The following is a 72089-nucleotide window of genomic DNA, read 5'->3' as shown; positions in this document are numbered from 1 at the left end:
TTTGGTTGTAGGAGTTGATGAAACAATCTGACTAGATGGCAACATCTAAAGAGTCTATTCATAAAAGCACAGAGCTCAGGTGTTAGAAATAACATGATAGTTTCACCATATCTCATTGAGTCCTTTTCACTTCTGTTTTTATTTTGTTTTGTTTTTAAACTATGTTTCTCTAAGTGATTAGGTGGGGCTCACGATTCAAGTTGTTACCAATACTAGGGTGAATTAGAGTGATTAAGATACAAAAAAGAAAAGAAAAAAAAAGAAGAGAAATTGAGACCAGACCATCAGACCAACTGGAATAAATTCAATAAACTCAACCACTGGAACCCTTGTATATGCCAGTTGTGTTGACCTAGAGTTAGGATTATCAATCACTGGTTTCCTTGTATATGCCAGTGTGTTGATATTAGTCAGACTAGTATCTCAGTCCATTAGGATAGGTTCATTTTGGCGGAGGCCTTCAGACATATATGAGAAACACCGTTCACCTAGTAAACATCAAAACCATCTATGTTTTTCTATATCCATCTTCTTGATCTATCCATGTGATTAGTTTTGACTCCGGATATTGATGTCCATAGTGCGACTATCTGAGTAGAACTCTGTCACTTATATATGAATTTTAGTATGCTTGAGTGCAAACTCGTGTACAACAATTGGAATTTCGCATCAGGGTACTTCCTCCTGTAGTCAATAAGTATGCCAACCAAGGAGATTCTTTAGTGCCTTCCAAGGTTCCGTGTAGATAGCTAGGGTCTGGATTATAAAGGTTTTGTGGGTATACCTCTGGTAAGCCCTCCGGAGACAACACTCCTCCACTGGAAACACCTAGGGGTTTAAAGGCTTATTGCATATGCTAAATGCAGTCGACGATGCCTGCGACAGTGAGTTAGGATTTTATTTCTATTTTATTTTTGCTCGAGGACTAGCAAATAATAGGTTTGCGGGTATTTGATAGACACATTTTTTTGTCCGGTTTGTCTCGATTCCATATATTGTTAGGGCTCATTTTTGTATTTATTATGGTGTTTTATTTATTTGTAGGTATTTTTGGCCAATAAACATTTTTGGAAAAAATTGGCTCGAAAAGTTGTCGGAAAGCACCCGGAGGACACTTGCTATTTGGACCCCCGGTTTGGATAAGGGGCACCCTCAGGACACCCCTTAAGGCAGCTGCTAAAGGCACCCCTGCTCTAGATAGGGGGCTCCCTTTCTTCTTCACGATTTCAAATCCTCAAAATTGGCGGGAAAATTTGTGGCAGTGAAGAACAGATTAGGGTTCTTGATTTGGAGGAGTTTGAGGTCGATTAAACCTCTGATTTTCATAGGATAGACTCTTTATGGGTCTAGGAATCTGATATGGGTGTTGAAATCGATTAGACTGGGCTCAATCGACGGATTTTTATCACAACAGAATATATATGGAAAGTCATGTGTGTGACCTGTTTTAGGGAATTTTAGAGAGATTAAAGTGCTATGAACCTTCCCAAAGATTTGTGTCTATCTAAGGAAGACTTTAGAATAAAAAGGAAAGCTCAGAAACGTCTAGAAATTCTAAAACAAGAAATTGCCACAACTTTGCCGTGAAGAGAGGGGAAGAGATTTTGGAAGACTTGGGAGAGACTTAATCGGTATTTTTGATATAAATAGATTGTTTGGGTCATATAGAAGAAAAGACGAAACCTTAGGAGAAGTTTAGAACACCACAGAGCTCCAGAGATCGAGTTGCAGGAAAATACAATATTCTGCTGCTGTTGTTGAAGAGGAAGAACACGAAGAACATTGACGCACAAGTATCTGTCGCAGAACACTATCGTTATTCAACAGCAGAACCCATCTATCGTTAGATACTGTTTCCTCTTTGTAACAGAGATTCTGCAACAGCGAATCGGTTGTGTTATCACTTTTTCACCTCCTTATACACTTTTGAGCTATAAAAACATACTTTGAGAACATGGTTAATATGAAGAGCTAAACCCCATTGCTGAGGAGATAGAGGAAGCTATTTTTCCAATAAAAAGTGGTATATTCTTATTTATTTATTTATCGCAATTATTTTTATGATTGTTTTTCCTTGAGTGAAAATTGTTTGAATGATTCTTGTTAAGCAATTGTTATTTCTTTTGATGGAGCATGCTTGGACCTAGGTTTTTGATGTTCTATGCTTCGGATTTACACTTTTTATTTTGAGAATCTACTTGTTGCAATAGTTTAGAATCAAATTGAACGAAAAAAATTGCATGAATATAAATATTGTATTAAATCACTTTGAATTTGGAAAATAATGGAATCTTAGCCTCAGTGTTCTTTTAATATTGATATCAACTTTGATTGAGTTTGCTATAATTATTAGTGAGTTTTCTATTTTAATATTAGAATTTAAGTCTAATTAATATCCTTCACAAGTCTGAGAATCGAACCACTTTTACCACTATCTACAAATCACATCAGCATATCAGTTTTGTTGATAGCTTCCTAGGTAATCATTTTCTCTAAGTATTTCACACTTACAGTTTGCTGATGATACACTGATTTTTATTGATGCAAGTGTGGAAGAAGTGAGTAGACTTCTAATAATTTTGTCTGTTTTCGAGACGATTACAGGTTTGAAGTTAAATTTGGAAAAATCCACTATGATAAGTGTGGGTGCAGATAACGTAATTGATGTTCTTACTAGGGAACTTGGTTGTAAGTCGAAGAAATTACCGTTTACTTATCTCGGTATGCCTATAGGAGCACACTGGCGCAGTACCTCAGTTTGGGATTTTGTCTTGGATAGGATGAAGTAAAAGTTGGCAACATGGAAGAAGAGGAAATTGAATAAAGCAGGTAGAATCGTTCTCATTAAGAGTTGTCTTGCTAGTCTTCCAATTTATTATTTTTCTTTGTTTCATTTGACGTTTAGTGTGGAAAAATGAATGGTCAGAATCATGCGTAGTTTCATATGAGGGGCGGTGGAAGGACGAAGGAAGTTAGTCTGAGTAGGTTGGAAAAAGATTTGTTTGCTTAAAGCTAATGGTGGTTTAGGAGTGAGGAACTTGAGGAGAATTAATTGGGCATTGTTAGTTAAGTGGATTTGGAGGTACTCTAAAAACAAAATGTCTTATGAAAGAAGATTGTCCAAGAGAAATTCAAGAGGAACAATAGATTGTTAATACCGAACGTAGACTCTAATTCCCAATGCATAAGTTTATGGAAGAATGTGGTTAACATGGTCCCTACGGTACAGAGTCTGGTTATGTTTACAGTAAATGACGGAAATGGAATTAGATTTTGGAAGGGCAAATGGCTTGATGGAGGATGTTTGCAAGACTTACTCTCGGAGGTGTTTAAAGTAGTGAAGGACAAGGACGTTTCTATAGCAGCAATGATTGATAACAATGGGTGGAAAAGTGATTTCAAGAGAACTTTGAATGCTAATGAGAAGATGGAATGAGACCTTCTTAGGCATGATGTTCGTATACCCGTCCTTGTGGAAAATGAAGATGTTATGTCTATTATGGAAAATTTTAGCACGAGTAAATGCTATAAGGCTCTTGTTGGGCAGATTGATTCGTGTGATTTTGCGAAGCAACTATGGAAGAATAATATCCCTCACAAGGTTAGTTTTATTATTTGAGACTCTTTTCATAATTCCCTTCCAACCAGAGATATGTTGATGCATAAAGGAATGAAGATAGAAAGTGATTTGTGTGTTTTCTGGGACACCGAAAGAGAAACAACGGATCATATGTTCTTAAATTTTTCTTATTCTTTTGAGGTATGGAACCATTTCATAAAAGCCTTCAGAATTTCATGGCCAATGCCGAAGACTTTATTGGATTTGTTTGAAGGTTGGTCTACAAACGTTCTACAGGGAAGAGGAAAATTAGTTTGAAGGATTATCCATTATGCTATTTGTTGGAGATTATGGAAAGAGCGGAATTGAAGAGTGTTTGGGGCTAGGAAGAAGGAAACGCCGAAGATTATCGATCTTGTCAAAAAACTTGTAGTTGTATGGTCATATGATTCTGATACGTCTAAATTTGTTACTCCTAGTCTCATTTAGAGCAATTGGGAGACTCTCATGAATGAGTAACATTCTTTGTATTTTGTAAGTTTTTTTTCTCTTTAATATAACCTTTTCTTCGAATTTTTTCTCTCTCTAAGTATTGTTATGAAAGTGTGTTCTTAATTAAAATAAAATAAGACCAACTTTTTTTTTCTTCTTTCCTCAATCAATGATATCAAGATTTGATTCATATGATTTGAATATCGCTGTTTATTATGTGGATATTATACAGAGTAAAAATAAATGAAGATACAAAGTTTCAGATAGTAATCTCTTATCATTTTGATAAATGAATTATGTGTATTTTCTTCCCATTAGTTTATTTTCCTTTTACATTCATCCTCCTTTGCTGTAAACCTGGATTATGCGCGGGATTCTACCAACCTATAAGTAATTTTTTTTTTTGATGTGATGAAAAGCATCCATTAGATTGCAAATTTAGATTTTTGGTCTGTAATATCAGAGATTTTTCTCTTTTTGTGTTATTATACGCCTTAGGGTCTGTGATAATTGCATTGTGTTAACTTTATCTATTTTTTGCGGTATATATTGGGCTAATTTATCACGATTGTGTTTAGGACTGCCAATAAACATCTGAAGTCCGAGATTCGTTTCCGAAAATTCGATATCCTGTAGGATTTAATCTGATTAATCGGATTCGGAACCGGAACTCTTATCGGACTTTACCTCCTTAGCCTAACGGAATCGCATTAAGCGATATCCATGAGGCCAATATCCGACATCCGATAACCCAAGGATGTACTAGTAATTCCAACCCCCAGGGTTAGATGTCGAGGGTAGATTAGGGCTGAGTCGTCTCTTCCTTTTTTTTTCTTCTAACTTATCTTCATTTTCTTCTCACTTCGTCGATTCTCTACAACTACAATCTTCTTACTACACCAAATTTTCGGATTAGTAACAGAACAAAGCCGTTACTAAAAAGGGTTGTAACGGTTCTTGCTGTTACAAAAAGAGGTTTTACAATTTTTTTGTAACGACAATGGGGCCGGTACGAATTTGGGGTTGTAACAGCGTTTGTAACAGAGGTGACCCGTTACTGCGTGGCGAGTCCTAACATGCGCGAGCCGTTACGAATATTTTGTAACACGAGTGTCTAACAGGCAGTGGCCGTTACTACGCGGCAAATTTGTAACCTGCGGGCCGTTACTACGTGTTAGATTGAAACAGCTTATACCTGTTACCAAATTTTTTGTAACTGCAAAAAAGAAACTGCTAGTCAATAAGACCTGGGTCAAAGTTAGTCAATACTGACCAATTTCGACCAGGTCAACATTGAGGTGCAGTTCATTTGTTGCCGGAATTCAATTTTTTTTTACCTGCATAAATCTTTCATTCAATCATATCATACAACATCACCCATTCAGTAATAATAACTTCTTCTATTCTTTCTACATTCTTTCAGGTAGTTTAATACTTGAGAGAGTTCCAATGTTTAACGGAATACAAATTCTGTGTTGAAACTCAAATAAAAAATAATAATATGACTCATGCAAAACCAGGTTCAGTTGGTTTGAGCAATTATGGAGGATAAAAAAAAGATATAGCATATGAAATCTAAGATATAACAAAAACAGACTCACATAACGATCTTTTCCTTCTCTTGCTACTGTTTTTGTATCAAATCTGAACACTTCGCCTCAACTGCTCCAATAATACTCAATGACCTAATCAGAAACAGAAAGGAAGCATTAACTAAATGTGGAGATACATGTGGAGGAGACTAACCAAGAACAGCAATCAACGACTCAAAGATATGCTACATTCAAACCTAAAATGGCACAATATCAAGAGGAGACCATTGCAATAAGGTTACTTAAAAGAGTGCGTGAGGGAGGAGCAATCGTTGGGCATTGCTGATACTCCAAATTCATCCACTCAAATGCAAAATCAAACTGAAAAACCTGCAAGAAAACAAAAATCACTTTAGCATTCGTGAGCTAGCACAAATAAAAAGGAGAAGAATATGACTAAAGTCTAAACGAACACATAATATTCTGCAAAGTAAAATCAAAACATTTCAGTGACACTAACTTCAGCATGACACAATCAAGCCAAGCACTAACAATTTATTTCAGCCCTGACCTGCCTCGATTGGCCGTTTCGACCACCAACGGTGTCCTGACATGCCTTGTTTCAGCACCAACACTATCAATTACTGCGGTCACATGGCACCACGATCCTGTTTATACAGGTCATGTAGAAAAAAAAAATAGTCAAACTAACAAGTACAGGCGCTCATACTTAACTTTGCATATCAAGCTACAGTCCTAAAAATTTCAGCTTACTTGATGAAGTGCAGGTTTTTCAAATTATGTTACACAAGTACAAACCAAAGACATAACAAACACGGAATGGTAAAAAGCTAGTCATATACAAATAACAAGTTATTTCCCACAAGGAGGACAAACTTACTGGAAATAAATGATATCCAACTCAGCAAAGGTATCGATATCCCAAGCTGATGAGTGCTGACTCCACCATTCGGCACCTGAACTTGTAAGGAACCATAAAATTAACGGCATAAAATGAATATTAAAAACGAACTAAGAGAGCAAAATTTGAAGGAATCACTAAGCTGATGAGGGATAACTCCACCACTCAGCAACGTTATGCATTCTCCCCAGCTGTCTTAGCAGCGGTTTCCATTCTCTGAACAATCTGCAAGCACAAAACTGGTCAGGAAGAGGTAGGTCTTCTCTATTCCTGCGCCTCCTCTTATAGCTTTTATGTCCCTCCACTTTCGTAACCTAAACACACTCACTTTCCTTACTCAATATAAACTCTAAGACAATCACAGTCATTCATCTCAATAAGCAGCGGCAAAGACAGCACTTATGAGAAGTTTTCACGGCAATAAACTCCTTTCAAAACTAAGATAAATTTGCGGCCAAGTCTCCATATCCTGTGGCCTTCTAAGTCTGATCCTAGCCAATTCCAGACAACTCCTGAACTGAGCCTTGAGCCAGGGTTAACCACTGCACCAAACCTGGATCCCACTGGTTGTTTCTTCCCTTCTTCCTTGCTTCCTAATTACCCACCATACTCCAATATTTCCACCGCAAAACTACAAGACTAGGTTTGTCTTGGAAGCAACACAGCCTCATTCCAGTCCCATCATTAGGTTCGAACCCATTTGAACCTCCTCCATAGCTCAGCAGCATCAATATTTTGGTTCCTCCAGTTGAGATGACAATCACAGCTCACATACATTCATGACAACAACAACAAATATCACCCTATCTTCTCGCTGGAAACTAAGCTTCAAACTGTGTATCTTGACATCAAAACCCTGTCCATCTTCTTACTATAACCCTTCACCACTTACTGCCAATGACCAAGAGCACCATCTCTTCTTCTTGATGTCTGTAAAAATTCAACTTCACCACCATTCCGTCTCTGCAAAGCCACCATCACTCAGCTACTTCTACTTTTATGTCGAGAACCGCCAAGACCATGGTTAGACAACAACGATCCCATTCAGTTTCATCCTTCTCTTCTCTCATACCTGCACAAAGTCTACAAGCCTCTTGACAAACACAGCTCCATAATCACCTTCCCATACTTCTTCCCTTAACTCTCTTGACAATGGGGATTGTAATCTCGAGCACAAAATCCCTTACAGCGTCAGCACAAGATGATTAGCTGAATCATTGTCCTTACTTTACATACACAGAAAACAACCAAAGTTGCTCTTTCTCAGCTCTTCTTGCTATATGAAATCTCTTCAAATCCTCAGCTTACTGCCTCACAATCGATTAACAGAGAACAAGCTGAATCCTTCTTGTTTTTGTTAGTTCAGGCAACTTTGCAAACACTTGCTGAGGACAATGAAATGCAGTTGTTGTAAGGACAAAGCAGAATTAGAGATGTTTTTTCGGGTTCAAATACAACCCAAAATTCTGTAACTCGCGTAACTCAACTTCCATGTTCATCTCGAGCTTCTATTTCTTCAAGCACGGCCATCAAAAACCCATCTGATCAACAGCTTCAGATCCCCTTTCATTCATCTGATTTACGTCCATGAAATTCCACCAAATTCTCACATTTCGATCACAGACTCTGCAAACTTCTCCCCTGTATGAACTTGTCATAACCCTCCGTGAAAACTCCCTGAGACCATAGCCTACCCGGCATGAACCGTATGCAGCAGCTCTCGATTCAGTGAGAGAATGAACGGGAAGAAATAAAACCTAAAATTCTGAATCCTGTCTTTACAACACCACAACAACATACTCAATCCATAATTCCTTCTCAGAATCGAATATACCTTCAACCCCATCAAGAACAGATGTAAATTCTATATGAGATCACAAATCGAAAGATATCTAAAATCAAATCAATTTTATGGGTAATACAGATTTAATGTTTCTAAAATCAAATCAAATCATAAAACAAATACCCTACAAAAACCCTAAAATCAGTTCATGTTTTGAAACCCTAAAATAGAAATTAACATAAAACCCTAAAATTGTACCTTCTAAGTTGGCAGAAATTCTTCAAAGTTCTTCAGTACTTCAAACCCTAAAACGAAATAAAAAAAAACAAATCAGATTAGATATAATTGAAGAAGAAAGACTAAAATCGATTCATAGATGAAACTAATCGTATTAGATTAACAGATTCACAGATTCACAGATTACAAATCCTATTAAAAAAAAAAGATGAAACCCTACAAACAGACGATTGAAAACAAATTGAACCCTAAAAATCGAAAAGCCTATGAAGATGAATACTCACACAGATTTATGATTGAAGATGATGGAGAAAAGAAGAGAGGTTTCTATTACTCGGTTAATCGATTGAACATAAAAGAGAAGAGAAAAGAGGCAGGAGCGGAAAAGAGAGAAAAAAAATGAAAAATGAAAAATGAAAAATCTCGATTCACCAAGGCAGGAGATAACCCTTACATATGGGAGGAAATATCCTCTAGTGTTTGCTCATTTTGGCTGGAAACACAATAGTACGCGTGTGAATGGCACACGCACAAAATCCAGGTGTTACGAGATTGGTGTGACCAAGCGTGTGGCTGGCACGCGTATAAAAACTTTCGTAACGGATAGTTCCTGTTACTAAATTTCGTAACGGCCATTTGTAAAGGGAATTTCGTAACAGTTAAAAAGCCGTTACGAATTTCTGTTACGAATTCGGGAATTTGGTGTAGTGTCTTTTCAATTATCTAATCTCTAATATTCTTGAACTCAACAGGTAAATGACGGCGAAATTGAGATGAATTTAGGGGTTTTGATGCTCAGTGGGTAGTGAAGATGATGTAAGAGATGATATAGCTGATTATAGAAGAAATTGCAAATCTGAGAAGGGAAATAAAATGAAGAGCATTAAGAACAATTGGGAAATGATATTGGTTCTACTTGTGTTCAATTTCCTTGGTTTTAAAGGTTTGGATGATTCGATCTTGTGGCTGTTTGAATTGGAGCTGAAATTAAAAGGGGACCAGGGTTTGCGTATTCGATTCTCAAAGAGGAACATGAAGAAATTCATGGAATTATGAAGAATGGTTATTGATTATAAATTGAGCTGATACTGGTTTTGGAGAGTTCGATAGAGATATTGATGAGACTCAGATGGGGATTAGGGTTTCTGTTAGAGCGTTGATCGGTCGAACTCGCATGCGTTGCTATCTCAAGCATGTTTGTCAATGTTAGTGATCAAAACTATAAGTCTTGATTTCTAGCCTATTTATAGATGTCTCGGACTAGGACATAGATAGTGTAGTTGATCTTAGATCTCTCGGCGTTCATCATTTGAAGACGAAGAACTACTAGAGCTTGTGGGACTTCATCAACAAAAAGGTATGTGGAGACTTTAACTCACCTATCACTAGGAAAGTCTATTTACTCTTTATCTCCTATATTGAGACATAAGTCGTGTTACAATATAGTTTTCAACTATACACATTTGATATTTCAGGATGAGTAAACCTCGTTTACATATTTCTCGAAATATGTGTTGGCAAGCTTTCACTTTAGCCATGTTCATCTTACATTCGTGAAGAAAGTCCGAATAAGATCATATGAAAATTGCCGAGCTACATCTAACATGGTTTGCGTGATACAATCATTTGATGTTTCCTTGGAATGTTTCATTATAAAAATTTCAATAACTTGAAAATTGTTTTGACGAAAAATAGTTTGTGAACAACAACTATATAACGTCCTCTAAGAAAGTTTCAATGATTGAAATTAAGAGTTGATGATATAACCATCTTTGGATATAAGAATATATAGTGTGTTCGCACATTAGTATATAAATCCATAAACCAGAAACCATGTGTATGCATATGTGTGTATACTAAAAATGGTGAAAGGCGACAAGATAAGTGTGCGTACCCGTACGCATACTGGTAGAGGTTTTCAACCCGAAAATATCTGTTGGGTTTAGGAATTACAAATTCCTAAACTAGTCACCTTACATATGCATACCTGTACGCATACTAGAGGAGAGTTTTCGAACCGAAAATATCTGCTGGGTTTAGGACTTACAAACTCCTAAAATAGTCACCTTAGGGATGCGTACCCGTACGCATACTGGCGGAAGTTTTCGAACCGAAAATTTCTGCTGAGCCTGGAAACTTAAAAAACTATAAATCTGATTGCTTAAGTACGCATACCCGTACACATACTTAAGCTGGTTATTTTATCAAATCGGTCTGTTCATGAAATTAAACATTTAAATCTTAAGGAATGCAATCTTTGCAAACTGTGGCTATAAGGTTCATGATTGATTCATGTGAATCAAACCAATTTTGTTTTGATTGTTTCTATACAATTGAACTGTTAGAGCATTGCTCGGTCAAACTCGCATGTGTTGCTATCTCAAGAATGTTTGTCAAATTTAGTTGTCAAAACTATATGTCTTGATTTCTAGTCTACTTATAACTTAGGTCTCGGACTAGGATAGTTAAGTGTAGTTGAGCTCCAGACTCCATGGCGATCATCTTACGAAGACGAAGAACTACTCAAGGAACCGGTGGAACTTCATCCGACTAAATGGTATATGGAGACTTGAACTCATCTATCACTCAAAAGTCTACCTCTCCATCTCCTACTCTTGAGACAAAAGTCGTATAAGTATGATAGTTTTCATACATACACATTTTCTCTTTCGAGCCGAGTTTACTCGCCTATCTTTTTCTCGAAATATGTGTTGGTAAGCTTTTTCTTTAACCATTTTCATCTTTATCCCGTGACAAAAGTCATGATGACGTTTCGATCTTGAAAATATCTTTGATGACGATAGTTGTGAGTCACGACTATGATAACATTATAGAAGAATGTTTCAATGATCGAAATAAAGAGTTGAGAATTAAGTAACCAACTATGGATATAAGCATATATAGTTTTTTCACACATTAGTGTATAAATCCATGTACCGGAAACCAAATGTGTGCATACGGAATTGGTAAAGGAGGCAGGTTGGGTACGCGTACTGGCGGAGCTTTTCCTCCCGGAAAATTCTGCTGAGTTTGGAGTTTACGAACTTACAAACCAGTCACCTTAGGTACGCGTACCCGTACGCATACTGGCGTAAAGTTTTCACCCGAAAATTTCTGCTGAGTTTGTAAACCAAAGCAAACTCAAAACCGGTAAGATAAGGTATGCGTACCCAAGCTGGTTATTTCTCAAATTGGTAGTTCATGAACTTAAAAACAATAAATCAGTAAAGAATGCATTCTTTGCAAACCGTGGCTATATTGTTCATGAATTGATTCAAGTGAATAAAACTGATTTTGTTTCAATTGTGTCTATGAATAAAGACCTAAGCAATTGAACAACTCTTTAACTAGTTCTTTTGAATCATTGGAACTAGTTATGAGAAAGATGAATAAAGTTGATATGAAAGCACTCATATGGCTAACCATTGGTTAACTATTTGTGAACCAACTAAGAGTAAACGTTTAGGTACGGTTACTCAAACTTAAATGAAATACATTTCATTTGTGTATGACAAGCTAAGTTTCGATCTAACGGTTGAAAGATATTAGCTTGTATCTAATTAGGTTTTCATCTAACGATGATTAATGAATGCTTTGTTACCAAGGCACCTAAGATTGCAAACCCTGATTTGAAAACTATATAAAGGAGAACTATAGTAACTGGAAAAACTAATCCCCACACCTCTTGTGTGATACTAGTTGGTTTAGCTAGAGTCGATTCTCCTTTAACCTTAGGTTTCTTCTCGAGACCCTTTAGGATAACGAATTAAAGACTTCATTGGGATTGTGAAGCCAGACGAAACTATTTCTCTTGTAGTTGAGCGATCTGATCTTTCCACTTTCTATTGTACGAGTACAATTGTAAGATTGGCTTGAGATTATATCTCCGATAGGGCAAGATAAAAATAGATCACAAACATCTTCGTCTCATCGTTTGTGATCCCACAATATCTTGTTTCGCTACCATACGATTAAGATTATTGTAAGGTGAATGATAATTCTAGGCTATTCATCGGGAATATAAGTCCGGGTTATCGATTGGTTCCTGTTCACCTTGATTTCTATCAAAAGATGGAACAAAACTCATAGGTTATCTGTGGGAGACAAATTTATCTATCACCGTAGACTTTTCTGTGTGATACAGATTTGATAAAAGTCTTCGACTTTGGGTCGTAGCAACTCTTGGTTGTGGGGGAGATCAGCTAAGGGAATCAAGTGCGTAGTATCCTGCTGGGATCAGAGACGTAAGGAGCGCAATTGTACCTTGAATCAGTGTGATATTGATTGGGGTTCAACTACAGTCTAGATCGAAGTTAATTTGTAGTAGTCTAGAGTCTGTAGCGGTTTAATACACTGTGGTGTTCAATCTGGACTAGGTCCCGGGGTTTTTCTGCATTTGCGGTTTCCTCGTTAACAAAATTTCTGGTGTCTGTGTTATTTCTATTCCGTATTATATTTTGTTATATAATTGAAATATCACAGGTTGTGCGTTAGGTTCAATCAATTAGAATATCCAACCTTTGGTTGTTGATTTAAATTGATTTCCACTTGGATATTGGTCTTTGGTACCATCCAAGTTATCTCTCTTGTATCTGATAAAGACTCGCAGATTCCATTTGCTTGAGTATAGATCAAATTGAGAGATCGAGATATTAACTCTTTGATATACTTTTATCTAGATTGAGTCTGACTGTCTAGTTGATTCTCTATAAAGTATATCGAAGTTAGTCCATACAGATTGCTAATCGAAATATTGGGTGAGGTTGTTAGACCCCCGCTTTTTCAATTGGTATTAGAGCAGGCAAACACGTTTAAGACCTTAAAAGTCTGTGTTTATTGCGATCAGATTCTGTGGACAAAGTAGTATCTCCTATCTGCACATAGTCTATGTATTCCAATACTTTTTATTATGTCAAATGTCTTGGTTTTTCCTCAAAGGATAACTCCTTAGTTGATTCTTCCGAATCCCGAGAAAGAAACGAGACAATTGACAGAATGTCAGAAGTAGAAAGGAATGTCACCAGAACTAAAGAAATCCAACTGAGACGATTGATTTCAGCAATCATGCTCAACTTCTGGATGAATTTGAAAAGTCTCTTGGTCGAGAACGTGAACTCTACAAAATCATTGAGTCCTTCTCTAACAATATTAAAAACTCACTCAGGAGAATATGCTTCAACAAGAGAATATTAGTATCCTTGAGAATACTGTTAAAGAAGGGAGAATTAGAGAAAAACGTTTGATTGAGACACATTCATCAAATCTGAAAAATCTTAGTGTTGAAGCAGAGAACATTGCTGCATATCTTCACCTTGCCCAACAATAGTCGATCTCCTTACCAAAGGAAAACACTGTAGTGAGAAATTATTCCCTATCACGTGCTGGTTCTCAATGTGAGTTACATGTCATGAAGAAAAACTCACCAAAGGAAGTCATTGCAAAAAACAAACGGCAGGCTTCCAAACGGGACATGGGTTTGAAACAGATATCTTTCAACAATTCTCTTCCACGAAACTGTTCCTTCTATGGGAAAAGGAATCATAGTGCTAAACATTGTTTTGACAGGAAGAAACAGATCTCCGATCTTCGATATATTCTTCTATTTACCATCAACCGAGTTAATCATCTGACGACATCAACTATGGATTTCACTCCCACAGAAAACCAGAACTCTCATAGAAAGATCTTTAATGATCACTCATTTCAGAATCTTTACAGGGATCGTGTTTATTCTCAAGGTACACACTACACCCCTCAAACATAGTTTCCCAATGTCTATGAGAATAATACTGGTAGATCTAAGTCTGGAAGATGGAGACCTATCTCAGTAAATCCTCTAGAACCAATCTCTATAGGTCCTACACTTAGTCATCAAAAAGTTCCAGTTAATGGACACTAAAGAAGGACTGTAAGGACCTCATATGGAGTTGAAAACAATCGAAGATAGGAAAGAAATACAAAAGTCAGACTGTTGAATGGTATTCCTAAATTGTCTCTCAACACTCATGGTGAGATTATATCTCATCCTGCTACCTAACATTAGGTATTCTAATTCTTGTGTCTAACTTGAGAGATGAAAGGATGTTTACAAGAGAGATGCTCAAGTCTTCTGTCATTTACCATTCTTTCGGAAAGTTTGATATCTGTTTTACAGATTGAGATTCTTCTTGTTAATTCTCTATGTAATGTAACTCTTTTGCTCTATCTACTTTGATCAGATATTGAGCCCTGTTTAAAAGAGACATTCTGAGAAACAATATGTATTTCCTCTTAGATCCTTCTTGATCTTCTAGTATCTTTTCTGGTCCACGAACGTCCAAGTCTCCACTAGGGTCTTCATCAGGGGTGTCCCTCAATTGGTTAATAACACATATATATTTTTGTATGTGTTTATCTTCTTCCTAGAGATTTGCATGGGAACCTCTGCTGAATCTCAAGTAAAAGTGAACCCTAAGATGGAAAAAGACTTCAAAGGATGTGATTCTGCTCAAGATATGATCTTGAAAAAGATGCTTGAAAGAAAAGAGTATAACTCTTGGATAGGAGAATCTGTCAAGGATTTAATTCGCGTTCAGAATGAGATTAAGAACGAGCTTGCTAACCTTCAACTGCAGATAAACCAACTGATTGATGAACAAGCAAAAATTCTTGATAATCAAAACATCCTGATAAGGAACCAGAAGAAAGTCATCCTTGATTGCGTCAAAGCCAGGCATCTTGCTCGCATTGTTGACCGAAAAACCAATGTTTTAACTCATGAACATGGTATCTCTACGGTCAAGAAAATCAAGGATATCAGTGATACCTTTTATGATGGACCTTTTCAGAGGTATGAAATCGTCAAAGAAAATTTATTTTCTTTGTCTAGTGAATCTTCTTATGAGAATTTTTTATTTTTGTTTTTGTTTTGAAGAATAACTAGGATTTCATATATTACAATTTGTTATAGGGTATGTTTTTTTGCGTCCGTGAACTATTATAGTCCCATACCCTGTCGAAAGTATCTCTTTCATATGTCGATATGAAAGTATTGATAAAAGATCGATGAACTTTCGACAAACAAATATATTGTCAATTCTTTGATGTAAGATAGGTTAAAATCTTCTGTTCACAAAGATTATGTCTATTATATGTCGTTATACAAATAGTGATGGAAAATAGAATGAATCTTTGTATATTCTGCAGTATTGATCTTCCCTGATCCATTCTTATGTAAATACTGCATTGCTCCATAAGTTTTTCTTGTGTTGAGCAAAAACAATTGAGTTGATCATTCTTTATGGTTAACTTAGTTACTGCTCCGTAAGTTCTCTTATGTCGAGCATGTCCAATTAAATTGATCATTTTTGTGGTTAATTTGGTTGAGTATTCCGATTAAATTAATCATGGGTTCTCTTGTGATTAGTTCAATTGAGAATTTTGGATACAAAATCATTTCCTGTGTGATTTTTGGTGTCAAAAGAAATCTTTCTTTTCTCGTGAAAGTAAGGTCGCTCTTGTTGTTCTCTAGGGAATGACATCAAATGGGGGAGATTTCTTTTGAAATCGCGTTTAATTTCCATATCTTTGTGAGGAGTGCGGCTGTGGAATATTTTATGAGTTATCTTGTATCTTTATAAACTCCTTGATGAATGCATTTAGCTTCGGCTTTATGATTGCATCTAAACAAAGTTGATACGTATTTTTCTTTGGTCTTGAAGCATCTCCGTGGAAATTTCATTAGGATCCCGTTTACGTACCTTTGCCAATTTTATTGACAAAAAGGGGGAGAATTAATATGTAGTCCACACTACAAAGACATATGGTCTACGTGTTTTACGGAACATTATGTAAGGGGGAGTGGTTTTCATGTTGAGATGAAAGTATTGACTAAGGTGGAGTGATACATATCACCATAGTATTGTTGTCGAAGTCGTGATATAATAACTTTGATACTGTGTAATAATACTATGACACTGTATAACAATGATCGAGAGCTTTTGTTTTCTCACTGTTATGGCTACGGAACTTCAACAACTATGATGCTGAACTGAACATCTATGGAATGATGGGAGTACTTGGAAAAGACGAAGTTTTCGAGTAATTTTGAAGCACCAAGGAGATCAATCATGTGGAAGAAAAGATACAAAGTTTTATTTATTTTGTAATCCATATGTATTGATAGTTTTGTCACTAAAATTGATAAAGGAGGAGATTGTTAGAGCATTGCTCGGTCGAACTCGCATGCGTTTCTATCTCAAGCATGTTTGTCAAATTTAGTTGTCAAAACTATATGTCTTGATTTCTAGTCTACTTATAACTTAGATCTCGGACTAGGATAGTTAAGTGTAGTTGAGCTCCAGACTCCATGGCGATCGTCTTACGAAGACGAAGAACTACTCAAGTAACCGGTGAAACTTCATCCGACTAAAAGGTATGTGGATACTTAAACTCATCTATCACTCAAAAGTCTACCTCTCTATCTCCTACTCTTGAGACAAAAGTCGTATAAGTATGATAGTTTTCATACATACACATTTTCTATTTCGAGCCGAGTTTACTCGCGTATGTTTTTCTCGAAATATGTGTTGGTAAGCTTTTGCTTTAACCATTTTCATCTTTATCGCGTGATAAAATTCATGATGACGTTTCGATCTTGAAAATAGATTTGATGACGATAGTTGTGAGTCATGACTATTATAACATTATAGAAGAATGTTTCAATGATCGAAATAAAGAGTTGAGAATTAGGTAAACAACTATGGATATCATCACATATAGTGTGTTCGCACATTAGTGTATAAATCCATGTACCGGAAACCAAATGTGTGCATATGTGTGCATACGGAATTGGTAAAGAAGACGGGTTGGGTACGCATACCCGTATGCGTACTGGCGGAACTTTTCCTCCCGGAAAATTCTGCTGAGTTTGGAGTTTACGAACTTACAAACAAGTCACCTTAGGTACGCGTACTGGCGGAAAGTTTTCACCCGAAAATTTCTTCTGAGTTTGTAAACCAAAGCAAACTCAAAACCGGTAAGCTAAGGTACATATACCTGTACGCGTACCCAAGCTGGTTATTTCTCAAAACGGTAGTTCATGAACTTAAAAAAAAATAAATCAATAAGGAACGCATTCTTTGCAAACCGTGGCTATATTTTTCATGAATTGATTCAAGTGAATCAAACCGATTTTGTTTCAATTGTGTCTATGAATAAAGACCTAAGCAATTGAACAACTCTTTAACTAGTTCTTTTGAATCATTGGAACTAGTTATGAGAAAGATGAATAAAGTTGATATGAAAGCACTCATATGGCTAACCATTGGTTAACTATTTGTGAACCAACTAAGTGTAAACGTTTAGGTACGGTTACTCAAACTTAAATGAAATATATTTCATTTGTGTATGACAAGCTAAGTTTCGATCTAACGGTTGAAAGATATTAGCTTGTATCTAATTAGGTTTTCATCTAACGGTGATTAATGAATGCTTTGTTACCAAGGCACCTAAGATTGCAAACCCTGATTTGAAAACTATATAAAGGAGAACTATAGTAACTGGAAAAACTAATCCCCACACCTCTTGTGTGATACTAGTTGGTTTAGCTAGAGTCGATTCTCCTTTAACCTTAGGTTTCTTCTCGAGACCCTTTAGGTTAACGAATTAAAGACTTCATTGGGATTGTGAAGCCAGACGAAACTATTTCTCTTGTAGTTGAGCGATCTGATCTTTCCACTTTCTATCGTACGAGTACAATTGTAAGATTGGCTTGAGATTATATCTCCGATAGGGCAAGATAAAAATAAATCACAAACATCTTCGTCTCATCGTTTGTGATTCCACAATATCTTGTTTCGCTACCATACAATTAAGATTATTGTAAGGTGAATGATAATTCTAGGCTATTCATCGGGAATATAAGTCCGGGTTATCGATTGGTTCCTGTTCACCTTGATTTCTATAAAAAGATGGAACAAAACTCATAGGTTATCTGTGGGAGACAAATTTATCTATCACCGTAGACTTTTCTGTGTGATACAGATTTGATAAAAGTCTTCGACTTTGGGTCGTAGCAACTCTTGGTTGTGGGGGAGATCAGCTAAGGGAATCAAGTGCGTAGTATCCTGCTGGGATCAGAGACGTAAGGAGCGCAACTGTACCTTGAATCAGTGTGATATTGATTGGGGTTCAACTACAGTCTAGATCGAAGTTAATTTGTAGTAGTCTAGAGTCTGTAGCGGTTTAATACACTGTGGTGTTCAATCTGGACTAGGTCCCGGGGTTTTTCTGCATTTGCGGTTTCCTCGTTAACAAAATTTCTGGTGTCTGTGTTATTTATATTCCGTATTATATTTTGTTATATAATTGAAATATCACAGGTTGTGCGTTAGGTTCAATCAATTAGAATATCCAACCTTTGGTTGTTGATTTAAATTGATTGCCACTTGGATATTGGTCTTTGGTACCATCCAAGTTATCTCTCTTGTATCTGATAAAGACTCGCAGATTCCATTTGCTTGAGTATAGATCAAATTGAGAGATCGAGATATTAAATCTTTGATATACTTTTATCTAGATTGAGTCTGACTGTCTAGTTGATTCTCTAAAAAGTATATCGAAGTTAGTCCATACAGATTGCTAATCGAAATATTGGGTGAGGTTGTTAGACCCCCGCTTTTTCATGAACAACTCTTTAACTAGTTCCATTTGAGTCATTTGGACTAGTTATGGTTAAGATGAATAAGGTTAATGTGACAATAAGCATATGGCTAACTTTGGTTATTCATTTGTGAACCAACATGGTGTACACATTTGGGTACGGTTACATAAACCTAAATGAAGGTACATTTTATTTGTGTATGACAAGCTAAGTTCGATCTAACGGTTGAAAGATATTATCTTGGTTGAATCAGGTTTTTCATCTAACGGTGAATATTGAATGCTTTGTTATCAAGGTAACTTAGATTGCAAACCCTGATTTGAAAACTATATAAAGGAGAACTCTAACAACTGGGAAAACTAATCCCCACACCTCCTGTGTGATACTAGTTGTATACTAGAGTCGATTCTCCTTTAACCTTAGGTTTCTTCTAGAGACCATGTAGGTTAACAACGTTAAGACTTCGTTGGGATTGTGAAGCCAGACCGATACTACTTCTCTTGTAGTTGTGTGATCTGATCTTGGTGTCTCTATCGTGTTGAGTAGAATTGAAATAATTGGCTCGAGATTTATATCTCCGATAGGCAAGATAAAAAGTAATCACAAACACCTTCATCTCATCGTTTGTGATTCCACAATATCTAGTTTCGTTTCCAAACGATTTAGACTATTGTGAGGTGATTGATAATACTAGGCTGTTCTTCGGGAACATAAGACCGGTTTATCAATTGGTTCATGTTCACCTTGATTTATTAAAAGACGGAACAAAAACTCTTGGGTATTTCTGTGGGAGACAGATTTATTCAATCCTATAGACTTTTCTGTGTGAGACGGATTTGTTTATTAAGTCTTCGACTTTGGGTCGTAGCAACTCTTGGTTGTAGGTGAGATCAACTAAGGGAATCATGTGTGTAGTATCCTGCTGGGATCAGAGACGTAAGGAGCGCAACTGTACCTTGAATCAGTGTGAGATTGATTAGGGTTCAACTACAGTACAGTCCGAAGTTAATTAGTAGTAGGCTAGTGTCTGTAGCGACTTAATACAATGTGGTGTTGAATCTGTACTAGGTCCCGGGGTTTTTCTGCATTTGCGGTTTCCTCGTTAACAAAATTCTGGTGTCTGTGTTATTTCTTTTCCGCATTATATTTTGTTATATAATTGAAATATCACAGGTTGTGCATTAAGATCAATCAATTAGAATATCCAACCGTTGGTTGTTGATTTACATTGATTGACACTTGAACATTGGTCTTTGGTACCGTTCAAGTTAAACTTCTCTTATATTCAATCTGGCTCGCAGATTTCTATTTGCTGATTGCGGATTGAATTAAGAGTTAGAGATATTAAACTCTTTGATATACTTTTATATGGATTGAGTATGACTGTCTAGTTGATTCTATAGAAAGTGTATTAGAGTAATTCCCCTCAGATTACCAAACGAATTGTTGGGTGTGGTTGTTAGACCCCCGCATTTTCAGTTTCTGCTACAGATAAAAGTTAAAAGTTTGATTCTGGCGGTGCTATAAAGAGATGCAAGTGGTGGATGCTGTTGATGGTGTGTGTAAACTCTGTTGATGGATTTTATTAGAATTCCGATAAGTTAGCCTATCGGAATCAGATTTCATTTTTCACATTCCATCAGATATTATCTGATTTTGGAATTCCGATAATACTAAGAGCCTATATCGGAATTAGATTTGCGAAAATCCGACGGAATTTTATCCGTTGCAAACCTTATTGTGTTATACTTTACGGCTATCGGTGTTTTAAATGAGTTCCCGGTTGATGCGAGAGTAATACGATCATGAAAAAAATTTAGTAATCCGATCATAAACAGTCTTAGATAATTGTTCGTGTTGTTAGGGATTTTCCACCTAAGTCTCTTTGGTCAGTTGTAATTTGTATAACTTCACACAATCTTATCTATATGTTAAGGACCGGGTAGTCGTTTTTTCAATCATGTAGATGGGTTGGTTTTAGTGTGTATTTATATATGGGCATTATATCTGCACGACACAAAATGTGACTGTCTCATAATTAGATGGTTGCACGACAAATATTTTCTTTAACACGAAGAAAACACGGTCAAACTAGTGCCGTTACAGCACGGGTTATTTCTATTAAATGTCAGAAAACAAAAATTACAATCCAAAAAATCCCCCCAAGCATACTGTGCCATGGTAGTGTAGTATTTCATGCTCGGATCCCCAAGACTTTTCCTGCACCATTTTCTCTTTGACACCAACCTTACATTTCAACAGTTGGCACATAGTTGGCCCATTGGCCCCCCATTGCGATCTCCCTATACCCAAAGTTTTCCTTGTTCGAAACATATGACAAAATAAGTTAAAACTTGGTGAATATTAAACTGGTGAGCAGTGAGCTAGAGAGCCTTATATTCCCGAAGAACAGCCTAGTGATATCAATTACCTCACAATAATCTTAATCGTATGGAAGTGAAAAAATATATTGTGGAATCACAAATGATGAAACGAAGATGTTTGTGACTACTTTTTATCTTACCTATCGGAGATTAAATCTCGAGAAAATATTAGATAAGATAGTACTCAACACGATAGAATAAAGTAAGATCAGAACAAGCAACTACAGAGAAAATAGTTGGGTATGGCTTCAGAATCCCAATGAAGTCTTTAAGTCGTTAACCTATAATGGTTTTAAGAAAAACCTAGGTTAAAGGAGAATCGACTCTAGTCGCAACTAGTATCACACAGGAGGTGTGGGTATTAAGTTTCCCAGTTGCTAGAGTTCTCCCTTATATAGTCTTCAAATCAGAGTTTTCGATTAATGCTACCTTAGTAACAAAGCATTCAATATTCACCGTCAGATGAAAACCTGATTAAAGTCAAGCTAATATCTTTCAACCGTTAGATCGAACTTAGCTTGTTATACACAAATGAAATATGACTTCATTTAGGTATGAGTAACCGTACCTAAACATGTGCACATGGTTGGCTCAACAATAGTTAACCGAAGTTAGCCATATGAATACTTTCATTTCAACCTTGTTCATCTTAATTACAACTAGTTCAAATGAATCAAATGAAACTAGTTACAGAGTTTTTCAATTGTTTATATTCTCATAGAAGTATACAAGACACAATTGAAGAAAAATCGATTTTGATTCACTTGAATCAATTCATGAACATTATAGCCACGGTTTGCAAAAGATTGTATTCCTTATTATATAAATGTATTTGTTCATGAACAAACCGATTTAGAACTTAACCCACTCAAGTATGCAAAAGGGTACGCATACTTAGAGTTCCGGACTTGGTCTGGGTTCGCCAGTATGCAAACAGGTACGCATACTATTGAATTCCCGGACTTGAACTGTTAAGCCGGTACACATATGGGTATGTATACTAATTTCCCGGACTATCAAACCAGTACGCATACGGGTATGCATAGTATGGTTCCCGGACTTTGAATAACTTGCAACAGTTAGCATACAAGTACGCATACTGTGCTATATCCAATCAATGGTTAATTGTCCTAAACTCTATGTTAATCATTGAAACATTTTTGGAAGACGGGAATAGATGTCTCACACAAACTATTAGCTTCAAAGCAATTTTTAAGTGATCAATATATCAATATGAAATATTCCGAGTCTACACCAAATGACTGTCTCATACAAATCATGTAAGATGTTACCAGGCGATTTTCACATGATCATCTTTTGACTTTCATCAAGAATAAAGATGAACTTGGTTAAAGAGAAAGTTTACCAACACATATTTCGATAAATATATAAGCGAGTTAAACTTAGCTCGAAATATCAAATTTGCATAATATAAAGTCTATATAGCTATACACCTTTTGTCTCAATAGGAGATAAAATAGAAATAGACTTCTGAGTGATAGATGAGTTCAAGTATCCACATAACTTTTGTTGATGAAGTTCCACAAGCTCCCCTTAGTACTTCTTCGTCTTCAATCGATGAACGCCGTGAAGTCTAAAGCTCAACTACACATTGTATCCTAATCGGAGACATATCTATAAGTAGACTAGAAATCAAGACTTATATTTTTGGAAAATAAACTTGAGAACAAGCTTGAGATATCAACGCTTGTGAGTTCGACCGAGCAGTGCTCTAACACCAACGCTTGATGGGTTCAACTGAGCAGTACTCTAACAAAAGGAAAGGAAAGTGTTCGCGCCGTGTAACTTCTTGAAGAAAAAGATCTTTTTGAGCTTTGAAAGAGAAACTTGTGTGGAATTTAAACAATGTTTTCTTTTTTCATAAAGAGGAAAGATCAAAAAAGGCTACGAGGTTTACATATTAAGAGTTTTCCAACTTTTTCTCGAACACGTATTTCCCCCAAATACAATGTTTATAACAGTTACACGTCAATTTTCAATGCCTAATTTATCCTAGCTAGTTTATTTGAAGCCTATGGATTTTAATCAGACCCAGAGGTAAGGGGTCTCTAAACTAGAAAAAAAATATGCTAAGCTAGCCTTTCTATTAAAACATAATCCTAAAAGCTTTATCATTCTAAAACTGAAACCTATTCAAGTCCATTTACCTCACAAACTAAAACTAAAACTAAAACTTAAACTTAAGCAAATCTATCTATTTTTTTTTGGGTACAATAAGTACATCTATCGATTTTAACTACATTGATAGATTTAAAGGAAATTTCATTATCCTTTTTTAAAAAAAAATTCACACTAAACATCGTCGATTGCAACATGTTACTCTTACTTATACGTGTGATTGATTTATCCATTCAAAATTGAAAATCATTGGTTATCTGTGTTTAACCACAATCGATGTTCATGTCCATATTAACTGATTCCTATAATAACCGGTCGCTCTTGATGACCACGTCGACCGACTGTTCTTGATGTTCTTTGTGGTTGAAGAACATCAACCCAAAATCAATCGATATGGGCATTCATATCGACCGATTTTCTAGATAAAAGAAACGCCAAACTTTTCTGTAGTTTTTTTTTTAGGCTCCAATCGGGCAATATATATATACGATGATTCTAGTTTCCGCTTCAAAAATGAAGAACCTCGATTCAGAATCGGTTGATATGAAACTCTTTATGTGCCGATTATTAGGATGATTTTCGGATTAGCGGAATCTTACTCGATCGTAGAATAATATGAATTGATACTAATTTTAAAGCTGCATATGATGTTACTCCAACTGAAAGTTAAGTATGTAATTATATCATTTTTGAATCGAGTATGGTTATTTAAAATGATTCCGGATTTGAATACACAGATTAAAGAGTGGTTAAATATGGACACATACAATGGCCGATTGTGTTTGAGGTTTTTCAACATCAACGCATAATTGGTCGATTTTTTATGTTTATTTTTTATGTTTATTTTTTATGCTATAACCCGCTGATATGAATGTCAGTATTGTCTGATTCTAGAATGTGATTTTTGGAATCGGTTGATTTGGACAATCGTATATGCCGATTCTTCTTGAATGAAGAACATCAAACCAAAACCGACATACCCGTACCATCGTATCCACCGATTCTAGTTTGATGTTCTAAAGAAAACCATCAATTGTTTTTCACATTTTGAATATTCATATAATTCAACACTAATTAGTAAAGGAAAAATTAACCGGTTCACAAAAATAATTGGATAAAAAGTTTTTGAAACTACTTCAAAATAGGCTGAATTTATCTTTCGGTAATAGGCTTTAAATAAATGGATTGCGCTCAAACTAGCCATGTGATAAATGTGGTTGGATACTCACTGTACATTAACAACTGTCATGAAACAAAAAATTACAAGTCGAAAATGGTCCCCTAACATATTGTACCATAGTATACTATACTATGTTCAGACACCCAGGACTTTTCGTAGCGCCATTTTTTGTTCGACATCAGCCTTACATTTCAACAGGCGGCAAGTCGTTGGGATCTCTCTATTGACTTTTCCCAAAGTTGTCCTTCTTCGGAATAAGTTAAAACTTGGTAATATCAAACTGGGAAAGCTAGGGATCCCGTTTAACTTTCACCAAGGAGTTAATTTCTCTACTTGCTGGTTAACTCAAACATTCCACCTTGCCTGAGCTATCATTCCATCATCATGCATAGGTACGTAATCCTAATTACACCAAGAAAACAATGTAATCAGCTAGGTTTCACTCTAACTAAAATAGTATTTTTTACAACAAAAAGAAGGAAAAAAAATACCTCGAGTTTGAGCATTAGATCATGGGCATTAGGAGCTGATACGATGATGCTACGTTGAGATGGTTTAATGAAGCCGTCGTCCACGGCCTTATCTATAAATGTAAGTAGGTAGTTATAGTAGCCATCAACGTTTAGCAATCCCACCTGCAAGTGGATATTGATTAAATGGAATTAGGTGTTGCCTGTTGGTACTTGGTACGACTCTGTTGCCTATTCTCTGTTGCCTATTCTCTTGCCCCAATGGGTAAAATCTGTAAAGACTTCAATGTTTAAAGGTCATCCTCTTGTTTGGTTTCCGCCAACCGTCAAGGTTGACTTGAAAAAAAGAAAGGAAAAAAGAATGCACGAGTTGGATGACAGAAGCTAGATTTTTTTTTTAGATAGAATTGCTCACAGGTTTATCATGTATACCAAGTTGCGACCAGGTAATAACCTCCAGTAACTCTTCTAAGGTTCCATACCCACCTATAAGTTACAGCAATTGTAAATTAATTATTACTCCCTCCGTTATTTTTTAATAGGCCAGTTTCTATAAATAAAAATTTCAAAAAAATAGGCCAGTTTCTAAATTGGGAAAGTCAAATGTTACTTTAATTTTTTGGGACCACTTGCAGTTCACTTCTTTTGATGACAAGTGTCATGGGGGACCATTCCACTTCACTTCTTTTATTGACAAGTGTCATGAGACCACTTCACTTCACTTCTTTTATTGACAAGTGTCGTGAGGACCACTTTCAATGATTATTTCACTTAATTTCCTTAATTTTCTCTAAACACCAAATCAGCCTATTAAAAAATAACGGAGGGAGTACTTCTCAATGTATATATATAGTATTTTTCTTTATTGAATCAATCAAATAATAAGAACCTGGTAGGGCAATGAAGCAGTCAGAGTGACGAGCCATTTCAGCTTTTCTCTGGTGCATATCTGCTACTTCTCTTACTTCTCCGACTGTTTCTCCAATTATCTGCTCATTATGGTATTCACATGTCATTCTCACCTATTAATCCTGATCATCTGTTAAACATAACTAATTATTGCTGGTAATTAGTAAATTAATTACCTCTTTGCACATAAGAGTCTTTGGAATGATCCTGAATCAAAACTTTGAAAGAATCAGAGTCATACAGAATCAAAAAGAAAAAAAAAAGAGAGAGAGAGAGAGGATATATATATACTCTTTCTTTCATTCATTACCCTAAGACATGTCCACCACCATGATGAACAGCTTGAGAAACCAAACCCATTAAACCATTGCTTCCACCTCCATAAACAAGGTCCAAATTCCTGGTAACCTTTTTCTCATGCAAAAATAAATAATGTTAATTCTTTATCAAATCAAGAATCTTCTGAAGAGTTAACTGATAATAGTAATAAGTTGCTTACCAGTTCTTGTCCTAATTCAAGAGCAGCATCTTTATAACATTTCTTTTTACCAGTACTACTCCCACAAAATACACATACCCTTTTAAACCTACTTGACATGGCTGCTACAACTACAACTTTCTCTTCATCCATATCTCCCTCCCTCTGTATGCTTTGTTTTTATTTTTTGGGTGTACTGCTACTACTTGGATCGGTGAGGGTGAGAATTTATTGAGAAATGTCAAATGTGGATTATATCCATTCCAGAGTACATATACTACGGAGAGGGAAAGAACTAAGAGATATAAAGAGAGTTGAAGCTGAAGAGTTGAACTGGTACTCATGACTGATCATAGTACTACGTACGTACGTGTAAAACAAAAAGGAAAGAGGGAGGCCTTTTCTTCTTTGTTATACGTGAATGATGAGCTGTTTATAGGTAAGTGATTAGGTTGCAATTTGACATGAAATAATTAATTCAATTTCTATTTATTCAAATTTTCTATGTTTCGCCGTTCGTGTGGGTATGAACATGATAATATAGTTTTTGTGAAGATGTTTGTTTTAGATTATGAAATGTCCGGTTTATTTTATAGAATGATTTATCGAACATAAACCTCTGCAAAAATAAAGATTTTTGTGAAAGTCAACAGTTGTTTTATACTCCCTCCTCAGGAAAACTGATATCTTTAAGAAATGATTTATCCAACATAAACCTCATCAAAAATTAGGATTTTTGTGAAAGTTAAAATATCACTTCTCCTTGGAAGGACGGAGTATCAAATATCATCCATGAGCAGCATTGAAGCCATCCTTGAGTATGTAACGTAAACACTTTTCCTGGGACAAAGAGAGCAGCATTCATGAGCAGTATTGATGCCATCCTTGCCCTGGCAATAATTGGGCAGTACTGCAGGGTTAAATAAGTTAGTGGTGGTAGTATATGCCTAATATCTTAGGCATGTTGTCAGTATCATCATTCCCATAATGAATCAAAACCTGTTTACATTGTACGTGAGCACCATAATATTGCACCAAACACGTGCCACATGTACAGACGATTTACCATTTCCACCCCCACGAGCAATGGAACTAAACCAGTAAAACTTTGGCAACTTTGATTATGTATCATAAGACTATTCAATGTTGAGAGTGACTATGTGGTCTACAAACTATACCTAGAATTGGAGCCAACTTTGGACCAACATCCCATTTACCAAGACATAAATGATGAATGGTGGTGCTCAATCGTAGGAGGGTCCCCAATAATCAGAGAGAGTAGCACTTTGAAGAATAATTTTCAAACTCATTGATTTCTAAACTATGAATCATGTTGGTGCTTTATGGTTAGTGCTGGCTATTTTTCTCCTCTTAAGTGACTTATAATTGGTTGATTGCAAAGTTCAGACATAAATGTGATTAGTCCTAATCGACCTCTTTTAGTTAGTACTTTCTTTTAGATACATCCGTCCACATTGCCTGTAAAGTTTAACACGTAACTTGGGAGACCATTGGACCAACTAAATTTCCATCACTTGTTAACTTATTGGTGGGCAAGCTAGTGGGAAGACATATCACTCTTCTTTCTCTATAGATTCTGTGCTATGACATTGCACCCCGTGAATCATCCTGTGTTTGATTGGTTAAATGATATAATTAAAGTCATAATGTTTGCCTAATTTAATACAAACATGTTGGTGGAGGCTAATTTTGAAACATGAGTCGCTAATCGATTTGTTAATATATTTAATCTAATTTTCACCAAAAGCAGTAACATCTCGCGGAAAGATCGAGCAGGTGCATTATTGTTAATTAAGGTGTCTAACAAAGATTGAACGCCATAAAGTAGGTTTCATTGATGCTTTTTGTCATGCTAATGTTTTCATCTTTGTTACCAGAATACTCTTGATGTGGAGTATAAGATTGTGAAAAATCTTTTACTTTCCAAATTATAACAATATGGATAATTGAGTTGGAACTCAAATAAACTGTGTAGTTTGTCCTTGAGGAAATTTAATCTGAAAGGATAACAATATGGATATGGATGAAGTTCTAGATTTGAAATGGGAAAAGACAAAGATATCATTTGTTTTGTCTTGCAGCAGAATGTTATTGCAAGTGCGAGGTAATTTGAACTTGTTGCGCCGCAACATTAATGTTTCAGCCAATGGCAAGCCATAAAAAACCAGAACTGGTGCAGCCAATAAATGAGAAGAACCAGACTGATCATATCTGAAATATCATACCTGGACACTCTGCACAAATATTAAACATATACAGATGTACAAAATCCCTTTATCAATACAACACATTCATTCCAAGACAAAAGCAAAACTGGCTATAGTTCACGTTTTGATCAGTCAAAAACAAAACCAAATAATAGACCTAATTAACGAGTTCGGCAAACTCTAGTGGGAATTGCTTTAGGCACCCTCATCCATCATGGACACTGACATCGTTGGGTCCTCCAACAGTGTGTCTATGATTCTTCTGAGTGCAGCTGAACTGGCACCGCATTGCTGATCAGCAAAGCATGACCGTCCTTCTTCAGCAGCCTTTCCCAACATTGGGTCCATGGGAACTTTTCCAAGGAATGGAACTTCCATCTCCCTGCACATTTTCGCTGCACCACCTTTGCTGCTTTCAAAAACTTCAGTGCATGTAATCAAATTCAACATTTCTGGAGCATTTTCTTTCATATACTTCAATGCCCACTCAGTCATATCTGTCTCCTCCCCTTCCCCTGATACTTTCATGAACTTGACATCTGCAAGTGGTTGCTGCAACCCACTCATGTTCTCGACAACGCCAAGAACACGGATTCCAACCTTTTTACAGAAACTCACTTCCTTACGAACATCAATCAGGGATACCTCTTGCGGGGTGGTGACAATAATTGCACCATCAATACCAGTTGCTTGAAGAAACTGCACAATAGAGATGTGCTCATCTGAGGTGCCAGGAGGAGCATCCACCACTAGATAATCAAGCTCTCCCCAGTGTACGTCTTTCAAGAATTGCTTGATAATCCCATTCTTCCGAGGACCTCTCCATATCACAGCTTCGTCTGGGTTAGGGAGCATGAAACCAATAGACATGACACCAAGGTTGGACTCCACATAGACAGGAGACCAGCCAAGGTTGCTCTGATGAATGTCCTGACCTTCCAAACCAAGCATCTTTGGAATGCTTGGGCCACATATGTCAATATCAAGGAGACCCACCTGATGGTCCATGCCTGCTAGTGCAAAAGCAAGTTGTGCAGAGAACGTGCTCTTGCCAACTCCACCTTTCCCGGATAAAACAAGAATCTTGTGCTTGACAGTGGCCATTCGTTCTGCAATTGCAACCAAGTCTGCAAACACAAGGATACAGCGTAAGGTAAACCATTGAAGACATGTTATTTCCATAAGTTCAAACTTCAAACATTCCTTTCGATGTGTCATAACATGGAAGAGGCATTTTTCGGTCTGTTTTTGGGGAAATGTATGACAGAGATGTGTCAGGCAACCTGCTGGTATTATACTTGACCTCATCCATTAAAAACAAATACTACGTGTAGCAAAAAAAATAAAAAAAAATGGAAAAATACTAGTAGTAAACACTAAGAATTTTATATTTGGAGTCCCCAAACAATGTTATACACGTCTTTTTCATACTATCTCTTTGGTTAGTCTATGACCCTAATGCATCAACTGCATATTTCACGAGTCAAATCCTAATTAGGCAATATACTCATAATCCTTTTACAAAATATCTCTTTTTTTGATCATACCTTCACATGGTGGAAAATTACTTAAACTAGAAAACTGAACACAGATTGTAAGCAACTTTGTCCAAATTTAGAAGAAAATGAACAATGACGTGGAACTATAGAAATCTCGGGATTCAAAGATCAATACCAATTTCAAATACGAAAGCTGAGGATAAGAAACACTAGAATAATATAGTATAAGAAAACAAAACTAGATCAAAATTCTACATAGTGAAAGTTTTGAAGTTTCTGAGTATCTTCTCAAATGTAAAAGTAGTCCTACATGCTATGTTTTCCTGTAAAAGTCGTTATTAAGTTGGCTGACCACAAACCATATTCTTTAACAGAATTACATACTCAGGCCTTAATCACATGCTGTCTGGGTTTGCTTAAAAGAAGGTTATTACTTATTACTTATTAGTAATATGTAAGCAATTATCCCAAAGTGAACTTGATCATCAATTCAAGGATAGGGAGACAACAAGGTAACTGAAACTGTGAAATGACAAATAACAACAAACAGAGATTTTGCACTACTGAGATTGGAGTCCATTTAAAGACACAGCAAAAGATAATCAACCTTAGTCCTTCATGCACATGAAATGGTGCTAACAATCAAATGTGCTAACAATCAAACTTAGTACTTTGCTCTAAATATTAATTATAAAGGGAAAAAAAGTAAAGTAAAGTTCTATATAGTTTTGTTGCAATCTAGTGAAAACATATGAGTACAGATAGGGTCCAACACCATAAAAATGAGGTAGAGAAAATGTTGAGTGCTCAATACAACTTAAATAGTAATATGTTAAGATGAGAAGAATGGTTTTGTATCGAACCTTAGAGCACAAAGGTGAATTAATAGGCCGCTAAGTCCAGAAATCACAGTGGATACTTACTATGAGTTGGGGCATCCAAAAAAAACTATTCAGATCGTAATCATGAAGAAAACCGATAAACGCCTTTAAGAAATATAACTATCAGATTGTCTATGCAACTATGTTATATTTGACTTAGATTCAAAAAAATCCATGGCACTTTTGTGTTAGCTAGTCCTGTTGCATATGATAGTAAATGCATAGAAAATAAAAAACAGATACCCATGCACCAAAAGACAAACAAGTTATTCCAATGACTCTCCAGACAGGAATGTAGCAAGGTTGACACTGGATAAAAGCCAGGACAAGCGACAGAAAATTCGGTAGAAGATCCAAGCAATTTCTGCAATGCATTTACCACAATGCAACTTTGAAGTCAAAATATGTGACCTCACATAAGTATATAATGACTGTAACACCAATGAGCCTTGGTCTCATAACACATATTAAGGCACTCTTGTACAGGGACAGAGAACCCAGTTCCACCCCATGAGCCGACAAACCAATTACCCACAGCAACATTTAAATATACCTAACCAGACAGATGAAGTCTAAGTCTTCCTTTACAATCAAAGACGCGAGTAAAGCAAGTTCTTTGCGTAACACATTATATTTTTCTTTTAAAGTACTTAAATTTTGTCGTGACTGAATTTGCTTGATTCACGTCAAACCTATAGGAGTTCCATTTCATGCCTAACAAGTAACAACCCGACTCTCCCATCCATCCTACTCTATCACGTGTATCATGTCTCTTTCCATAAATAAACTAAACCTCAACGAGGCGGACTCTGAAATTGCAACGCATTAGCCTTACTCCACCAGTTAATCAGCAGACATGACGTATTGATATCATATTAGGTACACATGGAGAAAAGTATCGAGACACAATAAGTGAAATTAGATTCCTTAATTCACCACTAACTTTAAGTTTCAGAAAGAGAAGTCTCTCTTCTGCTGGTAATCAGAAATTCATAAATTGTGATCCTTATACCTATCCAGTCTACACTATTAGAAGAGCAGCAGCTAATAAGTACTCTAGTAATCAATAACTTCCATGCTACTGTACTTCTAATTGCACAAATTAGGGCAAAAAGTAAGGCAAAACCAAGAAGAAGTAGAAAGTTTAGTTACCAGGGTCAGGTCCTTTAGGAGCAGTAGCACAAATTTCTTGATTAGGGCATCCAGCACAAGAATCAGCTTTTCCAGCTGACTCTGATTGTGGACCTGGACAGTCTGAACACAAAAACAACACCAATATCAAAAACTTGTTAAAAACCCTGAAACCTAAATCCCCATAAAAGAAAACCAACACTACCCAAACACACACTACCAGTTTCTCACACTCAATTACAAAAAGAAGCTGAAATCCCTTAAAACAAGACAAATTGAATAACAAGATCATGAATCGGTCTTTGTTTCTGTATCATTCAAAGAAATTCGTTTTAACAGATGGATCATCTTTAGTAAATTTCTCATTGACACGTTACAAACGAAGTTAAAACCTTAGAAGAGAAAACCCACTTACGTTCATTGGCATCTTCGGGGATTTCTTGGTCCGCCATGGATTTCTCTGTTTCTTTCTTCTTCTACTCTTCTGCTTCTTTGAGTAGTTTTTCTCTTTCTACTCGAGGGTTTGTAGGTTTATACTTTATATGGTTTAATGTTGACCTGGTTGGCGCCTCCTTTTAATTTAGTCAAAAACTCGGTTCACACGGACATAGAGTATATAAACCCACTTGAACCAGCCATACATCATCCGATCCGTCACCATACCTAAAACCCCCAAAACTCAAACCCCTCCTCGTCTCTCCAGTCTCCGTCCCGCTTCTGTTCTTGAAAATGGGGAAGAAGATCCCACCATTTCTGAGACCATTAAACCTCCTCCGACGCAATTACCAAACAAAAAATCATCCCCTTCCCACTCAACAGCTCGCAGCTATTCCACCACCACCACCACCACCACAGCAACCGTATTCCGCTTCATCTGATAAGAGAACAAAGAAAAATTCACTACAACCCTCACCATCAACTAAACCAATTTTCACCTCTCGGAGTCTCACTGATGCAAAGAAAACCTTCGATTACATCCTCTCTACTTCTCCATTTCCACTCGATACTCGCCACAACAATTCCCTCCTTGAATCCTACACCCAAGTTGCAACATTAGATGATTCTATTTCATTCCTTGCTCACATGAGGAAGAAACAACCTTCATTTTCTCCTGATTCTTCAACTTACAATGTCATGTTTTGTCATCCTTGCAAATTACATTTGGAATTTGTTGATGACATCTCCATTGTCCGTAAGGTGCTTGATTTTATGGCTGCTGATGGTTTCTCTCCTGGTCATGGTACAGTTGATTTAGCTGTTCGTTCTTTGTGTTCCGTTGGACGAGAGGAACGTGCTATTATGCTAGTTAAGGAGTTGTCGGCGAAATACTCACCACCTGATATTTTTACTTACAATTTTTTGGTTAGGCATTTGTGTAAAACTATGTCGATAGATAGTGTTTACGGTTTCATTGACGAAATGAGAGATTCGTTTTCGGTGAAGCCTGATATTGTTACTTACACAATTTTGATTGATAGTGTATGTAATAGGAAGAATTTAAGAGAAGCAAGAAGATTAATTGGAGTGCTTGGAGAAGCTGGGTTTAAACCGGATGCTTTTCTTTATAATACAATCATGAAGGGTTACTGTACACTGAATCGGGGAAGTGAGGTGGTTGGTGTTTATAATGAAATGATGGCAAAAGGTATCGAGCCTGATGTTGTGACTTATAATACGATGATTTTTGGGTTGTCAAAGGTGGGAAGACTTGACGAAGCTAGGAAATATTTGGCTGTAATGGCTGAAATGGGCCATTTTCCAGACACGGTTACGTACACGAGTTTAATGAATGGGATGTGTAGGAAAGGAGATGCAATTGGAGCTTTGCGTTTGCTTGGGGAAATGGAGGGGAAGGGTTGTGAACCTAATTCTGTTACTTATAATACTTTACTTTATGGATTGTGCAAGTCGAGATTGTTGGATAAAGGGTTGGAGTTGTATGAGGTGATGAAATCCAAAGAGATGAAACTTGAGCCAGCTTCTTATGCTACTTTTGTTAGGATGTTGTGTAGGGAGGATAAAATGGCAGGAGCATATGAAGTTTATGATTATGTGGTGGAGAGTAAGAGTTTAACAGATGTTGCTGCATATGAGGGCTTGGAGAATGAACTTAAGTGGCTGAAGAAAGCTAAAGCTAAAGCTCAAGGAATTGCTTAAGTGGTATCTTCTTTTTTATCATTTTGTAGTTTTGAAATTCTTAATTTCAGATATACTATCGCTGTACTAGTATTCAGTGTTTGCTGATATGATAGGCTACTGACTTACGGTGTCAGAAAATAAAATTTGGAACAAAAAGTGAAATCATTTGTATTTTCTGTTTTCTTGTTTGGTAATATAGTCCAATGATAACGTTTTCTGGTGGATCTTAGTTGGTGATTCATTGATTTACTTGTCTATCTGCACGATGCCTGCTCATAAAATGGAAACTTATGTTATATTATTTTTGAGTCTTGATAGTCCAATGCTGTCTGTTTGGATTGATGACCTGCTTATAACATTAACTTAAAAGGATTTGGTGATAATCTTTGTTAGGCTCACCCTGTGAGGTTTGCTTTGCCGCGTTCAAAGGTTTGCCCATGACTTCTTAATACTCCGTACCTTACTAGGAAAAATAAAGCTATACAGTAAATCCCTTGTCCACCCAGGTCATTGAAGTCTGTAGTGTTTGTCATTAGTAAAATCTGTGAAGTTCCAAGATTGAGATTCAGTAGCACTGATGGCCAAGTTGGGTTGGAACAGATAAAGTAAGATCACTGAGTCATTGGCTTTTTTTTTTTCCAGAAATATTTCCTGTGCGATATTGCCATCATTTTGAGACTTATGCAACATATGTTAATTCACATACTTCCATTGGAATTTCTGTTTGCAGACTTACTGGATTAATCTGATTGAAATCATAGAATACTATAAACTTGTTTTAGTTAAGATTGATATGTTTTGGAGATTCATCACTTTAACTTTTAGCAGGATACCAGGCTGTTGCTTTTTAGATGCTTCTTGCTAGTTCATTTTTCCATTTTGTAATGGTTTGGTTCTCTATGCCGGTGCATATTTAGGTGTAGAAGGAACCAGTGAATGCAGCTACACATCCGAGATCAGCGAGAGAGGCCGAGCTTGTTAAAATATATGTCATAATTTTTCTGTGGTTCTTAAGGCCGACCATCATCATTTTTCCGTGATGCAGAGAAAGTCTGCCTACCTACTAGCAAATGGTTGTACTAACTGAAATGCAACAGAGACAATCCTACGAGCAGACTAAGAGCTTCCTGCTAGCAAAGGTATGATGTATCTCGGAACCGTCTCTAGTATTTGTGTTTCATGTGGAAATCTTGAAAATTGGATTTAAATCTTAGTAGGAGTAGTTTTACAATGAGAAATTTGCTTATGTTTTCGTAGCTGAAACGAAAAGTGACTAGGTCAGTTAAAAGCAGATGGTTTTAGAAAGTACAGAAGTTCATCATTTAATACTCATCGGTCCACCTTTCCAGTCATTTAGAAAACTCTATGGACTCGGTTAGCTGGTTTTTGTTAATACCAGCAGTTCCAACTCCATAGAAAGACATCAACATTGCAATTTTGAATTTTCGGACTGCTGTCTGCTTCTAATCTTGTTAAAACTCGAAGACTTTGATCAGCTTAGTTTAGGGTCAGTTTGGATGATCTTTGAGATTTTGTGTGCAGCTTAATTCCACCTATAAAAGGGATTACCTAATTACTAGTCATCAGTTCATGCAGCACAGCTGCCATGAACTTCTCTCACTAATATAATCTCAGGCGATGAGTGTGAGGTCTCTGTCTCATGGTCTCCTACCTTTTAGTGGTTACGGTAAGTGCAGACTGCACTGCACCTAAGAAATCATGTTTACAATTATTAAATTTATTGATCATCACATGAAGCACTTATCTTCCTTGGAATTCAAACTCGATTTAACATACAGGATCTTTTGTTGTAGCATAACTCAGCCAATCAGGTCAGATCCAAGTATAGCTTGACTGAGTACAGGGTGATAGTTGTTTTTGGTCTAATTTTCTTTTAATTATAAAGATTTAGTGGGTATGACTTAGACTGTTAATATCGAGTTTCAACCACTTTTTATGCTCATGCTACTAGTATTAAGACATTCTTTCCATTCACTTTCATCCCCACATGCCAAACTTAGTCTCTTAGTGGAAGTCTGGTACTACTGGTAGTGATCAAGGTGAACTGCTATCTTTTCGATAGTAAAGCATTCTGTTTTGCTTCCTATATAGGAGTTTGATGTTTTTATTATAATGATGGTTTAGTCGGTGGTAACATCACCGCGAATAAAACCTCATGAAGAAAAAATCCCTCATTGTCACTCGTGCCAAGAATTAAAATTTGTCTTCAGTATTAGTTGACTTAATTATCTCTCCCACGCGTTTAGAACCTTCTCATGAATTTCCATTTTCTTTAGTCACCGAATATGTTCTCATGAAATCAGTATTTTCAATCTTTATCTCCATGTACATTGTATTCCTTATCCTTGAGATCCAAGTTTCCCTTCTAAATTTTGGCTGGATCAGAAGACAAAATCTTGGTACAGTTGGTAAGCAAATAGCAATCTGATTTAATTATTTAAATGATTTGTTCCCTTGATTGATAGGGTAAAACTGTACACATTCCACCTAGTAGCTCCCTAACTAAGGTTCTTTCTTCGAAATTGCTTCATCCTATATGTGATCAGTTCTTTTGAAGACAGAGTTCTACTGTTAACATATTTTATCTAGTTTCAGGAACATTATCCAACCTTTTTTGTTTATAAAATTAAATAAACTATACATTAATTACTTTATTTCACCAGATAAGCAAGAGGACAAAAAGAGGTGTTACACTCCATTCGTGCGTTGGTTTTAATATAGTTTATTATATTAATGTTGCATTTATTAATTCTACATAAGCACCTACTAAATCCCTTAGCAACTAGAAAGATGGTCTATTTCTTACTCTGTCCATTCTGGATGATTCCCTGTGTCTTCTGTTAGACAATCTGTATGTGCTGGATTAGACTTAAATTATATTTCTGTCCGTACTTATCATTCAAGGTGACTTTCTCTGTACTTTCTTGTATAGATCTGAATGAGCCTTGAGAATTGTTCTATTAAAGACTAAGTGCTGCAACAAGTTTTCATCATCATCTTCATACTCTTCAATTCAACCACATAGAGAAGGATTGATAAGAAGTTAAGACTGTTAGGTATTACAATTAACTTCATATTCTGCTGTTAGATATACAATTTAAGTTTAATGGCAACTTTGAGCTTGAATTTCAATGCTCTGAGAGATTTACAAGATTGTGCCAATGGTATCCTTAGTTTACCAGTAACCAGACAAGCAATCATCTGCAACCGAAAAGAAAAATGGGTTGATGAGGTATCTGAAGGATCTCTAAGAATGTTAGATTTGTGCGGAATAACCAGGGATGTTATGTTGCTAGCAAAACAACATCTGCAAGATTTACAATCTGCTTTACGGAGAAGAACTGTAGGTGAATCTTCTTTCTCATCTAGCTTGGATAACAATTACGAAAATGTCACCGGTGGTTGTGATACCTCTGTTGTGAAGAAGATGAAGAAAGGGCTTTTCAAGTGTCTAGAAGGTTTGAAAGGCATGAAATGTGATCCATTTTCATTATCATCATCTTCCCTTTCACACGTAGACCCTAATCTATTGGTAGTAGTAAATGTGCTTAGGGAAGTGAGGATGGCAACTATATCAGTTGTTGAATCGATTTTGTCTTTGATGTCTACACCTAAGGCAAAACCAATAATTAACAAGAAATCTTTCATTTCGAAGTTAATGCGAGTTAAACGAGTTGCCAATGTGTTCGAAGATGAGGATGAAGGGGTGGATGCAGATACCTTTTTTGCCCTTCACGAATACAATTTCTGTGAGAAAGTGTCTGAAATTCAAACTGCAATCAAGAGGTTAGAAGTGTTGGAAGGTGCCATTGAAGGTCTTGAAGTTGAATTGGAGTGCATGTTTAGACGTTTAATTCAAACTAGGGTTTCATTGCTCAATATACTTAACCACTAAAAATAGATTTAGTTTCAGAGATTTGTTCATTTCTAGTACACCTCTCACTGACATCCACATATTAATTGAGGAAATTCTTTACTTACCATTTGTTTACTATAGTGAATACCGTACTAGTATAGCCAATGGAATTCTTTCTCTGGACTCTGGAGTGATATTTAGCTTTTTGATGATCTTCTCTTGTATTAATTCTTTCATCAGTTATTTAAACTAAAGAATAAGAATTTAAGGCCCCTATTTTGGTTTTGCATTATCCCACTTGAATTTCTTTATCATTTATTCATTTACGATTTCATTGTATAAGTATGAACGTCGTAAATGGTCTTCCCAGGCCCAGGATAACTATTTAGTGCGAAGACTAAATCATATAGTCCATATTGTGTTATCGTTATTGTTCGGATCTGTGATCTCCACCACCTAGTTACATTTGGAACTGCTCCAGGTTTTATGGGCTTAGTTTGCCAAATTATTACTTAATAGGGACCAACGCTTAAAGCTTATAGTTCCTTATAATTAGTTAGCCTGGAACATTTTTTTCTCTCTTTTACTTTTTGTAATTTTTGTGTCTTTGTTATGTATTGGTAAATTGAAGTCCTGTAGCTGCAGCTTTGCGGAGAAAGGTGCAGGTCTGGTCTGAGGCCCAATAGCTACAACTTAAGGTTTTTGAGGAGTGACGTAAAGTCCGTAGTTGACCTGTCAACAGTGGGCTTGATCTGAAACTGAAACGCTTCTGAAGGAGCACTCACAACTGAGAACTGCTTGACATTCATAATCAAGATGCGTTCTGGTTTCAATCAATCTTACTGGACCACAAAGGTATGAAATCAAAGCCCTAAATCTTTATTAGTTTCAATCAAAAGATGATTCTTATTGGATATACTTTGGTGGTAAATGCTCGTTAGAAAACTACTGAGAACATTATACTCTATTTGTCTGCTTATCATTTCAATCTTATATTGCCTTACATGCTTGCTTATGAATAAAGATATATGAATAAGAATGAGTTTTAATTGAATATTGAATTGTTAAAATCATAGTTATACATACTGATCACACTACATAGGCGTTTCCTTTAAAATGCGGAAGCCAATGATGTGCTTGAGAGTTAGAAAGGTATACTTAGATCCAAGTATAGTACGTCAGTTGACAAACATGTTAAGAAGAGAGACTCGAGTTTGGATTATGCGTCTGAAAGTAACCTCTGATTTAGCTTCAATAGCATCAATCCCATTCTCTAGTTTCTCCAACGACTTCTTGGCAGCTTGTAATTTCTCATTTGTGATCTCCTTGCTCGAAACTTTCCTAACTGAGATTGTATCTAGTAATGCAACATCAACAAGCTCCACCTCACTCACATTAGCCTTGTCATTACCCTTGCATGCTACTCGTCCTTGTTTATATATCAACTTTGAAAATGCCCATTTCACATTTCTAGGTTGCACTGGAGTAGTCATGAATGATAACAGGTGTTGTGAGATGGAGATGGTGATATCTCTAGTTTCATTGAATAACCTGACCACCATGGACAAATGTTCTTGTGCTAAATTAAGAGTTGAAGAACAATACTGTTTACTCATCTTCTTCAATACTGCTAAGCATTTGCTGGTCATATCTTTCTTCATTTTTTTCCTAAAGCAGAAGTAAGCATCAGACATGTTTTCCATGCTCACGAATTCTTCATCTGATGATCTTCTTCTGCGACGAAGAGCTATTGAAGACCTTGAACTTGTTCCTTCTTTGACGGTAAAGCATCTTTTATAGTTCTGAATATGTCCAATGCTTCAAGTGTCCCATCTAGAATCTCATCCACCAATCCCTTGTTTTGACGGCAACCCATTAGGGCTTGTTTTGTGATAGACAAACTAAGAACATCCTCAAAGCTACTGTACACCTCGCCAAGGCTGGCCAAACCAACTTCAATTGTGTTGGCTGTAAAAGTAGACGTTGATGACACTGCTGCTTTTGCTGTTAACTCCCAAGCCTTGATCTTATTCAATTCTTCCTCAAGTTTTAAGAACTCGGGATGAGATTTAGTTGGCAAACTGACAGACCTGACATGTGAGTTGGGTTTTCTTAAAAGCATTGCTGAAGTAACTTCAGTCATGTTTCAATCCTTCCCAGGAATTAGACTGAAACCCAAACTGTCAGTTCAGGGAAAAAACTGGTGTGTTTAACAATGTTTGCAACAATCAATATATATATATATATATATATAGCAATATAGGGAGGAAATAGAACTCGGATTTATGACAAGTAAATCATAATTGATCATTCATTGTCACAATTTTGCCAACAAATTATCATTTCATGGACTTTTTTAATTTCTAATATAACTGTCGAATTGGGAATTGGGGATACTGAAGAGCTATTAATCCATAGAATTGATCAACTAGCAAGAGACTACGGATGATCCAGGTTGTCACATACTCATTTGTCCCCCATTTCAGTACCCTTTTTTCCACCCTTAATTTTTCGTTTACATTATAATGAAATTTTATAATCCCTGCATTAGTGTTTAGCATATGAGACATTGGGAATGAACATAGTACGACGGTTTTGTTAATAAGAAAACCTCTATTTTGTCTATAAGTTGCAAATTTGTCATAAGTTGGTCCATAGACTTGAGATTCTAGTGGGCCCCGAAAATGTTCTTGTGCAAACATCCTGTAGAATGGTCGATTTTCTTATTTCCATATTGTCGCGGTGGTTGTACACAATGTGTTTTCAAAGAACCTTTATTGACCTACCAGTTTGGAATTGAACCCAACCGGTTCAGGAATAGATTGTTGTGAATGCATTATGCACCTATGACTCAGGCACCGGGCAGGATTCTACGTGACGTTTTTTTTTTTTTTGAAAGAATGGTATGTATCTGGATATGGCTTATGTGCTACGGCTGTCAACGCCATAAGTTAGTTTCTTTAATGATATCACAATTTGCAAAAAAATGGCTTATGTGCTAGAAATATCCACCTTGCAATAGTGGGAGATGTGCAATTCACTTTGGCCTTTCTACAATGATTTCTGTAGTAGAAAATTAAGAATGTAGAAAAAAAAACCAGAAAAAGGGAGAAAAAAACCTACAACTTGGTGCAGCTGTGCAAGTGCAACAAATTGAGGTGTGGGAGAGAAATCCATTTGATTTGGTGCTCGTTGTGGCCATTAAATGTACCAGGTGGCTAAATGAAATTGTTGCTTAAACCCACACCTTTGACTTATTTGTTACACACTAATATCTGGCCCTTGAATAAAAAACAATTGCACATCCTAGAGACCTCACCAACTTGATGAACAGTGGTCTGACCATTGTCGGAACAATTTGTCATAGTTGTTGCATCATTGATTCTGTTTAAACATCATTATCAACAAATACGATTTGATTATGATTGCATTTTCAAGACTAGGAGTGCTAGGAAGATCAATTAGTGGTGCCTTGATTGTTCCAAAATCATAGGGACAAGAAAACCCAAATATCGAAAATATTTCAGGTTTCACAAATCAATTGAAATATATCATGTTTTAAATTGTTGTCTAAATCATGTACACAGGAGTACACTCTCAAGTGTGCACTAGTAAGACGAGCCCATACTGTCATTGGATGAAATTTTATGGGGTGATTGTTTTATCGGTATTTGTCCCCATCATTTTTTGTTTCTCTATAAATACCTAGCTAAAGGATCATCATAACATAACATCAAACAACTAGCATTACAAGTTCAGTTTTTGGCTTTGCTTTTTCAAGATTTGGCTTTCCTTTTACAAAAACAAGGTAAAAGATGGCAAGTTATCACATGAGATCAATAAGTTTTCCTCCTAGATCAAACCCAAGTGCTTTAAAAGTTGAGGAAGAATTAAACAATCTAAAGTTTACTTGGGAAGCTTTATCAGCATCTACCATTTCGTGTATATCTAAAACAATCCAATTGGGGTTGGTTGGTCTTATAGACTTGTATAACTGCGTTGATGATTTAATCAACTTGCCTCTAACGCAACAATCACTTCTTAATCATCGACACGAAAAATTAGTCGAAGAAGTGATCGATGAGTCGGTGAGATTGTTGGATGTGTGCGTTGTTGCAAGGGAGTTCTTGTTAATGATGAAAGAAGGTGGACAAGATCTTCAATCAGCCTTACGTAGAAAGAGCGGTGGAGAGTCGAGCATTGAAGCTAACGTTAAGGCTTACATTCGCTTGCGAAAGTTGGTGAAGAAGGATGTCAACAAGTGTTTGGATGGTGCATTAAAGCGGGTTATGATCAATGACAAGGTTATCTCTTCTCCTCTCTTGGACCAAGACCAACATCTTTCTGTTGTAGTTGGATTACTAAGAGAAGTTAGCCTCATTAGTGTCTCCATTTTTCAATCTCTATTTTTGTTCATTTCTGCTCAACCTTCAAAACCAAGCTCTAGTAGGTGGTCTTTGGTCTCAAAAATGATGCACAAGGGGAAGATAGTTTGTTCTGACATTCAAGAGGATGGTAATGAGGTTTCAAGTGCAGATTTGTCAGTTCAGGCAATCTGTGAGCAAGTCTCGAGCAAAGATGGCCAGGTCCAGAGGAGAGTTATGCAAATGGCGCAGAAAAGATTGAAGGGTTTGGAGATTAGCATGGAAGCCATCGAGGAAGGAGTGGCCTGCATGTATCAGCGTCTGATAAAGACTAGAGTCACTCTCCTCAACATCTTTACCCACTAAATTTATTGAGAGCATTTTTCAGCCATTATTGTTGGCTCTTCGGATCGATCCTTAGCATCCAAATTTTAGAGGACTTGCAAACAGAGATTGATAGCAATTTTGAAATATTATTATTGCATTGTATATGAAAATGATGAAATGAAAACTTACATGTTACACTACAATTTCTTTTTTGTCTTGCATTTTTTTTAATGGGCCTTCTAGTTCAACATTTTGAGCTTATTAAATCAACCATATGATTGCAAATGCTTTTGAAGTTAAAAGAATCTGGTTAGTGAAAGCTAATCTACACCATGCATAATAAGTGTTTTACATTTTTAACTTCACAAAGAAATGTGACTCATGATTCCATGAAAGGTATAGTATGAAATTTGATTGAGTTGAAACTTTTTGAAACTGCCATTACGGGGAGCAAATAGATTGTCTAAAACGGCCGTTTATAGCTGCCCGTCAATTATCATCTTTTCCGCAATTCAGTGGTCAACTTGGTACTCGAAATACGAACAGGTTCTATCATTATTTGATCCAAGCAACCAAAGGTAAATGAGACTTTTCCCAGTGTAACCATCCAGTGTGTGTATCTTGCCTGAAAGCAACCACACTTGATCCGGTTAATCTCAAAGGTACATAGGTCAGTTAAACTAAAGGTAGAGGTAGACAATTAGGCAGTCCCCAGTGGAAGCGGTACAAGAGATTGGACAGCCACAATGAAATTTTGGAGGATATTTGCGTAATCACTCATCATTTGAAGAATTTTAAACCAAAATGGACTACACTACACATTAGTTTTTGCTTAATTTTCCCAAAATAACCAAGGCCCAACGAAATAGGACAAGCTCTGAAGCTCTGGTGAAATTGGTTTTCCCAATGGCCTAACTGTAACAACAACGAGGAAACAATCTCCATATAGGGAAACAATTTTGCAACAGATGATGATTTATATAAGTATATCACTGAGATCAGCAAAATATGCGCTCCAACCCCTATAATGTTTTATCCTGCTGCTTAGGTCGAGTCAGTAACTTGACTAGTTTAATTTGGCAATTACTAATTCCGATCGAACTTCGAAATTCTGAACCCCCTATGCTTCGGAGAGTAAATTATTAGTTGGTGCAAAAAATCTGATGAACATAAGCACATGGATAAGCTAACAAATCCCGAATTATACGGAAGATTTATCTCCACATTTTGCATTCACCATCATGCAACACTACTACTACGCAAGATCAAACACGCATGGCCCATAAGCAAGGGTTCTGCTATTACTGTATAAAATCAGTACGGGACCACAGGTAATATTTAGTTGTCTGATGTACGGGGGTCGACGGATCACCATCTGCGAATCACCGTTAAGTAAAAGGGACGCACGTATCATGATCATCTTTTAGAAACAGATTTTTGTCTGATGAAACAAAGTATCAGCATGAGGTACGGTTAGTACAGTACGTAGGTATCGTAACTTATCAACAATCTGGTGCATGTGCATGGTTTTGTTGCAGATAACAAAACAAGAACCAGGGAGCCAGGTCTCTAGATGCATGCATGTAAAATTGGGCATATACGTACATAAATGAGTTGGACCTCGATGAAATTGTAAATCCGTTGAAGAATAACCATGTAGATAAGATGACATGTTGATATCTATCAACGAAGATTCTTGTATCGCAGAGCTTCCTATCGTGCCTGATTATGTATATTAGCCTCCAAAAATATTGGTAGTGGACATGCTAGTGGTAGCTTAGACAAGGTAACAACACACCCAGTGATATTTACCAGTTGCCCATACTACCGCCCCATACCCCATTCATTTAATCTATCTCTTTTGTTATTCTCTCAGTCACTCTCTCTTTACTCTAAGCTAGCTAACAGGATCATGTTGTCTCCATCGGTTGATCTTAATATCTTCAATTGTCTGTCTCCAGTGATTTATTCGCAAAGACTTTCAGTCCCCCCCGACATATTCTGTTTTGTTAAAGTTCGGGGTTGAGTTCAATATATGATCAAGGTTCTCTGCATCGAACTACCTAGCTATAGCTAGCTAGCTATAGATTATAGAGAGATTCATTAAACATGTACATTTTTTGATGGAAGAATATAAATTCTTGGATTCTCTTTGGATGATATATGAACTAGCTGTATATTGATTATGATCAACAGAGAGTCAAGGACTGAGGGGACATAGCATATGATGATGAGGAAGTCCTTGATTGGACCGGCAAGTCTGATATATGCTTAGCATTGTGTTTGAGACCTAAGACTGTAGATCATTAGAATATATTACAAGGCTAATACCAATAGTACATGGTTAATTGATATACTTGTCGCTCGTTAGGGAAAAAATCAAGGTTGAAATCATGAAAGACAAGTTAAGCACTAGCTGGCTAGCACTGATTCATATGCGTAGGAGAAAAAAGAATATAGGTGGTTTGATGGTGTGTCTACTTCATGGGAGCCATGACTACTGATTAAGATAGTAAAATTTGGAGTTTATATAGAGAGAAGAAGAGATTCCTTCCAGTGATGCATATTTTAGCGTTAGTATGGTTGTTGATTTCTTGCATGTGAACGGGAAAATCACACAGTTGAATTTAACATTGCATACAAATATAAAGGTGGCAACTGCCTTGCTAAATGGTATTTTGAGAACAGAAATTAGATGCAAACCCATTAAACATGTTTAGGATAATTTATTTGAACATTAGACTACAAATGTTAATATCCGATTAGGTCGACCATACCAGCACTAGTACACGATGAGGAATGGTTGAAGGAGTCAAGGACCATATTGAGAACTACACGTGTAATGAGAAAATTTGACTAGTCATCGTATCTAGCTACCTCCTATATAGGGGTTGGAGACAAGGTGGACAGCTAGCCGCTCGTCCAAATATAAATGTCCTTTTTTCCCCCTTGCACCTACATTACTACATGGATATATGACTATATCTTTCTTTGTCTTGATACAGATCTCAATACAACGATTGCCAAATTTTGAAATTGTTGTCGAATATTTATCATCGTTTTTTTTATATTTTATCCACAATGTAGACATAGTTGGTAATTAATGCCTATAGGTAATTAGGTTTTGCAAGATAAGGATGAAATACGAATGCAACAATTATATATAGTCTTCTCGTGCATCTATTTGAATATTGCATACACGGTTTCACTTCTATTATTGTGATATCCTTTGAATTGACAAGTCATGTAGACCATAGGAACAAGACCACCTAACTTGATAGGAAAAAAATATTATGCAATTTTTGGAGTGCTTAAAAAAGTATCAAGCATTTATAAAATAGTCATTCATGATTCATAACAAGTTTCTTTGGATTTTAATTATGTTAAGGTTGTCCACACATTTCGTTTTGCACAACTGAAAGGGCTAAATAAAAAACGGTTGCCCACAAAAAACTGTGAAATGCACGTTTGTATGCAAAACTAGTAAAAATCCATACAACTCAGTTGGCTTGTTCGAGCCACCACCCGTGAGGTGTGACACTGGGAAGTGGGAAGACAGGACTGATTCTAAAAATAAAAATACTACAAAAAACCCAAACAGAGGGGATAGCTCAGTTGGGAGAGCGTCAGACTGAAGATCTGAAGGTTGCGTGTTCGATCCATGCTTACCGCACTTTTTTTTTGTTTGTTTAGTTCACTTTTTTTGTTTGTTTAATTTTTCTTTTTTTTTGTTTGTTTAGTTCACTTTTTTTGTTTGTTTAATTTTTCTTCTTCTTCTTTTTGGCTAGTTGGAAACTCTAGGGACTGATCACTATTTCTGAACACCTCTAAAGATGGGATCACATCTAATTATCTAACGAGCATTTAGTGTGAATTCCAATATTTTTACATCCTATATCATTCTTATATACAAAGTACAAAAATATTTCTGTAGCGATAGTGAAGTTGTTGACCTTTGCTCGGGTCGTGATCATGGCATCCCAATTTAAATTAAAAAAAATGCAAAGCTAATTTGGCTTGACGTTATCAGCTTTTGGCCTAACCTATGATGGATTTTCTCACCAGAAGCCAATGATTAATCAAGCTAAATTTTATTTTAGATTTCGTAGAACAGGGCCCAAGCATATAGGACTAAAACTAAAACATCAAAAAATAGTTAGTACACATTGCACCTACTAAAATGGGTCAGCTCTATTCTTTTCTCCCTTCATGTTTCTATTCTTTAATTTTAAGAGAAAGTGTGTTGCCTCACCGCCAAACGCATTCAAAATAAAATTAGACCAGAGTACGTTGCATGTTTAATTTATTGATGGAAATGATTGATTTAGTTCTAAGGATGTATTGCTTTTGTGAAATGATGCATAACACAAGGGTGAGTATTGTTGAAAGATATGACGTATATTTTTTTGATATTATTCTTGCTTCCATAGCATGTATATTCTATTTTAATTAGTTTGTATTTTTTTTTATCACGTTAACAGCTTTGTATAAGAATTTGTTGTAATCTACTCTTTTAATATAATGAATTAAAATCTTTTACCAGAATATGTATGCCATGACTAACTTTGTCGTGGTATCAAAACCAGACAAGATCTAAAATCCATCTCCGATGCATCAATAGTCTCAAAATCAATCCCTTTTCGGTTTTCGTGTTGAGGTATCATCAGTCTCTTTCATGTTTTCTTTTACATATTTGTTTATCCTTTTGTTTGATATCAGTAATCCTAGAGTCAGAAATCCCGTTGAGTGTGGTATCCATTTACTCTCTAGTTTTGTTTATCATGTCGAGAGAAGAATCTTCACCTATCACTGTTAAGTTAGATGGAACCAATTATAATCATTGGTCTTTCCTCATGAGAAGTTTTCTCAAAGGCAAGAGCATATGGAAATACAATGATGGTAGAAAAAAATGTCCAAAAACAGTCAATACTAGCGGCAAAGATAAAGATGACGGAAAAGATGTTACTGAAGAATAGGAGATAAACAACCACAAGATCCTTACATGGATAGGCAACACAGTTATCACATCTATAAGCATGCAACTTACCAGTTTTGAAGAAGACAAAGAAGCTTGAGATTTTCTTACAAAGAGGTATACACAAGTCAACTTTGCTCAAAGGTACAAGATAGAAATATCCGGTTGTTGAAACAACAACCAGACCAATATATCAATTCATGATTTTCACTCTGAGATGTCAATCATATGGAACCAACTAGCTCTCATAGAACCTAAGTGGACAACTAATGCACAAATATGGGAGAAGTTTAGAGAAGAATCCAGATTAATTCAACTCTTTATGTATTTAAGAGAAGAATTTGAATCAATAAGTGCGTCTATTCTCCTTCGATTTCCACTCCCAACCGTAGAATCTTCTCTCTCTGAACTCATTGCTGAAGAGATTCGTAAAAGAATCAAACCTGATGTACCAGCTATTTTTGCAGTACCTTTTAACTTCAGTGCTCATTCTAACTCACAAAGAAAATTTTCTACTTATCGTGATTTGTCACAGGTACGGTGTCATAATTGTAAGAAATTTGGACATCTTGCCAAAAACTGCACAATGTCATTATGTACACCAACATCAAACTTCTCTCAAGTCTCAACAAATACCACCAGGCATACCTCAATGCAGATATTGTAAAGCCTTTAGACATATAGTTGGAAATTGCACCTTACCATCCTCTATGAACATAAGAGAAAAAAAGAATATTCAATGGTGCACCAACACACTACTCATCATCCCCTATCACTGCAGCTCCGGTAATGTCAGTACCTGGTTCAGAACAAGCTCATGAACAAATGAATTCTGCATCAAATGCTTTAGCAATAAAAAACAATATACGTGATATCCAAGAAATGATTAAATATGCTATTTCGATTCGTAACAATCCAACAGTAGCTACTGCATTTTCAGTTCCTATAGGTATCTTTTCAACTGAATGGCTCCTTGATTCAGGGGCTTCAAATCATATGACATATAATTCAACCTTATTTGAGAATAAACATCCAATTATGACACCCAAGCTTCATACAACAGATGGATCAAAACTATATGTTGTCAGGTTAAAGTTTTGAATAAGATATATGTCCCTGATGTGCTACTTGTTCCTCATATCAAGGAATCTCATATATATTGGTCATCTTTATAATCAAGGTTTTAACATTTGTTTCACTTCATCTGGTTGTTTTATATAGGATCCCAAGACAGAGAAGCTTGTTGGGATAGGTCGTAGAGTTGGTTGACTATGTTAGAGCATTGCTCGATCGAACTCGCATGCGTTGCTATATCAAGCATGTTTGTCAATGTTAGTGATAAAAATTATAAGTCTTGATTTTTAGTCTACTATAGCTAAGTCTCGGACTAGAAGAGAAAGTGTAGTTGAGCTCAAGAACTCCATGGCGATCATCATACAAGACGAAGAACTCCTCAAAGAACTGGTGGAACTTCATCGACTAAAAGGTATATGGAGACTTGAACTTATATATTACTCATAAATTCTATCTACTCTATCTCCTATATTGAGACAAAAGTCGTTTTACTATATAGACTTTGATTATACACATTTGCTATTTCGAGCCGAGTTTATCTCGCTTATCTATTTCTCGAAACATTTGTTGGTAAGCTTTCTATTTGGCCAAGTTCATCTTTACCTAGTGACGAAAGTCATATTATGTTTCAATTACTTGAAAATGGCTTCGACGAAAAATAGTTTGTGAACAACAACTATATAACGTCTTCTAAGAATGTTTCAATGATTGAAATGAGAGTTTAGATTATCTAACCATTGTTGGATATAAACATTATGTGGTAACACATATATGTATAAGTCCTTATTCCTTGAACCAAAGTATGCGTAATTTGTTGATCAGGAAAACCGGAACAAAGTCCACGAACTGTCGGAGGTTCTCGTCCCGAGAAAATCTGTTGGAGTTTGTTACCATTTACAATATTATTTTCGGGTATTTAAGTCCGCGTACTTAGGTTGGTTATTTTCTAAAAACGATTATTCGTGAACTTATACTTATATAAACTAAGGAATGCAGGTTTGCAAAACGTGGCTATAAAGTTGATGAATCTATTCGAGTGAATCAAATCATTTTTGGTTCGATTGTATCTTGTATACTTCTATAAGATCTAAGAAATTGAACAACTCTCTAACTAGTTCATTTGAGTCATTTGAACTAGTTATGGTAAAGAAGAATATGGTTGATATGAAAGTGCTCATATGGCTAACCATTTGGTTAACTACTGTTGAACCAACGAATGTACATGTTTGGGTACGGTTACACAAACCTAAAATCGTGCATTTCATTTGTGTGTAACAAGCTAAGTTTTCGATCTAACGGTTGAAAGATATTAACTTGAATCTAATCAGGTTTTCATCTAACGTTGAATATTGAATGCTTTGTTACTACGCTAACATGATTGCAAACCCTGATTTGAAAGACTATATAAAGGAGAACTCTAGCAACTGGGAAACCTAATCCCCACACGTCCTGTGTGATACTAGTTTTATAAGCTAGAGTCGATTCTCCTTTAACCGTAGGTTTCTTCTCGAGACCCTGTAGGTTAACGACTTGAAGAATTCATTGGGATTGTGAAGCCAGACTGACACTACTTTCTCTTAGTTGTGTGATCTGATCTTGCTGTTTCTATCGTATTGAGTACAATCGTAACGATTGGCTTGAGATTGATATCTCCGACAGGAAAGATATAAAAGTAATTACAAATATCTTCGTCTCATCGTTTGTGATTCCACAATATCTTCTTTCACCGCGTCGATTAAGATTATTGTGAGGTGATTGATAATACTGAGCTGTTCTTCGAGAATATAAGTCTGGTTTATCAATTGGTTACTATTCACCTTGATTTATCAAAAGACGGAACAAAACTCGTAGGTATTTCTGTGGGAGACAGATTTATCTATTATCGTAGACTTTTCTGTGTGATACAGATTTGTTTATTAAAGTCTTCGACTTTGGGTCGTAGCAACACTTAGTTGTGGGTGAGATCAGCTATGGGAATCAAGTGCGTAGTATCCTGCTGGGATCAGAGACGTAAGGAGTGCAACTGTACCTTGGATCAGTGTGAGACTGATTGGGGTTCAACTACAGTCCATACCGAAGTTAGTTTGTAGTAGGCTAGTGTTTATAGCGACTTAATACAGTGTGTGTTCAATGTGGACTAGGTTCCGGGGGTTTTCTGCATTTGCTGTTTCCTCGTTAACAAAACTTTTGGTGTTTGTGTTATTGCATTATTTTTTGTTATATAATTGAAATATCACAGTTGTGCGTTGAATCAATCAATTGGGAAATCCAACCTTTGGTTGTTGATTGAAATTGATTGATACTTGAACATTGGTCTTTGGTACAGTTCAAGTGATTTCTCTTGTATTCAATTAGACTCACAGATTTTTATTTGCTTGAGTAAGTATTGAATCGAGAAAGCGAGATATAACTCTTTGATATACATTTATTAAGATTGAGTCTGACTGTCTAGTTGATTCTCTTAAAAGTATATTGGAGTTAGTCCATACATATTGCTAATAGAAATATTGGGTGTGGTTGTTAGACCCTTGATTTTTCAATTGGTATCAGAGCAGGCAAACACATTAAAGACCTTATAAGTACTGTGTTTGTAGCGATCTGATATGGACATAAGTGTTATCTCAATAAATGCACCACCAGATCTAGGGATTCCAAAAGTTGCTTCCATGTCTGGTTTAATTAAATCCATTGAAGAAATTCTGTTTAAACCTCCACTAGGTTTAAAATCCCTTGAAATTCTTTCAGGAATTGAAAAGAAACTTGAAAGCCTATCTTCTGATGTTGATTTATATCTCCAGAATGAACAAGAATCTCTTGACGGGATAAATAAAGTTATGATGAATAATATTTATGTTGAGATTGATATTGATTTACTAATCAGTGAGAACAATGCTCCTCCTCTAAGTAATCCAATTAGTTGTAACAAACTAAACGAATTACAAGAGGAGTTTAAATCTCAGTCTTCTGAGTGTATCACCTCAAAGAATGAATCAATTCATTGCTCAACTCCTGATGCTTCATATCAAGATAATAGTATTGTCTTCTCTTATGAAGAAGCTAGGAAGTCTCTTTTTATCAAAAGAGTTTCCCTTCGTAGTACTAAAAACTATCTGTGGAAACAGTTTTTTATAAGTTGGAAATCGAGAAATCAGAAACACAAATCTTTTTGGGTTCTCTTGAAGTTCTTTGATAGACTTATAAAACAGTTCCTTGGGTATTTCTTAACACGACAAGATGTAAGAGTTGCTGGAAAAAAACTCTCTCTTGGTGCCATGGTGAGCAAGATATTGTTCACCTCAACACAACTTGATTGTTTTGAAAGTGCATCCTCACCAAGAAATGCCATGTTATGTATGAGGGAAGCACAAAAACTGGGCACACATATTAAGTTTGGTATGATTTTGAATGTTTGGTAACACTGTAGTCAATCAGATTCTTATAAAAAGGTATGTATCTAAACTTGAGCAAGTTTTATGATGATCTATGTACCTTGTGTATCTTTCATGCCTACCTAACTTGATCTGTGTTTAAGGTTCTTAAATGTTTAGGTTTGAAAATAATAGTTCGGGATGTTTGGACTATACTCATACCAGGTATGCATAACATCATTTAAATTCAAAATCCATGGGTTTAAGCACGCATACCCGTTTGCATACTACTAAGGATACGGAAATTCATTGCAAACCCGTATGCATACTTGACGTCGATATTCGGTAAAAACAAATTGGTCGTAACTTCCTCGTCCGAACTCGGAATGACCTCATTATTTTTGCATTCTCTTCTTCTTTGCATTATCTTCAAGATGGAGATGATAAATCTTGAATTTGGATGAGTTAAGATTGGTATTTGTCGTGTCTTTTTTTTTGAGTGTTTTGATCCATTTCGTCGCACTTGTTCCACTTCTCTTGGACTTGGGCACTTGGATTATTGGAGCACTACTCTTATAAGCTAATTTTTAGCTTTTACAAGAATGTTGTTGGTGAATCACAAAGAAGGAAGTTCAAGAATGGGAAATAGTATGCATTGCTATAGGATTCTTGAATGTTCACAATCATCCTTTGTGAACTATGGTGCATGGTCGTTAATGAATTTTTATGTTCTTCTTTGTTAAGAAAATCTTTTATACGCCTTTGTTAGCTTTTCTTTGTGTAAATCCGGGCGAAAAAGATTGATTATACCCTCTAAGGAAAAATCTTCTTATATGTGCATTACGAGTTTTTCTTGATGCCCAGGAAACTTCTTATGAGAATTATTCTTGTTTTGAGAAGGATTACTAGAGTTTGGAATAGCCATTATTATGATTACACATGGCTATGTCCAACATTTTCATCTTCATGTTTTTAGGTTTATTTGATTAAATTCTAAAAAGTTGTTTGGAAGATGATTTTTGCAGTATTAATCTTTATGGTTTTATATATTGCAAACTTGTTATCAGATATGTGTATTTGCTTCCACGAACTATGATTGTCTCATACTTTGTCAAACGTTAAGTCTTTCGTATGTCGATATGCATGTATTGATAAAAGAATGAATGAGATTTTGATATTACAAAAGTTTGAAGCCTATTATGTCATTATTGATGGAAGATAGGATGAACTTTTGTTTACGAGGATTATGTCTATTGTATGTCATTGTGCAAATAGTGATGGAAAATAGAATGAATCCTTGTCCATTCCGTTGTATTGATCTTCCCTGATCCATATTTTATGTATATACTGTGCGGCTCCGTAAATTTTCTTATGTCGACCATTTCCGATTAGATTAATCATGGGTTTTCTTTTGGTTAATTTAATTGAGTATTATTTGGATTCAAATTCATATTCATATGTGATTTGTTATGTCCAAAGAAATCCTTATTTTCTTATGAAATTCAAGTCACTTTTGTTGTTCTTTCGGGAATGACATTTTATGGGGGAGAGTTCTTAATTGAACTTGTGCTTAATTGCCAGATCTTTGTGGGGAGTGCGGCTGTAGAATATTATAGGGGTTATCTTGTATCTTTATAAACTCCTTGATGAAAGCATTTAGCTTCAACTTTATGATTGCATCTAAATAAGTTGATATGTTTTTGCTTTTGGTCATGAAATGTCTCTACGGAAATTTTCATTAGGATCCCGTTTTCGTACCTTTGCCAATTTTATTGACAAAAAGGGGGAGAATTAATGCGTAATTCATACTACAAATACATATGGTTTTCGGATCATTATGTAAGGAGGAGTGATTTCCATGTGAGGTGGAGTATTGACTAAGGGGGAGTGATACATATCACCATAGTATTGTTGTCGAAGTTGTGATACAATTGAACTTTGATGCTGTATAATAATACTATGACATTGTGTAACAATGATTGAGAATTCTTTTTTTTCTCATTGTTATAGCTACGGATTTTCAACAACGATGATTCTAAACTTACAACCTTTGGAATCATTGGAGTACTTGGAAGTGACGAAGATTCCGAATAATGTTGAAGATTAGGCATGTGGAATAGGAGCTACAAAAGTTTATTTGTCTATTTTTGTATTCCATATGTATTGATAGTTTTGTCACTAAAATTGACAAAGGGGGAGATTGTTAGAGCACTGCTCGGTCGAACTCGCATGCGTTGCTATCTCAAGCATGTTTGTCAATGTTAGTTATGAAAACTATAAGTATTGATTTCTAGTCTACTATAGATAAGTCTCGGACTAGGATAGAAAGTATGGTTGAGCTCAAGAACTCCATGTCGATCATTATATAAGACGAATAACTACTCAAGGAACTGGTGGAACTTCATCGACTAAAAGGTATGTGGAGACTTGAACTTATCTATCACTCAAAAAGTCTATCTACTCTATCTCATATCTTGAGACAAAAGTCATTTTACTATATAGACTTTGATTATACACATTTGCTATTTCGAGCCGAGTTTATATCACTTATCTATTTCTCGAAACATGTGTTGGTAAGCTTTCGCTTTGTCCAAGTTCATCTTTACCTAGTGACGAAAGTCATATTATGTTTCAATTACTTGAAAATGGCTTTGACGAAAAATAGTTTGTGAACAACAACTATATAACGTCCTCTAAGAATGTTTCAATGATTGAAATGAGAGTTTAGATTATATAACCATTGTTGGATATAAGCATTGTGTGGTAACACATATATGTATAAGTCCTTATTCCTTGAACCAAAGTATGCGTACTTTGTTGATCTGGAAAACCGGAACGGAGTCCGCGAACCCAGTCCGCGAACTGTCGGAGGTTCTCGTCCCGAGAAAATCTACTAGAGTTTGTAAAGCATTTACAAACTTATCCCGGGTACTTAAGTCCGCGTACTTATGTTGGTTATTTTCTAAAAACGATTATTCGTGAACTTATACTTGTATAAACTAAGGAATGTAAGTTTGCAAACCGTGACAATAAAGTTCATGAATCGATTCGAGTGAATCAAATCTTTTTTGCTTCGATTCTGTTTTGTATACTTTTATAAGATTTAAGAAATTGAATAACTCTCTAACTAGTTCATTTGAGTCATTTGAACTAGTTATGGTAAAGAAGAATATGGTTGACATGAAAGTGTTCATATGGCTAACCATTTAGTTAACAACTGTTGAACCAACGAATGTACATGTTTGGGTACGGTTACACAAACCTAAAATTGTGCATTTCATTTGTGTGTAACAAGCTAAGTTTTCGATCTAACGGTTGAAATATATTAGCTTAAATCTAATCAGGTTTTCATCTAACGGTGAATATTGAATTCTTTGTTACTAAGCTAACATTGATTCCAAACCCTGATTTGAAAGACTATATAAAGGAGAACTCTAGCAACTGGGAAACCTAATCCCCACACCTCCTGTGTGATACTAGTTTTATAAGCTAGAGTCGGTGCTCCTTTAACCTTAGGTTTCTTCTCGAGACCCTGTAGGTTAACGAATTGAAGACTTCATTGGGATTGTGAAGCCAGACCGATACTACTTTCTCGTAGTTGCGTGATCTGATCTTGCTGTTTCTATCGTATTGAGTACAATCGTAATAATTGGATTGAGATTGATATCTTCGATTGGCAAGATATAAAAGTAATCACAAACATCTTCGTCTCATCGTTTGTGATTCCACAATATCTTCTTTTGTCGCGTCAATTAAGATTATTGTGAGGTGATTGATAATACTGAGTTGTTCTTCGGAAATATAAGTCTGGTTTATCAATTGGTTCCTATTCACCTTGATTTATCAAAAGACGGAACAAAACTCGTAGGTATTTCTGTGGGAGACAGATTTATCTATTACCGTAGACTTTTCTGTATGATACATATTTGTTTATTAAAGTGTTCGACTTTGGGTCGTAGCAACTCTTAGTTGTGGGTGAGATCAGTTAAGGAAATCAAGTGCATAGTATCCTGCTGGGATCAGAGACGTAAGGAGCGCAACTGTACCTTGGATCAGTGTGAGATTGATTAGGGTTCAACTATAGTTCAGGCCGAGTTATTTTGTAGTAGGCTAGTGTCTGTAGCGACTTAATACAGTGTGTGTTCAATCTGGACTAGGTCCCGGGGTTTTTCTGCATTTGCGGTTTCCTCGTTAACAAAACTTCTGGTGTCTGTGTTATTTCTTTTCCGCATTATATTTTGTTATATAATTGAAATATCACAGTTGTGAGTTGAATCAATCAATTGGGAAATCCAACCTTTGGTTGTTGATTGAAATTGATTGACACTTGAACATTGGTCTTTGGTACCGTTCAAATGATTTCTCTTGTATTCAATTAGACTGGCAGATTTCTATTTGCTTGAGTAAGTATTGAATAGAGAAAGTGAGATATAACTCTTTGATATACTTTTATTAAGATTGAGTCTGACTGTCTAGTTGATTCTCTTAAAAGTATATTGGAGTTAGTCCATACAGATTGCTAATCGAATTATTGTGTGTGGTTGTTAGACCCCTGCTTTTTCAGACTGTATCTCCTTGAGTCTCTTATTATCCCTCATCAACTCAAGAGTCCAATTGTTTCTGATGCATCTACTTCACCATCTATAATCTATTCATTTATCTCTTGGCATTCTAAGTTAGGTCATGTTTACTTTTCACGTCTTGCTTACATGACTAATAAAGGTCTGTTAGAGAATGTTCCTCTAGACAAAGACACATTGCATTGCTTATAGTATCGGTAAACATAAGGCTCTTCCCTTTAGTAAAAGTACTACGTTTTCTACTGCACCTTTTGATCTCATCCACTCTGATATTTGGGGAAAATCCCCCATTGCTACTAAGGGTGGGTCATTATATTATATTATACTCATTGATGATTATACTCGTTACACATGGATCTACCTATTCAGTTCAAGATCATACTTTCATAGAATATATATTGAATTCTTTAAAATGATCAAAACCCAATTATGGAAAGTCATTAGCGTCTTTAGAGAAGATCAAGGAGGTGAATATATATTCAACCCTTTTAAAGAACTTCTCAAATCAGAAGGTACTATTTTTCAGCTATCATGCACAGAAACACCAAAGAAAATGGTGTTGCTGAACGCAAACACTGTCACATCATTCAAACTGCTAGAATTCAAATCCACTCCTATTTTGTTCCCTCTAATTTTTGGGGTGAATCTATCGTCACTGTTGTTTATACAATTAATCGTGTTCTAACCATTGTTATAGGAGGTACATCACTATTGAAAAACGGTATGGTTTGAAACCAAATTACTCAGAATTGCATGTTTTCAGGTCAACGTGTTTTGTTCTTCTTCAAGAAAGAAAACATAGTAAATTCAGCAAAAAGAATTCCATGTGTGTGTTTCTAGGTTATGGCATAGAACATAAAGGGTATAGATGTTATATATGATCCTGAGAGTCGCGGATTACGAATCTCTTGTCATGTTTTATTTTGGGTTTAAAATTCCATTCTGGCTCTCCCTAGTAATAAATCATCTGCCTTAGAAAGTTTTACATATCTTGGTTCACTTGATGATAAATCTATATCCAATTCCTCATTTTCAGTTGATTCTACCACTGATACTCCTCTCACCACTCCTGTTGAAACTGATACAAATCACTCTATGGTTTATTCCGATAATGCAACTCCAAGTGGGAATCCCGAGACAGAAGTTAGAACATTGCCTGCTCGTAATGGATTACCACCAGCTAAGTTGTTTGATTATCATTGTTCTTTAACAACTATTTTGTCTATTCATGAACCAAAGAATTACAGGGAAGCTTCGGTAATTCCATAATGGCAAGAATCGATGTGGAAGATGAGTTAACTACAGACAAGAAGGCTGGTACTTGGGATATGGTAGATTTACCTCTAGGAAAACCTGTTGTGGAAAGTAAATGGGTTTTCAAGGTCAAAACAAAGTCAGATGGTACTCTAGATCGACGCAAGTCTTGTGTTATTGCTCAAGGTTACACTCAAGAGTATGGAATATATTACGAAGAAACATTTGCTCATGTTGCTCGTATGACTACAGTACACACTCTTATGGTTGTTTCTTCGGCTCGTAAGTGGGATCTTCATCAGATGGATGTTAGGAATGTGTGTCTCCATGGAGAACTTCATAAAGAAGTATATATGCGGCCACCTTCAGGTTTAGATCACTTGCCTAATCAGGTTTGTAAGATTCGTAAATTTACAAGCACCACGTGCTTGGTTTGAAAAGTTCTCCACAAACATTATTCAGTACGGTTTCATTCAAAGTCCATATGACTCGGCAATGTTTTTCAGGAAAACAAAGAAGGGAATGATACTTCTTCTCTTATATGTTGATGATATGGTAATAACTGGTAATGACACTGAAGGTATTATTTCTATGAAATCTCACTTATCTTGGTCACTTAAGATACTTTCTTGACATAGAAGTTGATTGATCATCGGACGGATACTTCATATCTCAAGTTAAGTATGCATCTGAAATTCTTCTTCGTGCTGGATTAACTGATAGCAAGGTTACAGAAACACCTCTTGAGATGAATGTAAAACCCAATCCTACTGATGGAACAGTTCTATCCAATCCAACTATGTTTCGCCAGCTTGTTGGTAGTCTTAATTATCTGACTAGTACAAGATTAGATATTAGCTATGCAGTTCATATTGTCAGCCAATTCATTTCTGCTTCTCTTACTTCACATTTTGTTACAGTTCTTCGAATTATATGATATATCAAGGGTACTTTATATCAAGGATTACACTTTTCTTCTATATCAGATTTTCGTCTTCGTGCAAACACAGACTCATATTGGGCAGGGGATGTTACAGATAGATGTTCTACCACCGGATACTGTGTGTTTCTAGGAAATTCTCCAATTTCATGGCGAAGTAAGAAATAGTCAGTAGTTTCTCGTTCAAGTGCTGAGGATGAGTATAGGGCTATGACACATACTACTTCTGAGATAGTTTGGTTACGATGGCTTCTTGGTGACATGGGAATTCACTTAACAAAGTCGACTATATTGTGATAACATAGCTGCTATCCACATTGCTCATAATGATGTATTTCATGAATGTATAAAACATATAGAAATAGACTTCCACTTTGTACGTCATCACTTCAAGGAAAAGACTATTACGTTGCCATATGTTCGATCATAGTTTCAACTTGCAGACCTCTTCACCAAGTCCCTACCTTCTCCTAGACTACATTTTCTGATAAGCAACCTCAAGATGTGCTCTGCACCATCTTGAGGTTGAGGGAGGGTGTTGAAAGATATGGCGTATATAGTTTCCATAGCATGTATATTCTATTTTAATTAGTTTGTATTTTTTCCTTATCTTGTTTCCTTTTATTACGCTGACAGCTCTGTATAAGAACTTGTTGTAATATACTCTTTCAATGCAATGAATTAAAACCTTTTACCAAAATATACATGCCATTACTAGCTTTGTCAAGTATAAGAAGCCACTTGGCTCCTCAAATTTAATGTTCTTACATTGAAAAAGATTTTAACAATGTGTCATACGCTAAAGTAGTCTCGCAGAGGCGGTAAGTGCCTAAACTATCCCGTGCGACACCAGGCACAGCCCATCCTAAGTTGTAACAGATGGAATCCATTGATGCCAAGATTGGAAAGATCTTACGTACTACACCGTTCTATGGAAGATAATAACAATAAAAAAGAAAAGAAAAGCTTTTATAACTCAAAACTATAATTGATTTCCAAACAACCTGCAGCAACAGTCGGCATCGCACCACCTCTCCAAGAACATGTTTTCTCACTACATTTTTTTCGATTTCGTTTCCTTATCAACAACAAAGTTTATGCCATGATCAAACATGTTACAGATGTTTTACTATGTACCAAACAAGTGAAACAGTAAACTTAATAGTGGCACTGAAAACTTGAAAGATATAATTTTTAGTTAGAATGATTGAAGAAACTGAACATGACAAATATTGATGACACTGAAAACTTGAAAAACATTTGTTTATTATCAAACAAACTAGCCAGAATCATTTGCGGTCCGAATTGTGCGAACGAGTGCGAAAGAATACAATAACAACCTTGATCTAGCTTGGCCACACATTTAGACAAGTAGGGCAGCAATCTGTCCTCCTCATTGTTTCTGTTACAGGAAAACATCACAGCTCATAGAACTTATTAAACTAAGTGGTTAATATGACTCCCCATTAATTTTTAGGTTGATTAATGTGACAAGTTAGCGAACAATTAGGCATATCCACGTTTATTATTAGTCAAATTAGCGCACCTTTTGTATACGTATACACATACAATATTCGGTTTGTCTCCTAGTATCTAACTAATCTCTGAATACTTTGTATGGGTTTGTTACTTTGTCTTACTTTGTTTTCTTCATATATAAGTAGCTGTTTGCGATGCATAGATCTCAAAACATTATCAACAGTAACCACAACATAATAGAATTCAGTGCGAAACAATATCGAAAAAACACAACATTGGAAAAATGGCTACTGTTTCATCTTCTTTACTGCTACCCAAAGCCCGAAAATGTGTGAGATCCATAAGTTTACCTGCAAGATTCCATCCTTCAACTTATAGAATAGAAGAAGAGCTTAACAATCTAAAGAGTTGGGAGATTGATGCAACAAGTTCTCGACATCTAAACGCAGAGTCAATTGAAAGTGGATTATCTGGCCTTAAAAATTTATACGAATGTGTCGAAGATGTTCTTCAGTTACCTTTTACTCAGAAACACGCTCGAAAGCACACTTGTGACCAGGATGATAAATTGGTTGATGAAGTATTAGATGGGTCAGTGAAATTGTTAGATGTTTGCGATACGTCGAGGAATATATTGATTCAAATGAAAGAGAACTCCCGTGAACTTCAATATGGTCTTCGACGGAGAGGTGGAGATCAGTCGACCGCGGAAAGCAGTGTTGACGCTTATGTTTCTTCTAAAAAGAAGTTGAAGAAAGATATGGTGAAGTGTATTGGAGTATTGAAGAGAATGGAATCGAAGTTTACTTCTTATATTCCACTTTCCTTGGATCACCAAAATAACCATTTAGTAGTCGTGGTTCGAGTATTAAGAGAAGTAAGCAGTATTACAATCTTAATCTTCAAGTCCCTGTTATCGTTCTTGACGCCGTCTTCGGTGAATCCTATAAGTAAATGGGCATTAGTTTCGAAATTACTTCAACAAAAGGGAACGTTAATGGTTAGCAGCAATAAAGAAGAACAAGATGACATGATTGATAATGAAGTTGAGAGTGTTGATGTTGCACTCCACAATCTATCTGTCAGGAAAAACAATATTAGTACTAAAAACCTGGAAGTGTTGCAGAAAAGATTAAATGTTTTGGAAGGAAAAATGGAAAGTCTTGAGAATGGGCTTGAGTGTATGTTCAAGTGCTTAATCAAGACTAGAGTTTCACTTCTGAATAATCTGTCTGCTTCTCACTCTAGGGATCTCAATATCAGATGAAGCAGCTTTTTTCATCGTTGGCAATATCGCGTCTCCGAATTTTAATAGGATGATTTGCTAAAGAAATTTTACTTTGAATTTTAAGTTTTGAATGTTTGTACAAGTATATGGTCAAGATATTGTATAGAAACAGAGTATAATACAAATTCGGCTTTCACTTTAATGATCTTGTTTATTTTGTTTGAATCCCTTCCAAAGTCCTGATTAAGTATGTGTTGTGCCAGAATCGCTACTAAATGAGTGAATTCCATTGTAAAGATCTCTTATTTACAAATTTAAGCTAAGGCTTCTGCTATCCTTGGACCCAAAACAGAGTTACACGATGTTTGTTTACTCCTGACTCATCTGAGTCGTCTGGATCTGAGTGAAATCAGTTGACTCATCTGGATCTGAGTGAAATCAGTTGACTCATCTGGATCTGACTCAATATGTTTGTTTTGAGTCAGATCTGACTCAAAAAACGTGAGTCAGTGGCTTGATCCCGTGAGTCAGGAGTATTTTGTTACCTGACTCAAATGGGTCCGAGTCAGGGGTTATGTCTGAGTCATAGGTCGAGTCAGATCTGATTCAAAATGCAAAACAAACGGTCTGACTGCTGACTCGGCCCGAGTCAGAGGTTGACTCAGATCCAGACGCCGAGTCAGCTGCAAACAAACAAGATGTAGTTTGGCAAAATCAGCCAACTAATTCATGTACTTTATTTTTATTATGACCTATCTGAATTTAACATGTCTAGCTTAATTCTGCCGAACCATCCGACCTCGGTTTTCAGGGGTGCACAAATTTCCACTCTGAAATAGAAAATTATAGGAATACAGGTTAAATGATTTTTTTCGAGTGAAAAGTCAGGTTTGTGAACCAAAATTTAAGCACTTTCATCTTTGTTGACACTAAATTGCTAGGAAGGCTTTATAACACTGTATGAAGCATCAAAACCGTAATATACCCAAAACCAGCTAAATTTCTGGTGCCTTCCAAAGCACCTGAGTACGCGAAAAATTCACCCAAAGTTGGATTTATTGGTTTCAAAATCTTGAATCTTGATCAAGGGGACGTAAGAGTTAAGACTTCATTTCATGGAGTCAAATTATTACGGTCAACTAAAATCAAACAAGTTTGACCAGATTTTTCATTAAATCCAAAAGGCAAAATAAAACAATTGAAAAGGGAATTACAGGTAGTATCGGATCTGAATGGGAATGTATGAAAACATGCGTGCTCGACTAAAATAGTGCATGGGATCGGACTCCCCGGATTACTGTAGACAATTCGAGCCACTGGGCCGGCAGCCGGCTACATTATTTCATTGTCGGATGCAGAGATCCAGGAAACACCACCAGGCACCATTATTCATATTGGTGGTGGTGGTAGTAGTAGTGCTGGTGTTGTTGTGTGTTGGGTTGGGGTCAAGATAGAAGAAGACAGACAAGGTAAAGACATGACAGACTTGCATTAATCTGTCTTAAACTTAATTAATTATTAACTTTTTTTTAATTAATTTGCTAATCCCTTCCTGAGCTCTTTGGAGTTTTTGAATTCGAAATTCCTATATCACGTTTTCCTTTGCTGATCTTTGATTCAGATCTCTGAGAGGGTTGCTTTTGTGTGTTTCCTTGTGGATTTTGTGGGGATTGTTTAGCTCTAGGTTCACTGGACTGAGAGGGTTAAAAGAAGGCCAAGATTTTATGCCGATATGCTTTTTAGCGCCAGCTAATGCAAATCTTAGATTTCACTTTTACTGATGCACCAACTCAGTGATGTGTACCTGTAAGGCCTCAACTTTTTGCAGTGTATACAGTCATATATTCTTGTTTCCTTGAACAAAAAGTTAAACATTGTTTTTCTAGCTTTACATACTTACAAAGTCCGCTAGTTTTTTTTGACAACAGAGAATGAGCATCTCAGTCGTTTGTTGGCTGGGAGTGGATTTGTTGCAAGGGTACTTAGGATACCAGAAACAACCGAAGTGCTTATGCCTAGAAAATTAATGCTTTTTATTTCTACAAGTCACTTTCAAATTTTGCTTTTACTTTGACTTTTTTTTTTTGCCTTTAAAAGTCGAAATATCTTTTTATTGTGTATCCAAACTGGCCAAGAAAGACTTCTGATGAACCTTCATTTTAACGTGCCTTCCTTAACCAAGGAGACAACCTTTTCCAATTTCACATATCTATCTGGAGGTTCCTAAACTTCCATTTTGGGTACCCGTGGACACCCATTTGATCGATGATCGAATGTGTGATGTGATGTGATGTGATGTGATATTAAACTCCACACTATGTTTGGCGGTTCCAGAACTTACTTAACTATTACTCTTGATCATGTAAGCATGTGAGAAGTTTGTCTTGAATCAGAAAGAAGAAACATGAAAACTATTTCACAAACTTGGTTTTATTAGTAAGCTTATCAAGTCATGGTCATCGATATAAATAGAGGACTTCCTGCACCCTCCAATTTGAATTCTAGCACTTTTGTGTCCTAGTTGCGGATAAAGTCGTCCTCTAAAGTCTAGGTTTCTTCTAGTGAAACGGTATTAGTTTGAAATCACTAAGGGATTCGTGAAGCCCGATCAGACTATCTTTTACATGATAGATCTTTGTTATCTGGATCTTTTTATTATTGTTTGTTGTAGTTCTTGAACTAGATCGGGAACAAGATAAATAGAAATCACAAATTACTTTTCGTCTCAGACTTTGTGATTCCACAAGATAGATACCTAAATCAATTCTAGTTTTATTTATTTAGATTGTTCTCGTGAGGTAGTACCGATTAATCATCTTTATAACTTTAGAAGAGAGTAAGTTTTCCTAATTGTTGAGTTTTCTTGATATCTTTTTTTATTTGAATATTCCTCATGAGCATATACATTTTCATTACCTTGGTTGAATATCTTTCTGAAAGGAAATCAAATGGGCTATCTGTTAGATTCTGAAATTAAAAAGTCTTTACTTAGATTAAAGAAACTCATAGGGCCGTCATGTAAAGGAAGTCAACTAGGGGAATCATGTTGCATTAGGTCTTGCGAGATCCAAGAGACGTAAAGAAGCACAACTTCAGATAACTTTCTCTTAAGGTCGATTCAGTCCCAACTACATTTGAGTCCGAGGTCTGATAGTACAACTGGTGTCTGTAGCGGCTTAATACAATGTAGTGTTCAAGTTATGGACTATAAAAAAGAGAGGGTATCAAGTACACCACCAAAATTTTCTTGTTGATTACAGTTTGAACCTGTGTAGTACTTTTAACAATCAAAAGATGCGAAAAAGTAAAAAGCACACACACACACACAAGAATTTTGTTAACGAGGAAAAAACAATGGCATAAAAACCCCGGGACCTCGTCCATATTTGAACACCAAACATTATTAAGCTGCGACAGACACTTACCTACTATCAGACTTCGGACTGGAACGTAGTTGAGACCGAATCCACCCTCCCAACGATTCGGTTATAGTCACGCTCCTTATGTCTCTTGAACCTCGCAAGACTCTATGCAATTGATTCCCTTAGCTGACGTCCTTTATGAGAACGCGAGGGTACCAAAATACACCACCAACTTTTTCTTAGGCAACCTGTATGGACTAAACTCAAATATAATTCCGAGATTTCAACTTAATGAATCCCAATCAGGAAAGATATGAAGAGCTTATATCTATTTATGTATTAAGACGCTACAGACACTAGCCTACTATCAGAACTTCGGACTGAAATGAAGTTGAGACCGAATTAAACTGTCATAGAAATTCAGTTACAGTCGCGCTCATAACCCCTCTTGAATCCCAGAAGGATTCCGCTCCATTGATTCCCTTAGCTGACGTCCTTTCCATCCTAAGAGTTGCTTCAACTTAATTGAAGACTTTAAACCAATCTGCCACCCATAGATAAGCCTATATGTGACTTCCGTTCTGATCGAAGATCAAGGTGAGATGGGAAACATAAAGTCTAGGAAACCTCAAAATCCGGTGTTATGACTCCCAAAGAACATCCTAGATTATTATTCACATCAAAAGTAAGCTTTTGCAGTCACAAAGTCTGAGATGAAGAAACTTCGTGATTTCAATCTATCTTGTTTGTTGGAACAAGACTCAACAATCAAAACAAGATCATGATACACGAACTATCAAGATAATGATACTTGCACCTGGCTTCACGAATTCCTAGGTGAAGTCTTTTTAGTCGCTAAACCCTATAAGGGTTTTAAAGAAAGGATGACTCTAGTTTACAACTAGGACACACAAGAATAGTGTCAGGGATTTAAAAATCCATGTTGTTTGAGGTTCTCCTTTTATAGACTTTCGGGATCAAGGTTGCTTTAGATTTAATCTAAGCTAGATTTGGAATGAAGCAATCAATAATCACCATTAGATGAAAAACTTGACTTGAGTTTAACATAAAAAAATATACACTCTGTTTAGGATGAACCGTAATTGATGCTTGGTTCATAAAAGTTAGCCGAAACTAGCCAAGTTAACAATAAGCTTAACCATTTTCATATAACACTTTAAGACTTTTTTTGAGTCACAGATGTGATCAATCATATCTATATGTGCTCAGAGTTATTCAAATGCTGATTATCTCATAGAAATAATTTTGATGCATCTGAAATTATTCGATAGGGTAAGTACGTGTACCGGGTACTGTACTACACTTGTTCATGAATATTCTTGTCATAATACGTTTATCGGGGGTATGTATACCCTTAAGACAAAAACAAGTTCGGGAACTCACAAATCTTTTATGGTATGCATAACTTTTCGATTTTGAAACCAACAGATCTTTTCCGGTTTGTATACTAGGTATGTGCACCTTCCTGGTTCACGATTTTAGAGACTTTTTATGGTATGGATACCGGGTATATGTACCAAAAATTCTATGCCGAACTATATCTACGCCACTACGTGTACATGGTACATGTACCGCGTCTCTGGACTTATAGCAGTTCTCCCAGTATGTGAATTGGTATGTATACTGTCTTGTATCCAAATTTACAGTAGTTTTATATCTCTTTAATAATCAATATGAAACATTCCCCCCGAATAATATCAATGACACATATCACTGTTCCAGGCTATTTTCAAAAGATTCAATCTTGAATCACAATTTAGGTCATGAGAAATAAATTGTTCTTAACCAAATTGATCAAGTATGAAGAAATTTCTTAATCTTAGCATATTTCGAGAACGATATTCAAGATAAAATTGACACGAAATTTATATTATGCATGGGTGTGTAATTAAGTCATTCGACAATGTCTCATAGATATAAAGGTGAAAACTTGAGAAAAATGCGGTTCAGTCTTCACTTACCTTTATTGAAGAAGTTCTCCAGAGCTCCTATTGATCTTCGCCTTCAAACGGTAGAACGCAGTGATATCCAAATCTCAACTACACACTTCTATCTTAATCCGAGACTTGACAAAATGTAGACTAGAAATCAAGATATAGTTTTGACAACTAAATTTGAAAACAAGCTTGAGATAGAAACACTTGTGAGTTCGACCGAGCAATGCTCTAACAATCTACCCCTTTATCAATTTTAGTGACAAAACTATCAAAACATATGGATTAAAAAATAAAGCTTTAAAACTCCAGAATCCATCATGCTTGATTTCCTTGGTTCTCCAACTTTTGAATTCTTTGTTACTTCAAGTTGCAATAGTTCTGAACATGTTCAACTCAGCATCGTTGTTGTTGAAAGCGATAACAACTTTGATATGCATATCGTCGTTATACAAAAACATAGTATTATTTTCTTCTCCAAAGTTTAATTGTATCATAACTTCGAAGTAATATTACGATGATATGTTTCTCCCCTTAGTCAATACTTAGATATTTTACATAATAGGAAACCTATAGATGTTGATTCACTCCCACGTACATAATGATCCGTAAACCATATGTATGTAGTGCGAAATTACTAATTAATTCTCCCCCTTTTTGTCAATAAAAATTGGCAAGGTACGAAAACTATGGGATCGTAATGAATTCGAACAAAAGATAGTTGAAGATTTAAGGGAAACACATATCAACATTTAATTTAAATGATATCACAAAGTATAAAATACTTAGCGTCTCATCTAGGAGATTTAAGATACAAGCAACCCACTCTCCCCCAGAAAGATATAGCAATTAAGCACAAATTCATTTAAGAACTTTCCCTCATTTGATGTCATCCCAAGAGAACAACATGAGTGACCTTACTTTAATAAAAAAGAACGATTTTGTCGGATATTTACAAATCACATGGATTTGTATTCTAAACATCGACATAAATTAATCTCAATGCCAGTTACGAACAAAAAGACAATTTAATCGATATGACTCAACATAAGAAAATCTTACGGAGTTTGATAGTGCAGTAATTACACAAAAGTGTGACCACGAGTAGATCAATACTCCGAAAAAATCTCACAAAGCTTGTTCTATTTTTAGTTCGGAAAACTTAATAGATTTCACTTTTTAGCATATATGAGATATCAGTTCAATTCACAAAAAGTAAAAGGACACATATATCTCATAAGACTTTGCAATATATTAAACCAATAATGATTAAATACTGCAAGTTCATCTTCCAAAAACTTTAGAATTTTAATGAATAAATCTAAAAACATGCAAGATGAAAATCGTTGGAAATAACTTGTGTACTAACAATATATGCTATTCCAAACCCTAGTTATCCTTATTGAATACAAGAATAAATTCTCATAAGAAGTTTCCTAGTATTTTAAATCCTTGAAAAATTCTTTATCATCTCCGAACTCCTTATCAACAACAGGCATAGGACATATGCTGATTGGAGCGGTTTACTCTCGGTTTCTTCATAATCTTCCTTTTCCTTTTAAGTAATGAATCAAAAGGATATGACATCTCTTGTTCCTTTCTAGTCGAATGAACATCAACAACCATTGGAGCATAGATTTTACGAGATGACGTTGTGCTTGGAGTCTTCATAATTCGTAGGAATATAATGGATTTGAGAAAACACAAATATATTTCTCAACAAGCAAACTTCTTGTGAAAGAGATATTATTATTATTAAAGAAGATATTTACCATGCAGGGTTATGGAACGGTAATATTTTACGAACTAGAAAAATACATAAAACCTAAGAAGAATGAAATGTCATTTTTATCCTTCCTAAAATTTCTACATATATCAAATTTTTCAATACCATTAATTGAGACATAGAATAAGATGAATATGTTTGTTGATTGATCAAAACCTTATTTGATTTATGCCATTCTTGACTATATCGAAATATCGATATCCACAGACTGTATACAGTAGTAATGTCAGAAATGACTCTCGTGAAGTTTCTTCTTGAGGATACAGTATTTGATTTAACCCTTAATCTTCGACATTTTCCAAACGACTGGCCCTCTATTGCAGTTTGTTGACATACCTTAGTTTTTGTTTGTACTTGAAACATTGTGTGAGTCCGTGACCCACAATGGTACAATAAGGACATGTCGATTTGGAGATCGATTCAGGAATGACATTAGTAGCTAATCACAGAGTACCTAAAATATTAACAGAGTTTTCATTAGTATACGAAAAATCCATTACATCCTCCAATGATTTTAATGAAGAATCATCAATCAAATTATCAAGATTGATATTAGTATTTCTGCATTCATCAAAATTGATAGTTTCTCCCAAGAGTTCCACACTTGATCCATCATCCTCTTCGGAATAATAATGATCATATATTTCATCAAGCGTTACAGCAAAACTCTTGTTTTCATTGTATTTCTTTCGATTTAGTAACTCATTCCCAAAGTGACCGAACCCTTTACACTTGAAGCATTGAGGCATATCCTCATCGTCAGAATTGCTAGAGTCTTTTTTGTTCACAGGAACACGATTATGTGGCTTTGCTGACATATGAGGTTTTTCTCTAGTGAACTGTTTATTCCTCTTCCTAAGAAGTTCTCTAACTTTCTTGTGATTAATGAAACCGAGTTATCAAGATCTTTATCTGAAAATTCAGGATCAACAAGATTGTTCACAGAGTTGTCAACACTTTCACTTTTGAGAGTTTTAGTATTTTTTAGTGACTTGAGCGCAATATCTTTTCCTGCTTTGGATTGCAGTTCATGATCAAAGATCTTTAACTGTCTAACTAAGATATTTCTGGAAAGAGTTGCAAGGTTATTTCCTTCCGTGATGACATGTTTCTTAGACTCGTATCTTGTGTTAGGGGAATAGTCTTCCCTAACGCATAAGATGCATTAACAATTCCAGACACTTTTTGATTAAACTCATCAAACGAATATTCATCAGACATACGAAGATTTTCCCACTCAGAATTTAGGTTTTGAAGCCTATCTTCTTTCTATGAGGTATCTCCTTCGAATATGGTTTCTAAGATATCCCAAGCATCTTTAGACTTAGTGCACGAAGTCACATGGTTCTGAAGTTCTGGGCTTATGACGTGAATAATAGCATTTAATCCGTCAAAATTATGCTTTGCAACACTTATCTCGGCTTCACTATATTCTGCTAAACTTTTCTCAACGATGTTTCCGTCTCTAACAGTTGTCGGATGATTGTATCCTATAACCACAAGTTTCCATGTATCAAAGTTACGGGATTGTAGAAAGGAAAAAATAGAAATTTTCCACCATAAGTAATTTGTGTCATCAAAAGCTGGCAGTACGTTTATCGAGATTGCACTCATGTCCATATAGTCAGATTGCTTCAAACATAGACTTATTAGGTATTAAACGTGTTTGCCTACTCCATACCAATTGAAAACGTGGGGGTACCAGAATACACCACTAAATTTTTCTTAGGCAACCTATATGGACTAAACTCAAATATTATTATTCCGAGAATTCAACTTAATAAATCTCAATCAGGAAAGATGTGAAGAGCTTATATCTCTTTCTCTCACAATCAGAATGTTACAAAGACTAGTCCATGAACCTGATTATACCGTGAGAGTACTTGGATGATTCCAAAGACCAATATCCAAGAATTAATCAAGTCGTATCCAATAGTTGCGATGAACTTATCTACTAGAATTGATTTCAACGTACAACCTGTGATATTTTAATTATAAAGATAAAAAATATAATGCGGAAAAGAAATAACACAGAAACCATAAATTTTGTTAACGAGGAAAACGGAAGTGCAGAAAATCTCCGAGACCTAGTCCATATTTGAACACCAAACTGTATTAAGCCGCTACAGACACTTGCATACTATCAGAACTTCGTACTGTAATGTAATTGATACATTAATCCATTACCGCAATTCAGTTACAGTCACGCTCCTCACGCCTCTTGAATCCCAGCAGGACTACGCACAATTGATTCCCTTTGCCGTCGTCCTTTACATCCTAATAGTTTCTTCAACTTAATTGAAGACTTTAAACCAATATGCCTCCCACATATAAGCCTATATGTGATTTCCGTTTTTATCAAATATCAAGGTGAGGTAGGAAATCGATTGCAATAAACAACGTCTAGTAAACTTCAGAATCGGATCTTATAACTCCCGAAGAGAATCCTAGATTATTATTCACCTCACAAGTATATACTTGTGGAATCACAAAGTCTGAGACGAATACACTTTTGGATTTATGTCTATCTTGTTTTTGGAGCAAGACTCGACAATAAAAAAAAGATCAGGATACAAGAACTATCAAAATAACGATAGTTGGACCCGGATTCACGAATCCGTAGGTGAAGTCTTTTTAGTCGCTAAACCCTATACAGGTTTTAAGGAGAGGACGACTCTAGTTTATAACTAGGACACACAAGAATATTGTCAGGGATTCAAAAATCCCAGTAGTTTGAGGTACTCCTTTTATAGACTTTCAAATTCAAGGTTGATTTAGATTTAAGCTAAGTTTGCTTCAGAATGAAGCAATCAATAATCACCATTAGATGAAAAAATTGACTTGAGATTAACATAATAAAATATACACACTGGTTAGGATGAACAGTAACGAACCGTGTATAATGCTCGGTTCAT

At 35.9% G+C, this 72089-nt stretch overlaps 8 protein-coding genes, 1 long non-coding RNA gene and 1 other non-coding gene across 12 annotated transcripts; 5 read left to right on the top strand and 5 right to left on the bottom strand.

Annotated features, from left to right (window-relative positions):
* Positions 1-5450: 5450 nt before the first annotated feature.
* LOC113286120 lies at positions 5451-8951 on the bottom strand. Its single transcript, XR_003329114.1, has 6 exons — positions 8810-8951; positions 8547-8593; positions 6485-8339; positions 6155-6251; positions 5841-5973; positions 5451-5736 (listed from the first exon to the last, which is right to left on the bottom strand). It is a non-coding gene; the product is annotated as an uncharacterized LOC113286120 (long non-coding RNA).
* Positions 8952-24811: 15860 nt separating this feature from the next.
* Positions 24812-26936, bottom strand: LOC113289103 (cytokinin riboside 5'-monophosphate phosphoribohydrolase LOG5-like). The gene is made up of 7 exons (XM_026538275.1): positions 26749-26936; positions 26560-26657; positions 26426-26456; positions 26230-26329; positions 25756-25826; positions 25362-25505; positions 24812-25272 (listed from the first exon to the last, which is right to left on the bottom strand). The coding sequence occupies exons 1-7, from the start codon at positions 26878-26880 to the stop codon at positions 25216-25218; spliced, it is 633 nt and encodes a 210-aa protein (XP_026394060.1). The 5' UTR covers positions 26881-26936; the 3' UTR covers positions 24812-25215.
* A 1964-nt stretch (positions 26937-28900) lies between these two features.
* Positions 28901-32994, bottom strand: LOC113289101 (cytosolic Fe-S cluster assembly factor NBP35-like). Its single transcript, XM_026538273.1, has 3 exons — positions 32882-32994; positions 32488-32589; positions 28901-30082 (listed from the first exon to the last, which is right to left on the bottom strand). The coding sequence occupies exons 1-3, from the start codon at positions 32916-32918 to the stop codon at positions 29151-29153; spliced, it is 1071 nt and encodes a 356-aa protein (XP_026394058.1). The 5' UTR covers positions 32919-32994; the 3' UTR covers positions 28901-29150.
* A 133-nt stretch (positions 32995-33127) lies between these two features.
* LOC113289100 (pentatricopeptide repeat-containing protein At2g17670-like) lies at positions 33128-39449 on the top strand. 3 transcript variants are annotated; one of them, XR_003330851.1, is made up of 3 exons: positions 33128-34626; positions 35523-35744; positions 39128-39449. XR_003330851.1 is itself a non-coding variant. In XM_026538272.1 (2 exons), exon 1 carries the CDS (start codon positions 33196-33198, stop codon positions 34621-34623), a length of 1428 nt encoding a protein of 475 aa, XP_026394057.1. In that variant the 5' UTR covers positions 33128-33195; the 3' UTR covers positions 34624-34626; positions 35523-35828. The 3 variants fall into 3 exon arrangements, 1 of the variants encoding a protein (XP_026394057.1); XR_003330852.1 differs by having other exon boundaries at positions 39114-39449; XM_026538272.1 differs by lacking the exon at positions 39128-39449 and having other exon boundaries at positions 35523-35828.
* On the top strand, positions 37454-38606 carry LOC113289102. Its single transcript, XM_026538274.1, has one exon. It carries the CDS (start codon positions 37733-37735, stop codon positions 38519-38521), a length of 789 nt encoding a protein of 262 aa, XP_026394059.1. The 5' UTR covers positions 37454-37732; the 3' UTR covers positions 38522-38606.
* A 211-nt stretch (positions 39450-39660) lies between the features above and the next one.
* On the bottom strand, positions 39661-40185 carry LOC113291413. The gene has a single exon (XM_026540949.1). It carries the CDS (start codon positions 40183-40185, stop codon positions 39661-39663), a length of 525 nt encoding a protein of 174 aa, XP_026396734.1.
* A 44-nt stretch (positions 40186-40229) lies between these two features.
* LOC113291412 lies at positions 40230-40625 on the bottom strand. The gene has a single exon (XM_026540948.1). It carries the CDS (start codon positions 40623-40625, stop codon positions 40230-40232), a length of 396 nt encoding a protein of 131 aa, XP_026396733.1.
* Positions 40626-42297: 1672 nt separating this feature from the next.
* Positions 42298-43212, top strand: LOC113291411. Its single transcript, XM_026540947.1, has one exon. The coding sequence runs from the start codon at positions 42298-42300 to the stop codon at positions 43210-43212; it is 915 nt and encodes a 304-aa protein (XP_026396732.1).
* A 3561-nt stretch (positions 43213-46773) lies between these two features.
* On the top strand, positions 46774-46846 carry TRNAF-GAA. The gene has a single exon. It is a non-coding gene; the product is annotated as a tRNA-Phe (tRNA).
* A 14110-nt stretch (positions 46847-60956) lies between these two features.
* On the top strand, positions 60957-62273 carry LOC113286119. The gene has a single exon (XM_026534826.1). It carries the CDS (start codon positions 61127-61129, stop codon positions 62108-62110), a length of 984 nt encoding a protein of 327 aa, XP_026390611.1. The 5' UTR covers positions 60957-61126; the 3' UTR covers positions 62111-62273.
* Positions 62274-72089: the final 9816 nt, after the last annotated feature.

This window comes from Papaver somniferum, chromosome 6 (genome assembly GCF_003573695.1).
Source record: "Papaver somniferum cultivar HN1 chromosome 6, ASM357369v1, whole genome shotgun sequence".
NCBI classification, from domain to species: domain Eukaryota; kingdom Viridiplantae; phylum Streptophyta; class Magnoliopsida; order Ranunculales; family Papaveraceae; genus Papaver; species Papaver somniferum.
The sequence above is the reverse complement of the archived record's forward strand: the minus strand, read 5'-3'. Positions and strand labels throughout refer to the sequence as shown.

Excerpts from the sequence above, each read along its gene's own strand:
- LOC113289103 (XM_026538275.1), bottom strand. The coding sequence starts at position 26,880 with ATGGATGAAGAGAAAGTTGTAGTTGTAGCAGCCATGTCAAGTAGGTTT. Across the intron at positions 26,330-26,425 it reads AGACTCTTATGTGCAAAGAG|ATAATTGGAGAAACAGTCGG; the intron begins GTAATTAATTTA and ends CATAATGAGCAG. Across the intron at positions 25,506-25,755 it reads TTGGTATACATGATAAACCT|GTGGGATTGCTAAACGTTGA; the intron begins GTGAGCAATTCT and ends ATCCACTTGCAG.
- LOC113289101 (XM_026538273.1), bottom strand. The coding sequence starts at position 32,918 with ATGGCGGACCAAGAAATCCCCGAAGATGCCAATGAAC. Across the intron at positions 32,590-32,881 it reads CCCCGAAGATGCCAATGAAC|ACTGTCCAGGTCCACAATCA; the intron begins GTAAGTGGGTTT and ends TTTTGTGTTCAG. Across the intron at positions 30,083-32,487 it reads TCCTAAAGGACCTGACCCTG|ACTTGGTTGCAATTGCAGAA; the intron begins GTAACTAAACTT and ends TTGTGTTTGCAG.
- LOC113289100 (XM_026538272.1), top strand. The coding sequence starts at position 33,196 with ATGGGGAAGAAGATCCCACCATTTCTGAGACCATTAAACCTCCTCCGA.
- LOC113289102 (XM_026538274.1), top strand. The coding sequence starts at position 37,733 with ATGGCAACTTTGAGCTTGAATTTCAATGCTCTGAGAGATTTACAAGAT.
- LOC113291413 (XM_026540949.1), bottom strand. The coding sequence starts at position 40,185 with ATGGAAAACATGTCTGATGCTTACTTCTGCTTTAGGAAAAAAATGAAG.
- LOC113291412 (XM_026540948.1), bottom strand. The coding sequence starts at position 40,625 with ATGACTGAAGTTACTTCAGCAATGCTTTTAAGAAAACCCAACTCACAT.
- LOC113291411 (XM_026540947.1), top strand. The coding sequence starts at position 42,298 with ATGGCAAGTTATCACATGAGATCAATAAGTTTTCCTCCTAGATCAAAC.
- LOC113286119 (XM_026534826.1), top strand. The coding sequence starts at position 61,127 with ATGGCTACTGTTTCATCTTCTTTACTGCTACCCAAAGCCCGAAAATGT.